General features: G+C 45.5%; 1 long non-coding RNA gene across 1 annotated transcript; it reads right to left on the bottom strand.

Annotated features, from left to right (window-relative positions):
- Window positions 1–22,691: 22,691 nt before the first annotated feature.
- On the bottom strand, window positions 22,692–36,775 carry LOC138658176 (uncharacterized). Its single transcript, XR_011317375.1, has 2 exons — window positions 36,722–36,775; window positions 22,692–22,799 (listed from the first exon to the last, which is right to left on the bottom strand). It is a non-coding gene; the product is annotated as an uncharacterized lncRNA (long non-coding RNA).
- Window positions 36,776–72,089: the final 35,314 nt, after the last annotated feature.

Genomic DNA, 72,089 nt, shown 5'->3' with positions numbered 1-72,089 from the left:
GTGGAGCCGCATATTCATGACTGTAATCGGTGGCCCCACGTGACCGCTCATACAGGAGAAGCTGCGGCGTGGACAGGAAGCTGCGAGGGAGCCGGGTGAGTATTTTATTAACAGCGGGCGGGCGCACAGGGGGATGGAGGGGGATGGGGACAGGAATCTTTATTTTAAACACGAAAAAACAAAAAAAAAAGGATTTTTCATATCTTCTTTCCAGCGAACGCTGCTGGAGAGAAGATATGAATGGCGGCTTCAGCACCACGTGGGGGGGACAGCACTTACTGTAGTGCTGTCTCCTGCACGGCACACGGACTGCACATGGACTGCGTCCGTGTGCGGTACGTGTTTTACACGGACCCATTGACTTTAATGGGTCCATGTAATCCGTGCGCTCCCACGAACACTGACATGTCTCCATGTTTTGCACACGGACACACGGTCCGTGAAAACACACTGACATGTGCAGAGACACATTGATTTCAATGTTTCTACGTGAGTCAGTGTCTCCGGTACGTGAGAAACCTGTCACCTAACGTACCGGAGCCACTGACGTGTGAAACCGGCCTTAGTTGTCATGTGAGAATCTGGTGGATCTCATACACAGTACATGGTCAGTTGATTCTGCCAAGGTTGCAAGGTTTGGCTGACAGGTTTTTAAGGGGATCCTGTCAGTCGATTCATACTACCAAAACCACGGGCAGCATCACTCAGACTGCAAACAGGGAAGTTTATCTCTGCAATGCTGGGACGTTTCAGAGAGAATAGTTTGAAGAGCTGGTTGGGTAATTTAGTGAGAGAACGGACTAATCTGTGGGCTTCTCACTCCATGTCTGTGGGCTTCTCACTCCATGTCTCTAGATCAGGGGTGGGCAATTTGTTTTCCCGAGGGGCCAGATGAAAGACCATGACTGTTGTGGAGGCCGAACCAATAGCATGAAAATAATTCTACTCAATATTAATTAATATTAATTGTATCACTTAATATTGAGCAGAATTAAGTATGCTGACACCCCCTATATATCTTTAAACCCCCCACAGCCCCTTATATACTGCATGAGCCCCACACAGCCTCCCCATATACAGCATGAGACCAGCCTCTCATCTCCTGTCCTCAGCAGCCTCCCCTCACCAGCCTCTCACATCCTCCCCTCACCAGCCTCCCCTCACCAGCCTCTCCATCTCCTCTCCTCAGCAGCCTCCCCTCACCAACCTCTCATCTCCTCAGCAGCCTCCCCTCACCAGCCTCTCATCTCCTCAGCAGCCTCCCCTCACCAGCCTCTCATCTCCTCTCCTCAGCAGCCTCCCCTCACCAGCCTCTCATCTCCTCTCCTCAGCAGCCTCCCCTGACCAGCCTCTCCTCTCCTCTCCTTTCCAGCCTCTCATCTCCTTTCCAGCCTCTCATCTCCTTTCCAGCCATTCCTCTCCTTACCAACCTCTCATCTCTCCTTACCAGCCTCTCATCTCCTCTCCTTTCCAACCTCTCATCTCCTTTCCAGCCTCTCATCTCCTTACCAGCCTCTCATCTCCTCTCCTTACCAGCCTCTCATCTCCTCTCCTTACCAGCCTCTCATCTCCTTTCCAGCCTCTGATCTCCTCTCCTTTCCAGCCTCTCATCTCCTCTCCTTTCCAGCCTCTCATCTCCTTTCCAGCCTCTCATCTCCTTTCCAGCCTCTCATCTCCTCTCCTTACCAGCCTCTCATCTCCTCTCCTTTCCAGCCTCTCATCTCCTCTCCAGCCTCTCATCTCCTTACCAGCCTCTCATCGCCTCTCCTTACCAGCCTCTCATCTCCTCTCCTTACCAGCCTCTCATCTCCTTTCAAGCCTCTCATCTCCTCTCCTTTCCAGTCTCTCATCTCCTCTCCTTACCAGCCTCTCATCTCCTCTCCTAACCAGCCTCTCATCTCCTCTCCTAACCAGCCTCTCATCTCCTCTCCTTACCAGCCTCTCATCTCCTCTCCATACCAGCCTCTCATCTCCTCTCCTTTCCAGCCTATCATCTCCTCTCCTTTCCAGCCTATCATCTCCTCTCCTTACAAGCCTCTCATCTCCTCTCCTTACCAGCCTCTCATCTCCTCTCCTTACCAGCCTATCATCTCCTCTCCTTACCAGCCTCTCATCTCCTCTCCTTACCAGCCTCTCATCTCCTCTCCTTTCCAGCCTCTCATCTCCTCTCCTTACCAGCCTCTCCTCTCCTTACCAGCCTCTCACCTCCTCTCCTTACCAGCCTCTCATCTCTCCTTTCCAGCCTCTCATCTCCTCTCCTTTCCAGCCTCTCATCTCCTCTCCTTTCCAGCCTCTCATCTCCTCTCCTTACCAGCCTCTCATCTCCTCTCCTTTCCAGCCTCTCATCTCCTCTCCTTTCCAGCCTCTCATCTCCTTTCCAGCCTCTCATCTCCTTTCCAGCCTTTCCTCTCCTTACCAGCCTCTCATTTCCTCCCCTTAGCAGCCTCCCCTCTCCTCACTCACTCACATTAGCAGACTCCCATCTCCTCTCTCACCTCACTCCTCTTTGCAGCTTCCTCTGAGTCCTCACACACTGCCCGCCTCCTCTTCCTGCTCACCGCCAACTTCAGTATCTTCTCCCACAAACATTACCTGCTTCTCTGCACTTTGCTCCAGTGCTCTTACATTAAGAAGAGCGCGCAGCGTGTCACATGACTGGCGTCAGGACCATGATGCACTTGGGCTGCTGCTGCTTAAAGGTACAGCACCCATTTCTGCCCCATACAGTAGTCACCAGGGCAGCAATACCCTGATGGCGGCCCTGCGCCCGAGACCCCCTCCCCCCGCAGCAGCCGGGACTGAGGTGGGTGGGTGGGCGGGGCGACCCCAGACTTTAAAAAAAAAAATTTTTTCAAACTTGCTCAGGTGCCGCCCCCTGCATTGTCCGCGCCCTAGGCACATGCCCTCAAGTGCCTAGTGGCAAATACGGCCCTGAACAGGACTGAAGTATATCTACTTTGTTAGAATTTAAATCTCACTTTTTTGGGGGGAGACTGAACCAAAACTCAGGCCCTGTGCATAAAACAACACAATGTAAGTGGCAGAAAGTGGCTGGCTGATATACGACAAACTAACAGGACTGAAGTATATCCACTTTGTGAGAATTTGAATCTCACTTTTTTTGGGGGAGACTGAACCAAACCTCAGGCCCTGTGCATAAAACAACACAATGTAAGTGGCAGAAAGTGGCTGGCTGATATACGACAAACTAACAGGACTGAAGTATATCCATTTTGTGAGAATTAGAATCTCCCTTTTTTTTTGGGAGACTGAACCAAAACTGAGGCCCAGTGTATATAACAACACAATCTAAGTGGTAGAAAGTGGCTGGCTGACATACGACAAACTAACAGGACTGAAGTATATCTACTTTGTTAGAATTTGAATCTCACTTTTTGGGGGGAGACTGAACCAAAACTTATGCCCAGTGTATAAAACAACACAATGTAAGTGGCTGGGAGATATCTGAAAAAATACAAGGACTGTAGTACAATTTCAATCTCCCTACAATGATGTCAGGACAAGTATGGCAGCAATAAAAAGGACTGCTGCACACAAGAATAAACAAGATAACTGTGCAGAAAGGAGCAACAGGATTTTTGCTTTTAAAAAAGCAGTTGGTTTGCACAGCAGCGTGCAAACAGCAATGCAGCTATCAGGGAGCCTTATAAGGCAGCCTAATAAGCTACAGAGATGATGCACAAAAATATAGCCTCCACTGTCCCTGCAAAAAAATGGTGGTGTTGGACAGTGGAAATCGCTACAGCACAAGCAGTTTGGGGGTTAATCTTCCCTCCCTAACTATATCCCTTCTTCTGATGAAGCTGCAGCAACCTCTCACTATGCTACGATCGGCAGAAGTAAGATGGTGGCCGGCGTGCACGCCCCTTTATAGCCCCTGTGACGCCGCAGAAAGCAAGCCAATCACTGTCATGCACTTCTCTAAGATGGTGGGGACCGAGACCTATGTCATCACGCTGCCCACACTCTGTGTCCTCCTTCATTGGCTGAAAAATGGCGCTGAAAACGTCATACGAAACGTGACTTTTGCACGCAAATCGCCGACCTCATGGCCGATCCCACACTAGGATCGGGTCGGGTTTCATGAAACCTGACTTTGCTGAAAGTCGGCGATTTTTTAATTTGTCCTATCCGTTTCGCTCAACCCTAGTGAGGACATCACACACGAGTCAGTGAGTTGGAAGTTGCAAACACTGCTGAAGCATGACAAGGGCGGCAGAAGCTGTAGCTGACATTTTGTAAAATGGGCACACAGGCGGCGTACTTTGACAAGCAGATTCAGCAGCTCTGGGAAGGTTTTGAAAAACCGCTCAACCACGAGGTTAAGCACATGGGCCAGGCATGGTATGTGAGTGAGCTCGCCTCGCCTCAGAGCCGCCACCAGGTTCCGGCCATTGTCATACATGACCATGCCTGGTTGTAGGTTCAGCAGTGTCTGCCACAGATCTGCCTGCTCTTTCAGAGCTGTCCACAACTCTTCAGCATTGTGCGGTTTGTCACCTAAGCATATTAGCTTCAGCACAGCCTGTTGCCGCTTGGTTGAGGCAGTGCTGCAATGCTTCCAGCATCTGACTGATGTCATTTCGGAGATGGGGCTGAAGAGGAGGAGGATAAGGTGCTGGAGCTGTAGACTGTAGGGGCAACTCTGATTGACTTAGGACCTGCAATCCTTGGTGTCAGGAGGACGTGTTCTATCACAAAGTCTGACTGGCTTCCACTATGTTAACTCAGTGTGCCGTCATCGAGATGTACCGTCCCTACCCACAAGCACTTGTCCTCGTGTCCGTGGTTAGGTGGATAACTGCATTGTTGAGGGCACAGGTAATGTTGTGAGACACGTGCTTGTGTAATGCGGGGATGGCACACCGGGAGAAATAATGGTGGCTGGGGACCGAGTACTGAGGGACAACCGCCGCCATCAGGTTGCGGAAAGCTTCTGTCTCCACAATCATAAAAGGCAACATTTTGAGCGCAAGCAGTCGCGAAATGTGGGAATTTAGTAGTGTGGCCTGTGGGGCGATGGCTGCTTATTTGTGCTTGCGCTCCAAGTACTGGGGTATGGACAACTGAACGCTGCCCTGGGACAAGGACATGGACGTGCTTGCTGATGGTGCTAGTTGAGTGTGTGCAACATCATGTGCAGGGCAGGGCGCATCTTTGCATGCGTCATGGCCAGGGGATTGGCTTGCACACTCAACGCAGAAGAAACAGTGGTGTCACCTGCAAACACTGTTCCTGGACCCTGGAGTTTGGCCCACAAAGTCAGGTGCTTTGCTGCCATGTGCCTGATCATGCTGGTGGTGGTCAGGCTGGTAGTTTTGCTTCCCCTGCTGATGCTGGCCTGGCAGGTGCTGCAAATGGCCTGTTTGGGGTTATCGGCAGAGTCTTTAAAAAACAACCAGACTCGGGAAGACCTAACAGTTGTACTGACAACTTTCGTCGTGTTGGTGTTACTGGGAACCGTTGCCCGCCTTTTGTCTGTGGCGTACCAAACTGCTTCTTCCTGCCTGTTAGGGTGCTACGCCTCCCTCTCCCTGTGTGCTGCTGACATCGATCTGCATGTCTTCCTGCCACTTTGGGTCAATTATTATATCATCCACCACCTCGTCTTCCATTTCTGCACCTTGGTCCTCCTCATGACTTTCTGGCAATTCTGTCTCATCATCGTCCACCTCTTGTGACACTTTCCCACTGTCGCCTTCGTGTGCCATGCACCTTGCCCATTTTAAATGGACTACAATATTTTCCACGTTCACTGCAAATGGCTGAATTTGGAGTGAACTTATATGATCCGCGTCACTGACAAACCACATTATTAAATAGCTGGCCTGTAGGTAGCCTTTTTTAACAGCGAACTGGTGTCAATAACTCTTCTAACATACTGCAACAAAATCTAAATTGAGGCCAGAAATGGCAGAATTTTGAGTGCAATTATATGTGATCCATGTGATGGACAAACCACAGTTTTAAATATATGGATTTTTAGCGCTATAATGTGGAAAGGATCTGGCTGACAGTGCCAACAAGCAAATGGAGCAGAAAAACGGTGTTCTCTGGATTGCTTTTTAAGCAAATAATCAGGATTAAGATCCCCAAAAATTATTCCTGGCCCCTGATACCTGTCTCGAAATATCTGGAAAAGCAGCAGCAGCAGCAGCAGCAGAACTGGACCCTCTTGCTATATGCACTGCAGTCTGCCACATACACTGCCTACCTGCCTAGCACTGATATCTATGCAGCTGGAATAGTCCTCAGAAGGACTGTTAGTTGAGATGGATATGTGTATAATATACTGTGGTATACCTACAGTAACTAAGAAACAAGCAAATCCTCCCTACACTGCCTGATTCCGAAGTAGACTGTGACGAGCATAGCGGTACCAGGTCTGATATAGACCAGATGATGCTGTGCTGCCAGCCAATCACTGTAATGCCACAACCAACATGGCTGCGGCATTACAGTGTGTGGCAGACAATCCCTGCAAGTTTATTACCTCTCTAAAGATCACCAAACATGCAGAGAGGGGACAAGCGCTCACGCTGAGCAACCCCGGAAATACTCGGGCAAGTATTGAGTAGTGGCGAGCATGCTCGCTCATCACTAATAAAGACATAAATGCATACACATTTCCATATAAAAACAGTGATCTAAAAAAGAGCAGAAATGAGGGGAGATAGGGACTAGTTTTACCCTTCACAATTCTCTTCCTGACAGTGGATGTTGGCACCCTAAGTATGGCACTCCCGCTCCTCGTTCACTGCCCCTATGTAGTCTCACCACTACTCTAACTGACCATAGATCCTCAATAGGTGATCAGATAATATGCAATAAACATATATAAATATATACAATATAGATACTTTGGGGCTGAGGGGTATATTTTTCAACAATCTGACCAGAAAAAAACCCTAACAAATTACAAGAAGGAACATATCTGATTTCCTTGTTAAACAAAGAATAATCCTTATATTATATATGACCAGTCAAGTGTTAGTGCAATTATAAGCACAAAACAACAACAACTCATAGTCACGTTTCTGTGGACATGGAATATCCTATATATACAGTGGGGTTAAAAAGTATTTAGTCAGCCAACAATTGTGCAAGTTCTCCCACTTAAAAAGATGAGAGAGGCCTGTAATTGACATCATAGGTAAACCACAACTTCGCAAAATGAGAAAACAAATCCAGAACATCACCTTGTCTGATTTGGCAAGAAATTATGATGGAAAATATGGTGGAAAATACGTATTTGGTCATTAAAAAAAGTTCATCTCAATATTTTGTCATCTATCCTTTTTTGTCAATGACAGAGGTCAAACGTTTTCTGTAAGTTTTAACAAGGTTGGCACACTCTGTTGGTGGTATGTTGGTCCTTTCCTCCATGAAGATCTACTCTAGAGCTGTGGTGTTTTGGACCTGTCGCTGGGCAACATGGACTTTGAACTCCCTCCAAAAGATTTTCTATGAGGTTGAGATCTGGAGACTTGCTAGGCCATTCCAGGACCTTCATATGCTCCTTACGAAGCCACTTCATTGCCCTGGCGGTGTGCTTGGGATCATTATCATGTTGAAAGACCTATTCATGTTTCATCTTTAATTCCCTTGCTGATGGAAGGAGGTTTGCACTCAAAATCTCACGATTAGGGTTGAGCGACCTTGACCTTTTTAGAGTCGAGTCGTGTTTCGCGAAACCCGACTATCTTAGAAGTCGAGTCGAGTGGAATCGGCCGATTATCGCGAAAAGTCGGGTATCGCCCGAAACACAAAACCCAATGCAAGTCAATGGGGGAGCATAGTCAGCAGTGAGTGGAGGCCAGGAAAACACCTACACTGCCCATTTTAATGGCAAAAACATCCATTCTTGTTACAGAAGCTTGTCAATCGTAATTTACCTTATAATAATTGGAAGGCATTTGAAATTGGGGGTCATTTGGCTAAAGTTGTGGGGGGTAGCGCTGGTTCAAGTAATTAGTGGGCCCAGTAAATCTGTGGAGCAGGGAGAGGTAAGTATTTCAACTTTGCAAGTGCTGTGATCCTGAGCAAGCAGGGGGGGCCCACTCGTTGGCATTGGCACTGGCACAGGGCCCCTCAAAGTACAGCGGTGTGTTTGCACCGGCAACAACACTTTTGCGTACTATGAGAGGCCCTGTGCCAGTGACGTCGCCAACTAGTATTCCTCCCCCCACCTGATGAAGGAACCTGCACTTTCATCTGCACCTTCCTCTTTGTCCCCGTGTAAGGTGGTATGGTATGCGGGAAGAGGAACCTGACTTTCAGCAGGGTCACAATCTTGCTGTGTAGCGTGCACGGGGAATTTTGCGTTATGGGTCAATGTACCAGCAGACTCATCTATCACTGGCTGGGCAATGGGCAGGATGAGGAGGAAACACAGATATAGGCCCAAAGAATAAAGTTGGCTAAATGCAGTTCAAAATTGGTAACACAGGACTAACCAGGGGGCATTGCAGTGGAGGACAACTGGAATGAGAGGCTGACACAAAGAGTAGGCCCAAATCAGTAAGTAGTCGAAATGCAGTTCAAAATTGGCAACCGTAGTAAACAGGCGGCACAGCTTTGTTCAGTGGAGGAGAACAGCAAGGAGTGGCAGACACCGATAGTAGGCCCCAACCCAACTAGTAGGCCAAATGCAGTCTAACATTAACAACTACTTAACGAGAGCCTGAAAATGGAATTTCAGGACAGGAAACCAGGAGAACAGCAAGGAGCGGCAGACACTGTTAGTAGGCCCCAAACCAACTAGTACGCCAAATGCAGTTGTTCCATTTAACCACTATTTAACAAGAGCCTGAAGATAGAAGCTCAGGAAAGGCAACCTGGAGAACACCTTGGAGTGGAACACACCGTCTCTACACCCCATACCCATTTTGTAGGCCTAATGCAGTGTAGTTTCCAACAACTACTAAACGAGAGCCTGAAGATAGAAGCTCAGGAAAGGCAACCTGGAGAACACCTTGGAGTGGAACACACCGTCTCTACACCCCATACCCAATTTGTAGGCCTAATGCAGTGTAGTTTCCAACAACTACTAAACGAGAGCCAGAAGATCGAAGCAATGGAGAGGAAACCTGGGGAACACCTTGGAGTGGAACACACCATCTCTCTACACCCCATACCCAATTTGTAGGCCTAATGCAGTGTAGTTTTCTACAACTACTAAACGAGAGTCGGAAGATCGAAGCAATGTGGACGAAACCTGGGGAACACCTTGGAGTGGAACACACCATCTCTCTACACACCATACCCAATTTGTAGGCCTAATGCAGCGTAGTTTCCAACAACTACTAAACGAGAGCCTGAAGATAGAAGCTCAGGAAAGGCAACCTGGAGAACACCTTGGAGTGGAACACACCATCTCTACACCCCATACCCAATTTGTAGGCCTAATGCAGTGTAGTTTCCAACAACTACTAAACGAGAGCATTAAGATCGAAGCAATGGCGAGGAAACCTGGGGAACACCTTGGAGTGGAACACACCATCTCTCTACACCCCATACCCAATTTGTAGGCCTAAAGCAGTGTAGTTTTCTACAACTACTAAACGAGAGCCTGAAGATAGAAGCTCAGGAAAGGCAACCTGGAGAACACCTTGGAGTGGAACACACCGTCTCTACACCCCATACACAATTTGTAGGCCTAATGCAGTGTAGTTTCCAACAACTACTAAACGAGAGCCTGAAGATAGAAGCTCAGGAAAGGCAACCTGGAGAACACCTTGGAGTGGAACACACCGTCTCTACACCCCATACACAATTTGTAGGCCTAATACAGTGTAGTTTTCTACAACTACTAAACGAGAGTCGGAAGACCGAAGCAATGTGGACGAAACCTGGGGAACACCTTGGAGTGGAACACACCATCTCTCTACACCCCATACCCAATTTGTAGGCCTAATGCAGCGTAGTTTCCAACAACTACTAAACGAGAGCATTAAGATCGAAGCAATGGCGAGGAAACCTGGGGAACACCTTGGAGTGGAACACACCATCTCTCTACACCCCATACCCATTTTGTAGGCCTAATGCAGTGTAGTTTTCTACAACTACTAAACGAGAGTCGGAAGACCGAAGCAATGTGGACGAAACCTGGGGCACACCTTGGGGCGGCAGACACCGTTAGTAGGCCCTACCAAAGTTGTACCCCCATTGGAGTTTTAAAATTCCTAGAGGCTGAAAACAAGACTATTGACGCTCAGCTTTTTTCAAAGGAAGACAGCTGTATTGAGTGGCGCAGACAGACACAGGTAGTAGGCCTTAAACCAAAAATGTGGCTCACTGCAGCTTAAAAAAGGTTACAGGGGTACACAGGCAGCATTGCTCTGGGCAGTGGAGGACAATTTCAATAGTGGACCGCAGACAGACTTTGTACGCCTACTATTAAAAAAAGGATGCTCTATGCAATAAAAAATAGGTTCCAGGGGTACACGGGCAGCAGTGGTCTGGTCAGTGTAGGAGTAGTAGAAAGAAGGGACCGCAGACAGGCTTCGAAGGCCTAACATAAAAAAAATTGGACTGTAGGCAATTTAAAATTGGTTCCAGGGGTACACGGGCAGCAGTAGAATGGTCAGTGGAGGCCTAGTGGAAGGAGGGACCGCAGACAGGCTTCGAAGGCCTAACATAAAAAAATTGGGCTGTAGGCAATTTAAAATTGGTTCCAGGGGTACACGGGCAGCAATGGTCTGGTCAATGTAGTAGTAGTAGAAAGAAAGGACCGCAGACAGGCTTCGAAGGCCTAACATAACAAAATAGGGCTGTTGGCAATTTAAAATTGGTTCCAGGGGTACACGGGCAGCAGTAGAATGGTCAGTGGAGGCCTAGTGGAAGGAGGGACCGCAGACAGGCTTCGAAGGCCTAACATAATAAAATGGGCTGGCTGTAGGCAATTTAAAATTGGTTCCAGGGGTACACGGGCAGCAGTAGACAGGTCAGTGGAGGCCTAGTGGAAGGAGGGACCGCAGACAGGCTTCGAAGGCCTAACATAATAAAATGGGCTGGCTGTAGGCAATTTAAAATTGGTTCCAGGGGTACACGGGCAGCAGTAGACAGGTCAGTGGAGGCCTAGTGGAAGGAGGGACCGCAGACAGGCTTCGAAGGCCTAACATAATAAAATTGGGCTGTAGGCAATTTAAAATTGGTTCCAGGGGTACACGGGCAGCAATGGTCTGGTCAGTGTAGTAGTAGTAGAAAGAAGGGACCGCAGACAGGCTTCGAAGGCCTAACATAACAAAATAGGGCTGTTGGCAATTTAAAATTGGTTCCAGGGGTACACGGGCAGCAGTAGAATGGTCAGTGGAGGCCTTGTGGAAGGAGGGACCGCAGACAGGCTTCGAAGGCCTAACATAAAAAAATTGGGCTGTAGGCAATTTAAAATTGGTTCCAGGGGTACACGTGCAGCAGTAGAATGGTCAGTGGAGGCCTAGTGGAAGGAGGGACCGCAGACAGGCTTCAAAGGCCTAACATAAAAAAATTGGGCTGTAGGCAATTTAAAATTGGTTCCAGGGGTACACAGGCAGCAGTAGACTGGTCAGTGTAGTAGTAGTAGAAAGAACGGGCCGCAGACAGGCTTCGAAGGCCTAACATAATAAAATTGGAAGGCTGTAGGCACTTTATAATTGGTTCCAGGGGTACACGGGCAGCATTGGTCTGGTCAGTGGAGGCCTAGTGGAAGGAGGGACCGCAGACAGGCTTCGAAGGCCTAACATAATAAAATGGGCTGGCTGTAGGTAATTTAAAATTGGTTCCAGGGGTACACGGGCAGCAGTGGTCTGTTCAGTGGAGGCCTAGTGGAAGGAGGGACCGCAGACAGGCTTCGAAGGCCTAACATAATAAAATTGGAAGGCTGTAGGCACTTTATAATTGGTTCCAGGAGTACACGGGCAGCAGTAGACAGGTCAGTGTAGTAGTAGTTGAAAGAACGGGCCGCAGACAGGCTTCGAAGGCCTAACATAATAAAATTGGACAGGCTGTAGGCAATTTAAAATTGGTTCCAGGGGTACACGGGCAGCAGTGGTCTGGTCAGCGGAGGCCGATTGTAATGAGTGTCTGCCAGTTAGTAGTCCAAAACAATAAATAAATGTGAATGTCTCGCATTAAAACAAAACGAAAACACTAAAGGGTGCAATCATTAGGTTCAGGGGTGGGATCCTAGTTTCAGACCTACTAATTTAGCGCAAAGTATTTACTGTGGTAAATAGAGGACACTGCCCCTGACTATGTTAAGTACCATCATACATGTCAACACAATGGTATTGTCAGTGGCAGGAATGGAAGGATGTCAGCGCATAGACTAAACATTGGTGGAAGTGTGAGAGATAACTGTGGAAGTGGTAGAGCAATGTTTGACCTGGGAATGGGTGAACTCTCTTGTGGCCGGCGGTACAGGCCCAGGGCCCCTCATGTTACAACAGTGTGTCTGACGTTGGGTGCGCACCACCACCGCCAGAGACACTTTATTGTACTATGAGGGACCCAGTGGCAGTGCCGTCGACCAAAAGCGGGCACACCCACCTCTTCAGACAAACAGCACTCTCACGGGTGCTTGCGCCAAGTCGCGATACCACGGCCCCGTGTGGGGAGTTTGGCCATTTACGGAGGTGTAAACATGTCGTATGCTGGACAATCAGCTGCAGCAAATTAGACATTAGATAAGTAATTCACAGTAGTCCACAGGCAAGAGCTTTTCATAGAAAAGCTAGGTGTCTGCCGGGCAAGGTGGGGCAAAAGAATTCGAAATCCAGTTGTGGTTCATTTTAATGAATGTTAGATCATCAACATTTTGGGTAGCCAGACGAGTCCTTTTTTCGGTTAATATTGAACCTGCAGCACTGAATACTCTTTCTGATAGGACACTAGCTGCCGGGCAAGCAAGCTCCTGCAATGCATATTCTGCCAATTCTGGCCAGGTGTCTAATTTTGATGCCCAGTAATCAAATGGGAATGACGGTTGAGGCCCATATGGTTATAGTTAGTAACCATACTGGACAAATGTTGTCTCCTGTCACTTTCAATTGATGCAGCAGTACCTGTCCTGTCTGCGGTCATAGCAAAATCACTCCACAACCTGGTCAGAAAACCCCTCTGTCCAACGCCACTTCTGACGTGTGCACCCCTAACACTCCTGGTCTGCTGCCCCCTGGAGCTCGTGTGAGAATGATCACGTGCGCTGTGTGCTGGGAATGCCTGAAGCAAACGGTCAACAAGAGTTGATTGTTTGGTTGCTAATATTAGTTCCAAGTTCTCATGTGGCATAATATTTTGCAATTTGCCTTTATAGCGTGGATCAAGGAGGCAGGCCAACCAGTAATCGTCATCGTTCATCATTTTAGTAATGCGTGTGTCCCTTTTGAGGATACGTAAGGCATAATCCGCCATGTGGGCCAAAGTTCCAGTTGTCAAATCTGCGGTTGTGATTGGTTGAGGGGCAGTTTCAGGCAAATCTACGTCACTTGTGTCCCTCAAAAAACCAGAACCCGGCCTTGCCACGCCACCAATTTCCAGTGCCCCCGGGAAAGCTTCCTCATTAAAAATATACTCATCCCCATCATCCTCCTCGTCCTCCACCTCCTCTTCGCCCGCTACCTCGTCCTGTACACTGCCCTGACCAGACAATGGCTGACTGTCATCAAGGCTTTCCTCTTCCTCTGGTGCAGACGCCTGATCCTTTATGTGCGTCAAACTTTGCATCAGCAGACACATTAGGGGGATACTCATGCTTATTATGGTGTTGTCTGCACTAACCAGCTGTGTGCATTCCTCAAAACACTGAAGGACTTGACACATGTCTTGTATCTTCGACCACTGCACACCTGACAACTCCATGTCTGCCATCCTACTGCCTGCCCGTGTATGTGTATCCTCCCACAAAAACATAACAGCCCGCCTCTGTTGGCACAGTCTCTGAAGCATGTGCAGTGTTGAGTTCTACCTTGTTGCAACGTCTATGATTAGGCGATGCTGGGGAAGGTTCAAAGACCGCTGATAGGTCTGCATACGGCTGGAGTGTACAGGCGAACGTCGGATATGTGAGCAAAGTCCACGCACTTTGAGGAGCAGGTCGGAGAACCCAGGATAAGTTTTCAATAAGCACTGCACCACCATGTTTAAGGTGTGAGCCAGGCAAGGAATGTGTTTCAGTTGGAAAAGGGAGATGGCAGCCATGAAATTCCTTCCATTATCACTCACTACCTTGCCTGCCTCAAGATCTACTGTGCCCAGCCACGACTGCGTTTCTTGTTGCAAGAACTCGGACAGAACTTCCGCGGTGTGTCTGTTGTCGCCCAAACACTTCATAGCCAATATAGCCAGCTGACGCTTGCCAGTAGCTGGCCCATAATGGGACAACTGGTGTGCAACAGTGTCAGCTGCCGATGGAGTGGTTGGCTGACTGCGGTCTGTGGAAGAGCTGTCGCTTCTGCAGGAGGACGAGGAGGAGGAGGAGGGGGTGCGAACGCCTACAGCCAACTGTTTCCTAGACCGTGGGCTAGGCACAACTGTCCCGAAATTATGTCTCCTGTGGACCCTGCATCCACCACATTCACCCAGTGTGCTGTGATGGACACGTAACGTCCCTGGCCATGCCTACTGGTCCATGCATCTGTAGTCAGGTGCACCTTTGTACTCACAGATTGCCTGAGTGCATGGACGATGCGCTGTTTAACATGCTGGTGCAGGGCTGGGATGGCTTTTCTGGAAAAAAACTGTCGACTGGGTAGCTCGTAGCGTGGTTCAGCGTACTCCATCAGGGCTTTGAAAGCTTCGCTTTCAACTAACCGGTAGGGCATCATCTCTAACGAGATTAGTCTAGCTATGTGGGCGTTAAAACCCTGTGTACGCGGATGCGAGGATAAGTACTTCCTTTTTCTAACCAGAGTCTCATGTAGGGTGAGCTGGACTGGAGAGCTGGAGATCGTGGAACTTGCGGGTGTGCCGGTGGACATGGCAGACTGAGAGACGGTTGGAGACGGTATTGTTTCCGCCGGTGCCCTAGATGCAATATTTCCTCCTACAAAACTGGTGATTCCCTGACCCTGACTGCTTTTGGCTGGCAAAGAAACCTGCACAGATACTGCCGGTGGTGCGGAAAATGGTGGCCTTACAGTGACGGAAGGGATGTTGCGTTGCTGACTAGCTTCATTGGCCGAGGGTGCTACAACCTTAAGGGACGTTTGGTAGTTAGTCCAGGCTTGAAAATGCATGGTGGTTAAATGTCTATGCATGCAACTTGTATTGAGACTTTTCAGATTCTGACCTCTGCTTAAGCTAGTTGAACATTTTTGACAGATGACTTTGCGCTGATCAATTGGATGTTGTTTAAAAAAATGCCAGACTGCACTCTTCCTAGCATCGGATCCCTTTTCAGGGATTGCAGACTGAGCTTTAACCGGATGGCCACGCTGTCCTCCAACAGGTTTTGGCTTTGACACGCGTTTTGGGCCAGATACGGGCCCCGGAAGATGGAACCTGTTGCGATGTTGATGCCTGCTGCGGCCCCTCCTCCACCTCCGCTTCTGAACTACTGCCGCCTGCACCCTGTTCCCCCAATGGCTGCCAATCTGGGTCAACAACTGGGTCATCTATTACCTCCTCTTCTAGCTCGTGTGCAACTTCGTCTGTGTCACCGTGTCGGTCGGTGGTATAGCGTTCGTGACGGGGCAACATAGTCTCATCAGGGTCTGATTGTGGATCAGTACCCTGAGAGGGCAATGTTGTGCTCTGAGTCAAAGGACCAGCATAGTAGTCTGGCTGTGGCTGTGCATCAGTGCACTCCATGTCAGAATCTACTTGTAATGGGCATGGCCTGTTAAGTGTTTCACTTTCTAAGCCAGGGACGGTATGTGTAAAGAGCTCCATGGAGTAACCCGTTGTGTCGCCTGCTGCCTCCTTCTCTCTTGTTGTTGTTTTTGCTGAAGAGGACAAGGAAGCGACTTGTCCCTGACCGTGAACATCCACAAGCGACGCGCTCCTTTTACATTTACCAGTTTCAGAAGAGGAGGCAAAAGAGCTAGAGGCTGAGTCTGCAAGGTAAGCCAAAACTTGCTGTTGCTGCTCCGGCTTTAAAAGCGGTTTTCCTACTCCCAGAAAAGAGAGCGTTCGAGGCCTTGTGTAGCCAGACGACGAACCTGGCTCCACAGCTCCAGACTTAGGTGGAATATTTTTTTCCCACGACCACCTGATGCTCCACTACCACTACCATCATTACCAGCTGACAATGAACGCCCATGGCCACGACCTCTTGCACCAGACTTCCTCATTGTTTTAAAAACTTAACCAAAGTAACTTTATTTGTTGCTGTCAAACAACTTACACGGTGACCTATAACTTCAGTATGATTTCAATATCCCTTTACAGGTTGGTGAGACCACAAGGAAAATCAGGCACAATGTTACACACTCTGTTTTCTATGGCACCAAATCACAGAGATGCCACACACGCAGGACTGTCACTCAAGCACAAATGTCAATATTAATCTCCCACTGTTTTATTTATTTTTTTCAGGGAGACTTTATAAACAAAATAAAATAAAATAATTTTAAAAGGAAGAATTTAGAAACCAAATAAAATAAAATGATTTTTTCAGGGACAATTTAGAAACCAAATAAAAAAACAAAAAAAGGCTTTCTATGGCCCACTGAGTGAGAGATGGCACACACAGGAGTCAGGAGTGGCACACAAGCCCAGAGGCCAATATTTTTCTCCCAATGATTGAAGTAGTGATTTTTTCAGGTAGATTTGGGAACCCAAATCAAGCAAAAAAACAAATAGGCTTTCTATGGCCCACAATTTGAGAGAGAGAGAGATGGCACACCCAGGAGTCAAGACTGGCACACAAGCAGAAAGGGCAATATTAATCTCCCACCTATTATTTTTTTTTTTTCAGGGAGACTTTAGAAACAAATTAAAATAAAATGATTTTTTCAGGAAGAATTTAGAAACCAAATAAAATAAAATGATTTTTTCAGGGACAATTTAGAAACCAAATAAAAAAACAAAAAAGGGCTTTCTATGGCCCACTGAGTGAGAGATGGCACACACAGGAGTCAGGAGTGGCACACAAGCCCAGAGGCCAATATTTTTCTCCCACTGATTGATGTAGTGATTTTTTCAGGTAGATTTGGGAACCCAAATCAAGCAAAAAAATAAATAGGCTTTCTATGGCCCACAATTTGAGAGAGAGAGAGAGAGAGAGATGGCACACCCTGGAGTCAAGACTGGCACACAAGCAGAAAGGGCAATATTAATCTCCCACTGTTTTAATTTTTTTTTTTCAGGGAGACTGTAGAAACAAAATAAAATAAAATGATTTTTTCAGCAAGAATTTAGAAACGAAATAAAATAAAATGATTTTTTCAGGGACAATTTAGAAACCAAATAAAAAAACAAAAAAAGGCTTTCTATGGCCCACTGAGTGAGAGATTGTTAGGTCTCGAGTTCCCGCTTCTGCACAGGGAGAATCTCGAGCCATCTCCGCTGCGGTCTCCCATTCTTTTCCAGCCGCAGTGGAGTCTGAACAGCAGGGACGTCGGTCCCAGTGTCTTGCTCAGTCTCACTCTGTACAGAGAGTTACTGCTGCTTCTTCAGCTTCTGCCATTAAAGCCAGTGCTGGTCAGCAGCGAGCGGACTTCTCTGGGACTAAGTCCTTGTCTGCACACACTGAGCATGCCCAGGGCAAGATCTCCCGTTGGAGATCGAGGGTCATGTGCTCAGGCTCTGCAGCACATTCCATTGGTCCTCTTGGCAGGTCTTGGAAGGGCAAAGTTTCTGTGGCCACTTCCTGTGCTGCAACTATATAAACTGCGCATGACCGCACGGCCATGCGCTAGTGTACATTTGCATACGTGTGTTTGTTGTGAGTGCAAGTCGTCCTTGGATACCCCTTCCCTATTGAATGTCTGTTCGCGGAAGGTGTATGGTTGCTATCTAGCGCCCGACTTATCCTACAGCACGAATCACACATTACAGCGTCCAGTTGCTGTGACCGCCAGTACGGCGCCGTGCACTTCCTCTGTGCTTTCCTTACCCAAGCCTGGGTGGTTAGTGGCGTTCGTCAGTGTGGCACCGCATGCACTCTTGTGCCCTAATATTGTTATTTAGCTTCCTTACACACCCAGTTGCGGTGTTGTGCCAGCAAGGGTCTAATCGGACTTCAATCCTAGTTGGGGTTGAGTTCGCTGACTACTTGCTCGCGCTCTGTGCGGTACCGCGATCCTGTGACGCAACAGGATCGCTTCCTTCACGCTGGGTGAAGTTTAACCCACGTGTGTATACTTATGAGTACCGCCATATAGTCCGTCATTACTTGGAAGCAGGTTCCATCTCTGCACGGTGGACCCCGGGCTGCGAACGCACCATACTCTATCTGTCTTATTATTTGGTGCGTTCCGCTAGCCCTAACAGAGATGGCACACACAGGAGTCAGGAGTGGCACACAAGCCCAGAGGCCAATATTTATCTCCCACTGATTGATTTATTGATTTTTACAGGTAGAATTTAGAAACCAAATCAACCAAAAAAATAAATAGGCTTTCTATGGCCCACTGAGTGAGAGATGGCACACACAGGAGTAAGGAGTGGCACACAAGCAAGGAGGCCAATATTTTTCTCCCACTGATTGATGTAGTGATTTTTTCAGGTAGATTTTAGAACCCAAATCAAGCAAAAAAATAAATAGGCTTTCTATGGCCCACTGAGTGAGAGATGGCACACACAGGAGTCAGGAGTGGCACACAAGCCCTGAGGCCAATATTTTTCTCCCACTGATTGATGTAGTGATTTTTTCAGGTAGATTTTAGAACTCAAATCAAGCAAAAAAATAAATAGGCTTTCTATGGCCCACTGAGTGAGAGATGGCACAGACAGGAGTCAGGAGTGGCACACAAGCCCTGAGGCCAATATTTATCTCCCACTGAATGATGTAGTGATTTTTTCAGGTAGATTTTAGAACCCAAATCAAGCAAAAAAATAAATAGCACACACAGGGATGGCACTCTAGCAGAAATGCCAATCTTAATCTCCCACACACAAAAAAAAAAAAAAACAGGGACTGTCCTACAATTACTATCTCCCTGCAGTAATCTCAGCCAGGTATGGCAGGCAGCAATAAGGAGTGGACTGATGCACAAATTAAATAAAAAGTGTGGACAAACAAACAAGATAGCTGTGCAGAACGGAAGGAACAACAGGATTTGTGCTTTGAAAAAAGCAGTTGGTTTGCACAGCGGCGTACACACAGCAATGCAGCTATCAGGGAGCCTTCTAGGGCAGCCCAATGAGCTACAGCGCTGAGAAAAAAAAAAATGTAGCTTCCACTGTCCCTGCACACCGAAGGTGGTGTTGGACAGTGGAAATCGCTACAGCACAAGCGGTTTGGTGGTTAATGGACCCTGCCTAACACTATCCCTGTTTCTGACGAAGCGGCAGCAACCTCTCCCTAAGCTCAGATCAGCAGCAGTAAGATGGCGGTCGGCGGGAACGCCCCTTTATAGCCCCTGTGACGCCGCAGACAGCAAGCCAATCACTGCAATGCCCTTCTCTAAGATGGTGGGGACCAGGACCTATGTCATCACGCTGCCCACACTCTGCGTTCACCTTCATTGGCTGAGAAATGGCGCTTTTCGCATCATTGAAACGCGACTTTGGCGCGAAAGTCGCGTACCGCATGGCCGACCCCGCACAGGGGTCGTTTCGACTTTGCCAAAAGTCGGCGACTTTTGAAAATGAACGACCCGTTTCGCTCAACCCTACTCACGATACATGGCCCCATTCATTCTTTCATGTACATGGATAAGTCGTCCTGGTCCCTTTGCAGAGAAACAGCCCCAATGCATGATGTTGCCACCCCCATGATTCACAGTAGGTATGGTGTTCTTTGGATGCAACTCAACATTCCGTCTCCTCCAAACACAATGGGTTTTATTTCTACCAAACAGTTCTACTTTGGTTTCATCAGACCATATGACATTCTCCCAATACTGTTTTGGATTATCCAAATGCTCTCTAGCAAACTTCAGACGGGCCCAGATATGTACTGGCTTAAGCAGCTGGACATGTCTGGCACTGCAGGATGTGAGTCCCTGGCGGCATAGTGTGTTACTGATGGTAGCCTTTGTTACGGTGGTGCCAGCTCTATGCAGGTCATTCACTAGATCCCCCAGTGTGGTTCTGTGATTTTTGCTCACCGTTCTTGTGATCATTTTGACTCTACTGCGTGAGATCTTGTGTGGCACCCCAGATCAAGGGAGATTATCAGTGGTCTAGTATGTCTTCTGTTTTCTTTCTTATTATTGCTCCCACAGTTGATTTCATCACACCAAGCTGCTTGCTTATTGCAGATTCAGTCTTCCCAGCCTGGTGCAGGGCTACAATTTTTTTTCTGGTGTCCATCGACAGCGCTTTAGTCTTCGCCATAGTGGAGTTTAGAGTGTGACTGTTTGAGGTTGTTTACAGGTGTCTTTTATACTGATAACAAGTTCAAACAGGTGCCATTACTACAAGTAATGAGTGGAGGACAGAGGATCCTCTCAAAGAAGAAGTTACAGGTCTGTGAGAGCCAGAAATCTTGCATGTGTTTAGGTGACCAAATACTCCTCCATAATTTGCCAAATAAGACAAGGTGATTTTCTGAATTTGTTTTCTCATTTTGACTCTCATAGCTGTGGTCTACCTATGATGTCAATTACAGGCCCCTCTCAATTTTTAAGTGGGAGAACTTGCACAATTGTTAATGTTAATATATATTTTTGCCTTTCAGATCACTTTTGGATTCACACACTAAAGAATTTTGAAATAAAATGACTCACCTACAAGCAGTTCTAGACCTACAAGTAGTTCTAGACCCACTTCCCCACTTTCTTATTCCCCTCACCCCTTTATTTTTTTCCTTTGCTCCAGGTATATCAGTGTATATATTGGAGACAGTCGACTATGGTCATTAAATGATATACAGTAGGTGTATATTCTCTATTTGTTTGTCCTTTTGGTTTTGGCCTCATGTTTTTTCTGTTACTACAAATTTTGGAGCTTTTGTTGGACTTGCAAGTCCTTTTGCATTTATTAACATTATTATTTAAAGATAATGGTCATGTGACCATTATTTTTTGTGGGTACTTCTAGTATATAATGAAATTCTTTTTTTCACCTTTTTCTTTTACTGTATCACCCCAAACACCATACAAACAGAAAAGTTTTTAGGTGGGAACGTCATCATGTGGGGCTGTTTTTTCAGCAAATGGCACTGTCAAGCTTCATATAATTGAAGGAAGGATGAAAGGACAAATGTACAAAGACATTCTTTGATAAAAATCTGCTGCCATCTATCAGGATGATGAAGATGAAACATGGTTGGGCTGGACATTTCAGCAAGACAATAATCCCAAACACACAGCCAAGGAAACTCTCAATTGGTTTCAGAGAAAGAAAATAAAGCTGCCAATCCCCTGACCTGAATCTAATAGAAAATGTATGGAAGGAACTAAAGCTCAGAGTTCATAGAATGAAGCCACAGAATGTTAAGGATTTAAATAGTGTTTGTGTGGAAGAATGGCCCAAAATAACACCCGAGCAATGTATGTGACTAGTTTCTCCATATAGGAGGTATCTTGAAGCTGTCATCACCAACAAAGGATTTTGTTCAAAGTATTAAGTACATTTCAGTAAGTGCGTTCAACTCTTTTTTCCTGTGTCATTTCATAATTATTGCATATAACTAAATTCTGGGACATCTATGGTTTGACTTCTATGCCTTCGTGGATTGGACAGGTTGCTACCGACATCTGGTGAGAATTTAATGTCAATAGCACCTTTAGAAATGTATTTACTTAGAAAATTGGCGATATATTCAAAATATATTTGATTAGGATTAAAACTGGAACATTGTTCTAATAATAAAATTAAATGTTGTTTGGCTATCACAGTGTTCAGTGCATGTTGTTTTTACTTGTGAGTGTATCTATTTTTTAAAAGTTATTAGTTTTCATATTTGATAAAGTTTTTTAAGCTCATAGTATCAATAGAGAATATTTTTGAAGTTCCTGTTCTTAAGGTATCCTTGATATGACATTTGCATATTTTAAAATGTGCTCTGGAGAAGAAAAATCTCTAGTTAGCCTCAGCCTTACAAATGCAATTTTGGGTGATTTTATGTATTAAAAAATAACCCAGACATTAGCACATAAGTGATGACCAATTGCTAAGCATATCCCATTTTTGCAAAAGTCGTCGTCTTGACAGCAGATTTTCTTTTCACATTAAACATGCAGAGAACGAAAGTTAAAGTGATGCTATCATATGACAGTTTGTCATGTTCCATGATATACACTCTGTACAAATGCAAGAACGTTATATCATTGTGTTATGTCATTATGTCTCCAAGCAAATTATAGGAAAATCAGTTAACAAATAAGTTTGGTCCAAACGCTATTTAATGATTCATGTGACACCGTGGCTGCAATACAACTTCTTTTCTTCTGAACTGCTCAGTCAATGTCAAGGCAATTTTATTTTGCTTCAAATTTTTGCAAAGTATTGAGAAGGTTTAAAGAGGCTTTGAAAATGAATAGAACATGATTTAAGAGGAAAATGAATCCCATTGCTAAATTAACAGAATATTTCTCGGTTATTATGGTGAGGCAATATGTAGACATTACTAGGATCACCTGATATACTGTTTCGGCTGTGACTGCCTTGATGTTGTGGCTTTGGCTTTCAAATGTTGAATAAACTAATGATAGCAGATGCTTCCAGCCATCTGTGCTGTGAAAAGCCTAAAATGTAATTCAAATGAATCCAATTAAAGATTTAGTCAGCTAATATGCTGCTTTTTATATTGGAATGGCAATTGTTTTAATAAAAGGAGCATTTTTAGTCTGATAAATACAATTTTTTATGCTTCTGAAGGGAAGTTAAAGTGAATCTTTCCCCAGGTTTTTGCAACCTAATCTAATGAGACTCTGTGAAGTCTCATAATGTAAAGATGGAGACTCTGATTTCAGCGATGGGTCACTTATAGGATCTCTTGCAAAACTAGGATACAGGGTTACTGAACCAGGCCATGCAGTTTGTTGACTTGCAAACATTGAAGGATAAACTATAAATAATCAATGCGGGTTAACTTCGTCACCTTTTCCCCTTGACCTGTGAATAATGGCTTGAAGAACAGCTGTGAATTATAAAAATGGGATATGCCTCTGCAACAAAGCATCCAAGACATCCAAAGATCAAGAGATCCAGAGAACCAGAGACTCTTTACAAAACCGCAGCTGTTCTTACTTTACAGAATAGCTGCCAGATTACGGCTCCATCACGAGGGACGCAGATTTGACATTCTACAGGGTGCCAGGTTAGGGGACCATGGCCCTGGATGAAAAATTACAGATCTGCTCCATTAACCATCACTGAATCCATGGATAGATTTGGGGAAGCCAGGATTTGGACCTACCAGTCACCTCAGCTCCATGGATATGTTAGGGAAAGCCAGGATTGGGACCCACTGGTCATCTGGATCCATGCATATGTTAGGAGAAGCCAGGTTGTCACCCACCAGTCACCTGGCATTGTACCTCTGTAATTTGCACCACATTGGGTATTTTGCTTGGTCTTTTCTATGGGTTATTTGCCTGCTTTGTGGTTCAACAAAGTACTGCCACACAGAATGACTCTTCAAACAAAGTATAGGCGCTCGCTGCATCATGGTGTGTCCAAATATTTATGTGCACCTTCCCACCTGTGCACCTTCCAATCAATCTCTGCCCATTCTCTCGCTCTATCAGTACACAGCTGTCAATCAGACAAGGGCGGCATAAAGCTAGAGAGAAAACAAGCAGGTGGGAAGGAATAGTTAAATGTTTGGCCATGCACCGAGAACCTCTACGTAGTTTAAACAGTCATCTTTTGCTGACAGAGACCTTTTAACCCTAGAATGCATACCTGGGGCCTCGCAGGCCTGCCAGGTTACTTGTTTTCTATTTTCTGTAAAAGTACTTTAGTTAGAATTTTAAAAATCTAGGTAATCCTCAGGTATTTAGTTGTTAGTAATTTCCAGTTATTCATATATTTTTATGTTACAGACATTTCGGTATAACAACCTTTTTTTGGGAGTACCCCATATTCACGCACCTGGGGCCTTTTAGGCCTGTACTAGGTTTACATGTGATAGTCAGTCTTTTTGTCTGTATTGTTGCTGGGGAAGAACTTTTATGACTCTGCTATTGCTATTATGGGATGAATGGACTGATTTACTGTGGCAAAGAAGCTGATGCTCCAGTCCAGAAAGACCTATGTTCCGACATAGTAAAAACACTTGCTCTACCAATTTTCAATTCAGGAAAAAATATTACAATGGATAATTACTTTACCAATTTTGAAATGGCCAACTTTTTGCTTCAAAAGCAACTTATACTTGTTGGTACTATGAGGCCAAACCGCCGCAAAATTCCTCCAATCATGAAGCACAATGCACAGCGAACAATCTACGAGAGTGTATTCGGTTTCTGCAATCAAGCAACAATGGTGTCTTATAAAGCCAAGAAAGAAAAATCCGTGATATTACTGAGTACAATGCATCATGATGGAAGTATTGACACCAACGACAGGAAAAAAAACCCTGAAATCATACTGCATTATAATAAGAGAAAAGGAGGTGTCGACAAGATGGACGAAATGATTAGAGAGTATTCGTGCAAAAGGCAGACTAAACGTTGGCCTGTTGCCCTTTTTTCCAATATCCTTGATGTGTCAGCCCTCAATAGCTACATTGTTTATTGTCAAACTAATCCAGAATTCCATGCCAACAGGAAAGACAAGAGACGTCTATTTTTGACAGAATTTTGTTATGAACTTTTGATGCCTACGATGATGGAGAGAAGCAGCATGATATGCTTATCAAGGCAAATTACAGAGGCAATGATCCGAAGTGGAATACGCTTTCTGGAACATCCAGAGCAAAGAGAAAAAAAAAAGAAAGCGCTGCTATATTTGTCCAGCAAAGAAGGAAAGCGAATCGGAGCGTTTCTGTTCTACTTGCGGACAAAATGTGTTATGGATGGCAATCAGGCAACACAGCGTGCAGTAATCAGCGCACATACAGAGATCTGGCAATAACCAAAAACAATAGGACGAGCTCTGAGACGTGGAATCTCTGTAGACTGCAGTACCTGATCTATCCTCACACAACTATAAGCAGCAGTGGATTGCGCCTATCACTACCTATGCAACTCGGCACTGCCTGAGGAGCTGACTAGCCTGAAGATAGAAATACAAGCCTGACTTACCTCAGAGAAATACCCCAAAGGAATAGGCAGCCCCCCACATATAATGACTGTTAGCAAGATGAAAAGACAAACGTAGGAATGAAATAGATTCAGCAAAGTGAGGCCCGATATTCTAGACAGAGCGAGGATAGCAAAGAGAACTATGCAGTCTACAAAAAACCCTAAAACGAAAACCACGCAAAGGGGCAAAAAGACCCACCGTGCCGAACTAACAGCACGGCGGTGCACCCCTTTGCTTCTCAGAGCTTCCAGCAAAAGTTAATAGCAAGCTGGACAGAAAAAACAGAAAACAAACTAGAAGCACTTATCTAGCAGAGCAGCAGGCCCAAGGAAAGATGCAGTAGCTCAGATCCAACACTGGAACATTGACAAGGAGCAAGGAAGACAGACTCAGGTGGAGCTAAATAGCAAGGCAGCCAACGAGCTCACCAAAACACCTGAGGGAGGAAGCCCAGAGACTGCAATACCACTTGTGACCACAGAAGTGAACTCAGCCACAGAATTCACAACAGTACCCCCCCCTTGAGGAGGGGTCACCGAACCCTCACCAGAACCCCCAGGCCGACCAGGATGAGCCACATGAAAGGCACGAACAAGATCTGGGGCATGGACATTAGAGGCAAAAACCCAGGAATTATCTTCCTGAGCATAACCCTTCCATTTGACCAGATACTGGAGTTTCCGTCTAGAGACACGAGAATCCAAAATCTTCTCCACAATATACTCCAATTCCCCCTCCACCAAAACAGGGGCAGGAGGCTCCACAGATGGAACCATAGGTGCCACGTATCTCCTCAACAACGACCTATGGAATACATTATGTATGGAAAAGGAGTCTGGGAGGATCAGACGAAAAGACACCGGATTGAGAATCTCAGAAATCCTATACGGACCAATAAAACGAGGTTTAAATTTAGGAGAGGAAACCTTCATAGGAATATGACGAGAAGATAACCAAACCAGATCCCCAACACGAAGTCGGGGTCCCACACGGCGTCTGCGATTAGCGAAAAGCTGAGCCTTCTCCTGGGACAAGGTCAAATTGTCCACTACCTGAGTCCAGATCTGCTGCAACCTGTCCACCACAGAATCCACACCAGGACAGTCCGAAGACTCAACCTGTCCTGAAGAGAAACGAGGATGGAACCCAGAATTGCAGAAAAATGGAGAGACCAAGGTAGCCGAGCTGGCCCGATTATTAAGGGCGAACTCAGCCAACGGCAAAAATGACACCCAATCATTCTGGTCAGCGGAAACAAAACATCTCAGATATGTTTCCAAGGTCTGATTGGTTCGTTCGGTCTGGCCATTAGTCTGAGGATGGAAGGCCGAGGAGAAAGATAGGTCAATGTCCATCCTACCACAAAAGGCTCGCCAGAACCTCGAGACAAACTGGGAACCTCTGTCAGAAACAATATTCTCAGGAATGCCATGTAAACGAACCACATGCTGGAAGAACAAAGGCACCAAATCAGAGGAGGAAGGCAATTTAACCAAGGGCACCAGATGGACCATTTTAGAAAAGCGATCACAGACCACCCAAATGACCGACATTTTTTGAGAAACGGGAAGGTCAGAAATGAAATCCATCGAAATATGTGTCCAAGGCCTCTTCGGGACCGGCAAGGGCAAAAGCAACCCACTGGCACGTGAACAGCAGGGCTTAGCCCTAGCACAAATTCCACAGGACTGCACAAAAGCATGCACATCCCGTGACAGAGATGGCCACCAGAAGGATCTAGCAACCAACTCCCTAGTACCAAAGATTCCTGGATGACCGGCCAGCACCGAACAATGAAGTTCAGAGATAACTTTACTAGTCCACCTATCAGGGACGAACAGTTTCTCGGCCGGACAACGATCAGGTTTATTAGCCTGAAATTTCTGCAACACTCTCCGCAAATCAGGGGAGATGGCAGACACAATGACTCCTTCCTTGAGGATACTCGCCGGCTCAGATAACCCCGGAGAGTCGGGCACAAAACTCCTAGACAGAGCATCCGCCTTCACATTTTTAGAGCCCGGAAGGTATGAAATCACAAAATCAAAACGAGCAAAAAATAACGACCAACGGGCCTGTCTAGGATTCAAGCGCTTGGCAGACTCAAGATAAGTAAGGTTCTTATGATCAGTCAATACCACCACGCGATGCTTAGCATCCTCAAGCCAATGACGCCACTCCTCGAATGCCCACTTCATGGCCAGCAACTCTCGGTTGCCCACATCATAATTACGCTCAGCAGCAGAAAATTTCCTGGAAAAGAAAGCACATGGTTTGAACACTGAGCAACCAGAACCTCTCTGTGACAAAACCGCCCCTGCACCAATCTCAGAAGCATCAACCTCGACCTGGAACGGAAGAGAAACATCAGGTTGACACAACACAGGGGCACAGCAAAAACGACGCTTCAACTCCTGAAAAGCTTCCACGGCAGCAGAAGACCAATTAACCAAATCAGCACCCTTCTTGGTCAAATCGGTCAATGGTCTGGCAATGCTAGAAAAATTACAGATGAAGCGACGATAAAAATTAGCAAAGCCCAGGAATTTCTGCAGACTTTTTAGAGATGTCGGCTGAGTCCAATCCTGGATGGCCTGAACCTTAACCGGATCCATCTCGATAGTAGAAGGGGAAAAGATGAACCCCAAAAATGAAACTTTCTGCACACCGAAGAGACACTTTGATCCCTTCACGAACAAGGAATTAGCACGCAGTACCTGGAAAACCATTCTGACTTGCTTCACATGAGACTCCCAATCATCTGAGAAGATCAAAATGTCATCCAAGTAAACAATCAAGAATTTATCCAGATACTCACGGAAAATGTCATGCATAAAAGACTGAAAAACAGATGGAGCATTGGCAAGTCCGAACGGCATCACCAGATACTCAAAATGACCCTCGGGCATATTAAATGCCGTTTTCCATTCATCTCCCTGTCTGATTCTCACCAGATTATACGCACCACGAAGATCAATCTTAGTAAACCAACTAGCCCCCTTAATCCGAGCAAACAAGTCAGAAATCAATGGCAAGGGATACTGAAACTTAACAGTGATCTTATTAAGAAGGCGGTAATCAATACACGGTCTTAGCGAACCATCATTCTTGGCTACAAAAAAGAACCCTGCTCCCAATGGTGACGACGATGGGCGAATATGTCCCTTCTCCAGGGACTCCTTCACATAACTGCGCATAGCGGTGTGTTCAGGTACGGACAAATTAAATAAACGACCCTTAGGGAATTTACTACCAGGAATCAAATCGATAGCACAATCACAATTCCTATGCGGAGGTAGGGCATCAGACTTGGACTCTTCAAATACATCCTGAAAGTCCGACAAGAACTCTGGGATGTCAGAAGGAATGGATGACGAAATAGACAAAAATGGAACATCACCATGTACTCCCTGACAACCCCAGCTGGTTACCGACATAGAGTTCCAATCCAATACTGGATTATGGGTTTGTAGCCATGGCAACCCCAACACGACCACATCATGCAAATTATGCAGTACCAGAAAGCGAATAACTTCCTGATGTGCAGGAGCCATGCACATGGTCAGCTGGGCCCAGTACTGAGGCTTATTCTTGGCCAAAGGTGTAGCATCAATTCCTCTCAACGGAATAGGACACCGCAAAGGCTCCAAGAAAAATCCACAACGTTTAACATAATCCAAATCCATCAGATTCAGGGCAGCGCCTGAATCCACAAACGCCATGACAGAATACGATGACAAAGAGCACATTAAGGTAATGGACAAAAGGAATTTGGACTGTACAGTACCAATAACGGCAGAGCTATTGAACCGCCTAGTGCGTTTAGGACAATTAGAAATAGCATGAGTAGAATCACCACAATAGAAACACAGTCTGTTCAGACGTCTGTGTTCTTGCCGTTCTACTTTAGTCATAGTCCTGTCGCACTGCATAGGCTCAGGTTTACTCTCAGACAATACCGCCAGATGGTGCACAGATTTACGCTCGCGCAAGCGACGACCGATCTGAATGGCCAAGGACATAGACTCATTCAAACCAGCAGGCATAGGAAATCCCACCATTACATCCTTAAGAGCTTCAGAGAGACCCTTTCTGAACAAAGCCGCTAGTGCAGATTCATTCCACAGAGTGAGTACTGACCACTTCCTAAATTTCTGACAATATACTTCTACATCATCCTGACCCTGGCATAAAGCCAGCAGATTTTTCTCAGCCTGATCCACTGAATTAGGCTCATCGTAAAGCAATCCCAGCGCCTGGAAAAATGCATCAACATTACTCAATGCAGAATCTCCTGGTGCAAGAGAAAACTCCCAGTCCTGTGGGTCGCCGCGCAAAAAAGAAATAATAATCAAAACCTGTTGAATAGGATTACCAGAAGAATGAGGTTTCAAGGCCAAAAATAGCTTACAATTATTTCTGAAGCTCAGGAACTTAGTTCTGTCACCAAAAAACAAATCAGGAATCGGAATTCTTGGTTCTAGCATCGATTTCTGATCAATAGTATCTTGAATCTTTTGTACATTTACAACGAGATTATCCATTGAGGAGCACAGAGCCTGAATATCCATGTCCACAGCTGTGTCCTGAAGCACTCTAATGTCTAGGGGAAAAAAAAGACTGAAGACAGAGCTAAGAAAAAAAAATGATGTCAGGATTTCTTTTTTCCCTCTATTGGGAATCATTGGTGTGGCTCCTTGTACTGTTATGGATGGCAATCAGGCAACACAGCGTGCAGTAATCAGCGCACATACAGAGATCTGGCAATAACCAAAAACAATAGGACGAGCTCTGAGACGTGGAATCTCTGTAGACTGCAGTACCTGATCTATCCTCACACAACTATAAGCAGCAGTGGATTGCGCCTATCACTACCTATGCAACTCGGCACTGCCTGAGGAGCTGACTAGCCTGAAGATAGAAATACAAGCCTGACTTACCTCAGAGAAATACCCCAAAGGAATAGGCAGCCCCCCACATATAATGACTGTTAGCAAGATGAAAAGACAAACGTAGGAATGAAATAGATTCAGCAAAGTGAGGCCCGATATTCTAGACAGAGCGAGGATAGCAAAGAGAACTATGCAGTCTACAAAAAACCCTAAAACGAAAACCACGCAAAGGGGCAAAAAGACCCACCGTGCCGAACTAACAGCACGGCGGTGCACCCCTTTGCTTCTCAGAGCTTCCAGCAAAAGTTAATAGCAAGCTGGACAGAAAAAACAGAAAACAAACTAGAAGCACTTATCTAGCAGAGCAGCAGGCCCAAGGAAAGATGCAGTAGCTCAGATCCAACACTGGAACATTGACAAGGAGCAAGGAAGACAGACTCAGGTGGAGCTAAATAGCAAGGCAGCCAACGAGCTCACCAAAACACCTGAGGGAGGAAGCCCAGAGACTGCAATACCACTTGTGACCACAGAAGTGAACTCAGCCACAGAATTCACAACAAAAATGTATGCAAGGAACATTCAGCCGAAAAAATAATATGCGAGAATTGTAGGGGGAATATGTAAAGTTACAAATAAATATTCCTGCACCAAGTTTGCTACAACCAAAAAATGTTTTCATAAAAAAATTGCATATAGAATGCCTATATTTGGCGTGCCCGTTTACTTACTTTTTTTTTGTTTTATGCACATAATTATGTTTTGAAATATGCACATCTTAGGCTGTGTTCCCAGTAGCGCTGGGGTTCACCAGAAGGGGATCCATAATGGATCCGACCTCCTGGTAACGCCAGCTAAGGCTGCCGGAATGGCGGGATTCCGCCAGCCTTAGCTGGGGTCACCAGGAGGTCAGATCCATTACGGATCCCCTCCTGGCGGACCCCAGAGCTAGTTGGAATGCATCCTTACCTTGCAATTGTAAAATAAATTTTGAAAAGTATTTTTATTTGAGTTATTCCGCGTTATTTGCACACAGGCCTAAAAGGCCCCAGGTGCGTGAATATGGGGTAGTCCCAAAAAAAGGTTGTTATACCGAAATGCCTATAACATAAAAATATATGAACAACTGGAAATTACTAACAACTATATACCTGAGGAATACCTAGAGTTTCAAAATTCTAACTAAAGTAATTTTACAGAAAATAGAAAACAAGTAACCTGGCAGGCCTGCGAGGCCCCAGGTATGCGCCCGCCAGCCTTAGCTGGGGTCACCAGGAGGTCAGATCCATTACGGAATCCCATCCTGGCGGACCCCTGTGCTAGTGGGAATGCATCCTTACTTTGCAATAAACTTTGAAAAGTATTTTTATTTGAGTTATTCCATGATAATTGTAAACAGGCCTAAAAGGCCCCAGGTGCGTGAATGTGTAGATTTCTATGGGTATGCGTTCTAGGATTAAAGGAAAACATTCATTCCCGAAATGCACATTCAACTAGTTAAACAGTTATATAGGGGACTAAGCCCCTAAAAATCAGATAAGCATTATATATTTTAAGCAAATGAGGGAAGTTAAGTGCACCCTTGGGATGACCAAGAGTTTGCTGCATCTTTATACTGCCCAATTTAAACACAGAGCAATTCCCCTAAATCTGATTGATATTGCTTGCTTGCCCAGAAGAAGCACTGCCTGAACCCTAACTGCTGCATGTGCACACTGACTATGGAGGCGTCATCAGTGTGCACACAGTGGGGGGGGGGGGGGGAAGGCAGACCCCCTTTCATCTTTGCCAGTGGATGCCACTTTCTACATTCAGAAAAGTCCCCTCGTAACCGTTTAAATAGCTTATTATGATTTTCGAAGTGACAGACTCCTTTTAGCTCCTAAGATCCGAGCCAACACTCTCCAATCCATTCACTTCTATATAGCAGTTAGCTGCTCATCTCCCTCTGTATTTGTCTCAGTTCCTGACAAAGCTGCTCTTATCAGTCCTGCATAATCACTATCTAATGGACATCATCAGTTTCCATAGTAGTTCTCCTAATCATAGATCTCACCTTCCTGTGCTTGTTCAAATGCACTGTTATGCAAATACAGTGGGGAAAATAAGTATTTGAAACACTGCTAATCTTGCAAGTTTTCCTACCTATGAAGAATGGAGAAGTCTGTAATTTTTATTGTATTGTAAGAGACAGAGTTTAAAAAAAATACAGAAAATCACATTGTATGATTTTTACATAATTTATTTGCATTTTATTGCATCCAAAAAGTTATTCATATAATAGAAAAACAGAACTTAATATTTAGTACAGAAATCTTTGTTTTCAATTACAGAGGTCATACATTTCCTGTAGTTCGTGACCAAGTTTGCCCACATTGCAGCAGGGATTTTGGCCTACTCCTCCATAGAGATCTTATCCAGATTTTTCAAGTTTTGGGGCTGTCACTGGGAAACACTGAGTTTCAGCTCCCTCCAAAAATGTTCTACTGGGTTCAGGTCAGGTGACTGGCTAGTCCACTCCAGGACCTTGAAATCCTTCTTATGAAGCCACCCTTAGTTGCCCTGGCTGTGTGTTTCGGGTCATTGTCATGCTGGAAAACCCAGCCACGGCACATCTTCAATGCTTTACTGAGGGAAGGAGATTGTTGGCCAAAATCTTGTGATATATGACCACATCAATCCTCCATTTAATATGGTGCAGTCGGCCTGTCCCCTTTGCAAAAAAGCACCCCCAAAGTATGATGTTTCACCCACCATGCTTCACGGTAGGTACGGTGTTCTTGGAATTCTACTAATCCTTCTTCTTCCCCCAAACACAGTGAGTGCAGTTGATGCCAAAAAGTTCTATTTAGATCTCATCTGACCTCATAACCTTCTCTCATGCCTCCTCTGGATCATCCAGATGGTCATTAGTGAACTTCAAATCGGCCTGGATGTGTGCTGGCATGAGCAAGGGGACCTTGCGTGCCCTTCAGGATTTTAATCCATGATGGCGTAGTGTGTTATTAATGATAATGTTTGAGACTGTGGTCCCAGCTCTCTTCAAGTCATTGATCTGGTACTCCCGTGTAGTTCTGGGCTGATTCCTGACCTATCTGAGAATTATTCTTACCCCAAAAGGAGAGATCTTGCATGGAGCCCCAAAGAGAGGAAGATTAACTGTCCTTTTGTGTTTCTTCCATTTTCTAATAATTGTTCCAACAGTTGTTGCTTGCCTATTGTCCCGTAGCCTAACCCAGGCTTGTGCAGGCCTACAATTTTGTCCCTGGTGTCCTTTGACAGCTCTTTGGTCTTGGCCATGGTGGAGAGGTTGCAGTGTGATTGATTATGTGGACAGGTGTATTTTATACAGGTAACGAATTCAAGCAGGTGCAATTAATACAGTTAATGAGTGCACAGTAGGAGGGCTTCTTAAAGGAAAACTAGGTCCCTGAGAGCCAGAATTCCTGCTGGTTGTTAGATGATCAAATACTTATTTCATGTAATAAAGTGCAATTTAATTATTTGAAGATTATACAGTGTGATTTTCTGTGTTTATTTTTAGAATCTGTCTCTCACAGTTGAAGCGTACCTAAAATGATAGACCTCTCCATGCTTTGTGGGTGGGAAAACTTGCAAAATCATCAGTGTATCAAATACTTATTTTCCCCACTGTATAGTGATAACAGGGAAGAATTCAGAGCAATGCTAATGGCAGAAGTAAACTGACCAGAACTGTCACTCAAGGAAGAGGTACCCCCCACCTCACTGTTATGCATCTCAGTTCGAACTCTTTAGTCTGTACTTTCTGGTCGGCTTCTTGGTCTGCCGAGCCCCTGGGTATTTTGTTTCTGTTATCCTTACCTCAGTCTTTTTACGATAACGGGTGTTTTCATTCACTCATTTGTCTGCCTTGTCACCTCTTGTGTGTGGCTTTATATACTTTCCAACTGTTGGTATTTTCTGCTGATAGAAGTCTCATTTGGATGTCCAGCCATACTGCTGTAGTTTAAGCCAGTCAGTGAAAGATCAGCTAGGGTTTACCTCTCTGCTGTTTATGTTCTTTTAGTTATACCTATATTCTGTTTCTTTCTAGAAAGTAGGCAGCATATTCTCTAGCAGTACAAATGTAATCTTTTATTTTGTATTTCGTGGTTTGTTTTACTCACTCTGAAATCTCTTTTCATTTTGGCACATTTTCCCTTCCGTAGGAAATTGTCACTCTGCTCTTCCCTCCAGTTCTTTAGGACGAATGTGACTTGATCGATGGGTTCTCAGATAGCATAGGTCCGAGTTCCCATCTTCAAGTCGGAGGTTAGGGCTTTCTCAGCAAATGCGGGAACCACTAAGGACTGTGAAGTCAGGATCTCTAGTCTTTACAGGAATCGGAAGGGTCAGTGTCAGTTTTTAGTGTGTTACCTATTTTGCCAAGTGAGTTGCTACACTATCATAACACTCACAAACGAGAAAGCTGGGAGACTGCAGAGCATTGAGCTTCTCAAGACATAACTTGAGAATTCCTCTTCAAGTTATAATTTTTGAAGCAATTATGCAAATTGTCTCTTCAGAGAGGAAGAGAGCTAGAACTCTAGTGCCACCTATTGGAAGGTAGCAATCCTACAAGTCAATGTTGACCCTTTAATGAGCCTTGTCACATAACTTAGGATAATAGCCAAACCAGAATCTCAATTTTCAGACACTGTGTTTCAGGGTACTGCCCCTCATCAGTGCAAAGCGGAGATCTGGTTTGGCTGTGTGAGAGGCGTCAGACCGTTATCCAAGAAGTATCGTCCCTCCTTGCGGAGATCGACATGCTAAGCATGCCGAGATGAGGAGACTTAAAGCCGCAATGCTCCTCTGGGTAATGTGCTAATTATGCAAATTGTCTCTTCAGAGAGGAAGAGAGCTAGAACTCTAGTAACACCTACTGGAGGTAGCAATCCTACAAGTCAATGTTGACCCTTTAATGAGCCTTGTCACATGACTTAAGATAATAGCCAAACCAGAATCTCAATTTGTAGACATTGTGTTTCGGGGTACTGCCCCTTGTCAGCGCAAAGCGAAGATCTGGTTTGGCTGTGTGAGAGGCGTCAGACCGTTATACAAGAAGCATTATTTCTCCTTGCGGAGATCGACATGCTAAGTCAACATTGACTTGTAGGATTGCTACCTTCCAATGCATGGCACTAGAGTTCTAGCTCTCTTCCTCTCTGAAGAGAACATTTGCATAATTAGCATATTACCCAGATGAGCATTGCGGCTTTAAGTCTCCTCATCTCGGCATGCTTAGCATGTCGATCTCCGCAAGGAGAAACAATACTTCTTGGATAACGGTCAGACGCCTCTCACACAGCCAAACCATATCTCCGCTTTGCACTGAAGAGGGGCAGTACCCCGAAACACAATGTCTGCAAATTGAGATTCTGGTTTGGCTATTATCCTAAGTCATGTGACAAGGCTCGTTAAAGGGTCAACATTGACTTGTAGGATTGCTACCTTCAAATGGGTGGCACTAGAGTTCTAGCTCTCTTCCTCTCTGAAGAGACAATTTGCATAATTAGCATATTACCCAGAGGAGCATTGCGGCTTTAAGTCTCCTCATCTTGGCATGCTTAGCATGTCGATCTTCGCAAGGAGAAACGATACTTCTTGGATAATTTTTAAAGCAAACATTTATATTCGGAAAAATAGTGAAAAACCAGCTCACCTATTAGGCATTTGTTGTGGGGAAGCCCGGATACCGTGCAGTCATCACGTGGAACGATAAGGCAAACAGGAAAAAAAAAAAGTAACAGCATCTTGCATGCGTCTAGTAGCCATCCTGGACATACTATTAAGTCTATACCAGTAGGTGAATTAACCAGGATAACTAGAAACTGCAATGATGCTGGTATTCTCAGGCAAGAAATTGATTCGTGCTGCAAGAGACTAGAAAAAAGAGGCTACACTAATTGGTCGCTTGATAGAGCTAAAAATATAGTGAAAAGGAAAAAACGGAGCGATATGCTCTTGCCAAAAGATAAGGAGAGGAATTCTAATCAAAATCAAAAGATATTTTGCTCTATTAAATACAGTCCTCAATATAATAGTATTAAATCTCTTATTCTAAAAAACATTCCTATTCTATATGAGGACGAAATTCTTTCCAAGATTTTGTCTTCAGGGTGTCAAGTGGTTGCAAAGAAGGCCACCACTTTATCTGACATTCTTTCTCCCAGTTTTTTCAATTCTGGTAATGTCTCTCGCACCTGGTTATATCATACAGGTTTTTACCGCTGCGGTGCCCCTAGATGCCGAACATGTGCTCACTCTGTTGTTGCACATTCTTTTCATGATAGCGACAACAGACAGGAATATAGAATTCAGCAACTTATTAATTGTAACAGCAGAAATGTGGTATATATGATAACATGCACAAAATGCAAACTGAGTTATATAGGTTGCACTACTCGTACGCTTAAGATCCGTATTTCTGAGCATATTACTGACATTGTTGTCTCTACTGATAGTAATCGCTCCATGTCTTATACCTCTAAGCATTTTATTACCTGTCACCAGAGGAGCACAGCATTTTTCCGGGTTGTCGGCATTGAGAAGCTTGCGATGTCAGCCAGAGGAGGAGACTTCAAAAGACGCTTAATGACGCGTGAAGCTTACTGGATGTTCTGCCTTAACACTTACTATCCTGCGGGCTTGAATGCTCGCAAAGAAATCATGTTCCACTATTAAGATATCAACATTGTTTAGCTTGCATGTAATGTTTGATGCACTTGTAAGTTAATTTTCCTCTTTTTCTGTTATTTTGATGTTTTTATTGTGTATATTCACCTATGTGTCAGGTGATAGGTTTACTCACTGTGATTTGTCACAGCTGCTATTTAACCATACTGTCATGCATAGTGAGCAGCTTTGAAAAAGAACTCATTGTTCGAAACGCGTAGCCTGCTGCTACTCATTCTCCTGTGAACCATGTCATTGGACTTTGGATTTTATCCTCAATAAATCTTGATATTTTTGGAAGCTGGATTTTTTTTTTCCTGTTTGCCTTAACATTTATATTAGTCTGGAAACTTTTAAACGCACACCACCATTCTTACAAGAAATAAGAAAATAAAGACTTGAAAAATTGTGACTGTTCAGAAGAAATATTTGGCTTGCCATACCTGCTCCAAAGTGCAGTAACAACTCCAGACATAAAACACCCAGAAGAACATCCAAAGATATGCAGATCTTCTCACTTCTTTAAGACTCAACTTGGCCTATTAAATTAAAGTAGCTTCACTACTGGGGGAAAAAAAAATCTCCTAAAGCTCCTAAATGTTCTCAAAACAATTTGGGATAAAAAGTTCTATGGACACATACCATCTAGAGTCAATGAAGGGACATTCAGAAATGTCTTCAAAGTCAGAACAGTGAGAATCTGGCAGAAGACTCTCATTCACTACCAGACCCTAGAACAAGCTGTTCTGCTTCTGCGTGAATAGGTGCCCCTGAGTGAATTGTCACTTCCATTTTCTTACAAGTTCCTTGTAGAGCTTATTCATAAGAGAACGACATTGCCTCACTTTGTTAATTGTGTAGGATGAAGATAATTGTGTACTTCCTCTGTTTTGTGCTGCACTAATCAAGTATTTTTCAAACATTTTGTATGTAAGAAATGATGGTTCTATTTGTTGCTTATTCACGGTAGACGATGCAGGAATTGTACGGAGTGAGACAAGCTCCATATGCAGCTGTTATTAGTTGTGTATAACAGCTGACACTCTATTGCAACAGTTGGTATCAGGATGTAACTTTGATCCTGCCTGTTTGTCACCTTACATGCTGCTATGACTAGTGACCCTAAGGAGGTCGATTAAAAGGAAGTAGTTCTCTACATCACCCAATTTAAGCCCCACTTTTCCATTGTATAATTCCAATAAATTATCATGGCAGGCAACAGGGGCATTGCTAAGGTCCTAATAGATAGGGGCCCAAGCCCCAAAGTACATGTCCATACATATGAGTCGCCCGCCAGGGCCATGGGGTACCCGGTACCGGGTCTGGTGTTCACTAGTGTTGAGCCACCTCCCTAGTGTCCGGGTTTGGTTCGGTTCTTTGAACAGGGACGTGTTCGACGAAATGTCCGTCGAACCCCATTGAAACCAATGGCAGGCAAACACAAACACATACAAACACATGGAAAACACATAGAAAACATCTTAAAAGGTGTCCAAAAGCTGACAAACTGCTCAGAAGACACAACAAACACATGGAAAAGTCACAACTACATATAGTCATGCGAAAAGAAAAGAGGTGGAGTAGTAAAAGGAGGAGGAGACACAGATATAGGTATGTCATGCCCTTCTAAAATCAAGAAAGGCTGGAGTAAAAATCTAAACTCACTCTACCAACACCCAGACGTCTTGACCAAAAAAATAAAAAAAGAAATAACTTTAGGTAGAATGGCGGCGGGTCCATTCAGAACACTTTCCTTAGAAGACGTAGTGGTACCCCCGTTGGGAGTTGTGCCAAAAAATGAACCCAATACATTCAGATTAATCCACCATTTGTCATATCCAAGGGGCAGGTCAGTAAACGACAACATCGACGCGGAACCAAGTACAGTACTATGTACTGTACTTCCTTTGACGAGGCAATCAGGCGGGTCAAGAAGTTGGTAAGGGGCACCCTAATGGCCAAAACAGACATTGAGGGGGCGTTCCGGTTACTACGTGTGCCTCCGAACAGTGTCTGCCTATTGGGCTGCTTCTGTGAAGGAGCATACTACAAGATCGCTGTTTTCCCATGGGGTGCTCCATGTCCTGCTCACTATTTGAGGCGTTTAGTTGCTTCCTCGAATGTGTTGTCATGGACATTTTTAAGGCGGCACATATTATCCATTACCTCGACGACTTCTTATGCCTGGGCCCAAAAGATTCGCTAGAATGTGAAAACACGCGGTAGTCTACCTGTGAGGAGAGAGCTGGAGGGAGAGTGGACACCCCAGAGCCGAGGGGTTAGATTGAGAAAGAAAGAAGGCGGTGTAGCTTGCTTCATGGGTGGGGTACTCTGAAGAGTAGCAGAAATTGCTACTAGGCCCAAAAGGATTTCCTGGGCCAAATGCCATTAAAAAATAGTACTTAGGTAAACAGGCCTTGTAGCTTGCTTCATGGGTGGGCTAAGCTGCTGAGTAGCACTAAATTCTACTAGGCCCAAATTGATTTCCTTGGCTAGATGCCTTTAAAAAATAGTACTTAGGTAAACAGGCGGTGTAGCTTTCTTCATGGGTGGGGTACGCTGCTGAGTAGCACCAAATTCTACTAGGCTCAAAAGGATTTTCTGGGCCAGATGCCGTTAAAAAATAGTACTTAGGTAAACAGGCGGTGTAGCTTGCGTCATGGGTGGGGTACGCTGCTGAGTAGCACCAAATTCTACTAGGCCCAAAACGATTTCCTAGGCCAGATGCCATTAAAAAATAGTACTTAGGTAAACAGGCGGTGTAGCTTGCTTCATGGGTGGGGTACTGTGCTGAGTAGCACAAAATGCTATTAGGTACAATACGATTTCCTGGGCCAGATGCAGTTAAAAATTAGTAATTAGATCAACAGGCGGTGTAGCTTGCTTCATGGGTGGGGTATGCTGCTGAGTAGCACTAAATTCTACTAGGCCCAAAAGGATTTCCTGAGCTAGATGCCATTAAAAAATAGTAGTTAGGTAAACAGGCGGTATAGCTTGCTTCATGGGTGGGGTACGCTGCTGAGTAGCACCAAATTCTACTAGGCCCAAAAGGATTTCCTGGGCCAGATGCCGTTAAAAAATAGTACTTAGGTAAACAGGCGGTATAGCTTGCTTCATGGGTGGGGTACGCTGCTGAGTAGCATCAAATTCTACTAGGCCCAAAAGGATTTCCTGGGCCAGATACCGTTAAAAAATAGTACTTAGGTAAACAGGCGGTGTAGCTTGCTTCATGGGTGGGGTACGCTGCTGAGTAGCACCAAATTCTATTAGGCCAAAAAGGATTTCCTGGGCTAGATGCCGCTACAAAATAGTACTTAGGTAAACAGGCGGTGTAGCTTGCTTCATGGGTGGGGTAAGCTGCTGAGTAGCACTAAATTCTACTAGGCCCAAATTGATTTCCTTGGCTAGATGCCTTTAAAAAATAGTACTTAGGTAAACAGGCGGTGTAGCTTTCTTCATGGGTGGGGTACGCTGCTGAGTAGCACCAAATTCTACTAGGCTCAAAAGGATTTCCTGGGCCAGATGCCGTTAAAAAATAGTACTTAGGTAAACAGGCGGTGTAGCTTGCGTCATGGGTGGGGTACGCTGCTGAGTAGCACCAAATTCTACTAGGCCCAAAACGATTTCCTAGGCCAGATGCCATTAAAAAATAGTACTTAGGTAAACAGGCGGTGTAGCTTGCTTCATGGGTGGGGTACTGTGCTGAGTAGCACAAAATGCTATTAGGTACAATACGATTTCCTGGGCCAGATGCAGTTAAAAATTAGTAATTAGATCAACAGGCGGTGTAGCTTGCTTCATGGGTGGGGTATGCTGCTGAGTAGCACTAAATTCTACTAGGCCCAAAAGGATTTCCTGGGCTAGATGCCGTTAAAAAATAGTAGTTAAACAGGCGGTATAGCTTGCTTCATGGGTGGGGTACGCTGCTGAGTAGCACCAAATTCTACTAGGCCCAAAAGGATTTCCTGGGCCAGATGCCGTTAAAAAATAGTACTTAGGTAAACAGGCGGTGTAGCTTGCTTCATGGGTGGGGTACGCTGCTGAGTAGCATCAAATTCTACTAGGCCCAAAAGGATTTCCTGGGCCAGATGCCGTTAAAAATAGTACTTAGGTAAACAGGCGGTGTAGCTTGCTTCATGGGTGGGGTACGCTGCTGAGTAGCACCAAATTCTATTAGGCCAAAAAGGATTTCCTGGGCTAGATGCCGCTACAAAATAGTACTTAGGTAAACAGGCGGTGTAGCTTGCTTCATGAGTGGGGTACGCTGCTGAGTAGCATCAAATTCTACTAGGCCCAAAAGGATTTCCCAGGCCAGATCCCGTTAAAAATAGTACTTAGGTAAACAGGCGGTGGGTGGCTGGGCTACTCTGCTGACGTGCAGACACTGCTCCTAGGCCTTAAACTATTAACTGGATTAGATGCAGTGAAAATAGAGATACACAGGCGGTATAGTTAGTTTCACAGGCGGGCTTCTCTGCTGACGTGCAGACACTGCTCCTAGGCCCAAAACTAATAACTGGATTAGATGCAGTGAAAATAGAGATACACAGGCGGTGTAGTTAGTTTCACAGGCTGGCTACTCTGCTGACGTGCAGACACTGCTCCTAGGCCATAAACTATTAACTGGATTAGATGCAGTGAAAATTGAGATACACAGGCGGTGTAGCTAACTTCACAGGCGGGTTACTCAGATGACTATCAGACAATGCTACTAGCCCAAAATGATTGGCTGAGCTAGATTACACCAAATGACAAACACTTGCACAGCACTGGCACAGACCTGCCTGGCAAACAGTGCTATGAACTGCTGTAACCTACCCTGAAAAGGGCTGATATTACAACTAGTCCCAACTCCTCCCGACTCCCTAAACCTATCTCTCTGACAATTTGCTCAAAAAAAACACTCTTAGTCTGTATAGCGCCCACAGCAGCAGCGGTGCCATCTAACACTAAACTGCAGCAGTGAGGAAATGGTGGGACGGGGCAAATGGCTGGTTCTTATAGGGCAAGGACATGTGACATACACAGCCAATGACACATGCCCTTGCTTGTGTGCATCACATGCACATTGCTGTGTGTGTGTGTGCACTGCTGATAGGCTGAGAGACTGCACCACCCCACTGTAAATGCAGGAAAGAAAAAAAAATGGAGATCGGCGTTATTTCAGCACAGACCTATCCCCCCCCCCCGCTCACTATACACTGAAACAGTCTATTAACAATGATAAACAGTTTTAATGTGCAAATCAAGCTAGGCTTTTGGTGAACGAACAGTTATCGAACAGAAACTCGAACAGCCCAATTTTGAGCAAATTGTTCGGGTTCGTCGATCGACTCGAACACTGCCCAAAACAGCTCGAATTTGAAATTGGCGAACAGTTCGACTTGAACACCGCTCATCTCTAGTGTTCACAAGGGGATGTCACGATAGCGACCCGGTCCGTGGCCCTGGGCGCTCATGTAAAAGCGAAATTGAATAAAGTTTATGTTCGTGACGCCACCTGTGGTATTCGGTCAGTGGGGACCGATGCTGCTTTAAGGGGTCCTGTGGGGTGATGCTATGGCAGCTAGATGGTACAACTTCCCACAGCTGAAGTATATCCCCAGGGCTCCAGGTGTGTAGATGGAAGATGGTGAATAGCACTGTAAAGAACGAGGACACAGGATTGCAGTCTCTTTACCTGGTTTACTGAAGACTTCAGGCAGCCACAGTCCAGGGTACCAGATCACAGGATAGGCAGAGTCCGGCCAGCTGGGAGGCAAGTTGGGAGTCCCCTTTTCCAGGTGGAGTTAAAAGCCTTCCTCTAGCATGGTGGTGTTGCTGTCCCTTACTGCCTATGGCTTCTGATAAGCTCCTCACAGTTCTCTCTTTCCTCCATAAAGGTGGGACATAAACCCATATGGCAGGTGACTCGAGCCTTTTTACCGGATCTCTATCATGACCCAGGCTCTATGTGTCACTGTGCCTCCTGGGTATTAGGGCGGACAGGTGATGTGTAATCCAGCTGTCCTGCCGGTTTCTGCTGTCAGTCTTAGAGTCCCTCACAACCTCGGTGTTCCGGCTACTGGTAATCTGCGCAAGCCAGGGAGGTAGCTAATTCACTGCTCTGCTCCACTGGTGTTCCTACTCCTGTGCTTTGCTCTCCCATATGCTCACTGCAATCTGTTCGGCTTTCGGTATTATCGCTGTCCAGGAGCTGCAGCACTTTCTTGTGGCTGCACGGCTCCTCATACGTTCTTCCTGCCTCAGACTGCTCCATTCTGCTCTCCGGCACTATCTGACTAACTTTCCCTCCAAACCACAATATATCTTTATATGCAGGGGAGTCACCTAGAAATAGGATCAAAAGCTCCCCCTTGTGGCCTGGAGTGTGAACATGTTGCATGTTTGTGTTACCTGGTGAGAGTTATCCTTCATTGCTTCCAAGCGTGACATCACTCTCCCCATGAGGAAAGCAATGCCACTGTTATGACCAGGACCCTGGGGCATCACACATAACCGTATACCAGTGTTAATAACACTAAAATACTTGTCACATGGATACCGCGACAGAGGGGGCCAGAACATCATGGCGTCTGGTTACATCCTTAAAACAGTACAGGTTTTCCTTGCTCTGTCATTGCAAGGTTTAATCAATTCAGTTGATTTCTTGGATCTCTCCATCCTGAATTGTCTCAGCTGTTCTGTTTTCACCACTGCCCTCTGGTATTTATGCTCTCCATTGGCATTTGGGAGTTGCCAGTGATGGTTACAACTTCCTGGTTTGGTGCTGAAGGAGAGTTCTGAATTAGTAGCAGTCAGTTGGTGTAGTTTACAGGAGATATCTGCGTGGATTTGGTATTGTATTTGTATCATAATCCTCTCCCGTTTGGTTTACCCCTTCGACTGTTGCTTGACTTCCACTGTGTTGGTTTGTGAGTGTATTTGTATGATTGTAGTTTTCTTTTATCCCTGTCTGTTTTTCCCATCTGTCTAGTTAGTGTTTTCCAATAAGATAGCAGCATAGCATGGTACAAGACCTCAGCATCTCCACCATGGAGATTGAGGGGTAATCTGGGGGACAGAAATAGTCTAGGGTGATCGGATACATGCCCGCAGTCCCTTGTGACTATGTGACAACACTATAAACAAAGACCAATATTACCAAAATTACAACTATACAAGGCATAAATAATACAGGTACACAATGTCCTCTACCATTACCACTACACAGTGATTACATAATGTTATAATATGGTCAGTACCTCTACTTAATAAGTACCGTACAAAGACCAATATTATCACCTTACATGTAATACTGCATGACTGAAATGCATTAAGCTGGTACTAAATTTAAAAAAAGAAAAGTAAAGGTTACTAACCCCTTAATGTCCAGTGATGGGCAGTGTCTGTCATTGGACACCTCCCCTTGTTTGGTGCGGATTCCGGCGATAAACCTACGCCTTTCCTGGCACATGACAGCTGATCTGATCAGCTGACCTGATCAGCTGACCTGTGCCCCTAACAGCCACGGGTGGATTGCGATCTACCCGTGGCTTTTAACATGTTAAATGCCGCTGTTAAACTCTGACATTTAACATGCACACGCAGGAAGTGTGTTATTACCTCCTCCCATGACCACAGGTCGCCAATGGGTTGGCATGACAACCCGGGGTCAACAGGAGACCCCTGTGGTTGTCATAGCTGGATAGCTATGAGCGCCGTCCAGCATTCGGCGATCATAGCAAGTGAGCATTTCTGCAGCCCTGCTCTATGTAGCACAAACGATCAGATATTCGCAGATTCTAGTCTCCGATGGGGACTATTGAAGCTAGTAAAAAGTTTAAAAAAATGGTTTTTGAAAATATAAAAAAAATATATAAAAGTTGGAATCACCCCCCCCTTTCGCCCCATTCAAAATAACACAGTAAAAAAATCAAATATACACATATTTGGTATCGCCGCATTCAGAATTGCACAATCTATCAATATATAAAAATAATTAATCCAATCGGTAAATGGCGTAGCGAGAAAAAAAATTGAAACGTCAGAATTATGTTTTTTGGTCACTGCAACATTGCAATAAAATGCAATAATGGGCAATCAAAAGATTATATATACACCAAAATGGTATCAATAAAAATGTCAGATCAGCGTGCAAAAAAAAAAGCCCTCAACCGGCACTAGAGCCTGAAAAATGGGTCTCGGAAAATGGCAACATTTTGTTTTTTAACAAATTTTGGAATTTTTTTCACCACGTAAATAAAAAAGAACCTAGACATGTTTGGTGTCTGTGAACTCGTAATGACCTACAGAATCATAATGGCAGGTCTGTTTTAGCATTTAAAAAAAAATCCAAAAAACAATTGTGGAATTACACTTTTTTTGCAATTTCACTGCATTTGGATTTTTTTTCCCGCTTTCCAGTACGTGATATGGTAAAATCAATGGTGCCATTCAAAAATACAACTCATCTCACAAAAAACAAGCCCCCACATGGCCATATTGACAGAAAAATAAAAAAGTTATTGCCGTGGGAAGAAGGGGAGCAAAAAATGGAACCGCAAAAATGGAAATACCCCTGGTCCTTAAGGGATTAAAAAGACTGATATTACCACCATACAATGACCATATAATCGTAGATACTTGTCCTGCCAAGTATATTACACAGATAACAGTACATTTATACAGTGGTGTGAAAAAGTGTTTCCACCCTTCCTGATTTCCTATTCTTTTGCATGTTTGTCACTTAAATGTTTCAGATCACCAAACAAATTTAAATATTAGGCAAAGATAACACAAGTAAACACAAAATACAGTTTTTAAATGAAGGTCTTTATTATTAAGGGAAAAAGAAATCCAAACCGACAGGGCCCCGTGTGAAAAAATGATTGCCCCTAATAACCTAATAACTGGTTGGGCCACCCTTATCGCAAACGTTTGATTGCAGTTGTTGCTGCTAACTGGCAATGAATCTTTTACAATGCTTTGGAGGCATTTTGGCCCACTCATCTTTCCAGAACTGTTATAATTCAGCCACACTGGAGGGTTTCCGAGCATGAACCACTTTTTATGGTCATGCCACAGCATCTCAATTGGATTAAGGTCGGGACCTTGACTAGGCCACTTCAAAGTCTTAATTTTAACATAATGGTTAGTCATTTATTGATATATCTTTTTGGACTTTGGACTAAATTGCTGTTAAGCTGAAATGTGTTAAGTGTACATACTTATTGATATTTGTCTTTATCCAATAGCCATCCATTATTACTGTGTTTTATTTATTAGTTGAATACCCATATACTATTGGGTTTCCACTTATAGAATATCTCCCCTTTTGCTTGGCTTACTTTTTGTATAGTACATCTTTGCACACTTTAGTCTATTATTAGGATGGCCCTGAGAAATATATAGTGTTTACCATCTCACAGAAGCACATTATTAGGATTTGATTTCTTTATCAGATGTACGGGCTTTCCACCTTTCCCCCTTTTAGCCTTACTTCTCCCTTTAGCCCTTATTACTTGTATTGTTGCATATTATTTTTTGCAATTGTTGTTCAATAAACTCATATTTCTAGTTTACCCCTTTTTCTGTTTCTGGGACTCTCTACTTACGCTGGATTGACTGTCTAGTCTATGTAATTATATTTTACTAATGGTAATTGATAAGGATTCACTCTTTTTGGGTTATATATATATTGCTTTAATTCTTAGTGGTATATTCCATTACTTCGCAGTGGTATTTCTTCTTATAGGTAAATATCGCCTTACAAGTACCACTGCATGACCAAAATGCATTAAGCTGTTACAAAATTTTAAAAAAAGAAAAAAAATTCTGTTAACCCTTTCACCCCGATAACACCATAGGCATGAAATTTACCTGTGAAATCAATCCAGAGGTGCTGTCATTTTTGGATGTTAATGTCCAGATTAACACTGACGGTTCATTGAAAACACAGATCTTTCGGAAGCCTACGAGTAGCAACAGTCTACTTAGATGGGAGAGCCACCATCCGCAAGCTCTCAAACGAGGTATTCCGAAAGGTCAGTTTTTAAGATTGAGAAGGAACTGCTCGGACACCAATACTTTTATTGGCCAATCGGGGGATATGAAAAATCGCTTTAGGGAAAAGGGGTACCCTAGAGGGGTTGTGGAGGCAGCCTTCAATCATGCCCTCGTACAGGATAGAAATGCTCTGTTACAAACTCAGACCAAAAGACAGACTACTGACTTGGAGACCATCAGAATTATTGGTACCTATGACTGTCAACACACAAGAGTGGCCAAAATCCTTGAAAGACACTGGGATGTTCTATCCGCTGACCCAGACTTGATCCACATGATTGGACCTAAGCCCCAAATAACATATAGAAAGGGCCTATCCCTAAAAGACAATTTAGTGCATAGTCATTTCAAAAGACCTGTGACTGAGGGCACATGGCTTGACAGAAAAACCTGTGGGTACTTTAAATGTGGCAATTGTGTTAATTGTAGATACATGAACCCATGCAAGTTTATTACTAGTTCATCTACTGGGAAGAAATATTATCTTCGTGATTTTTCAAACTGTAAAACCAAGGGCGTGGTCTATATTGCTACCTGTCAGTGCCCTAAGGACTATGTTGGTAAAACTAAGAGGGAATTTAGGAGGAGAGTTGGTGAGCACGTAGGCGATATTAAACATGGACGTGATACACCTATCGCCAAACATATGAATGAGACACATCAGGGTAACCTGCAGGATATTACATTCAGTATCATAGAAGTCTATACACCAAATCCAAGAGGTGGTGATTTTGATAGGTTGTTGCTACAGAAAGAATGTGCATGGATTCATCGTATTAACTGTATAGCACCATTGGGACTGAATGAAAACCAGTCCTTTATATGTTTTCTATGATTAATCAGCCTACATTTCCCCTGTATGTTATGAACCCCTTCTGACTTTTCATCTATAATATTGGCTGCTTGGCCTTATTTCTTACTAGTGTGGCAAATATTATATAATATTTCAAGATCTTAATAATGAACTTAAGTACCTCTAATGTGCGACTGTGCTTTCATGGTAGGCTACCTGAACTATTGCATCTGTATACTTGCCTTGCCACCTGTTTTTTACTCTGGCTAATACAGGGTACACGGTATTTACCGTGAATATCAGTATTTATTCTATTATATGTTAGCATCTACTCTCTCTCACGACTATGTATATAGGAATAAATGGGATCGCCAGAAATAATTTGAGTCCTTATCGATGTGCTATAGTGCCATTGGTGACTAATAATTAAATATGGACATATTTCGGGGACATCTGGGGTGGCGCCTTGTTATCAATATGGCTGGCTTCCCATATTAAGTCATGCGGCTAATAAGAAATTGCTGCCGTAAAGGTTAGAGCATAGCAAATATGCTGTTTAATATAAATATTGTGTGCATTGGACTGGTTGCCCCACCATTATTATGGCCGCCATGGTTTGATGTTTTGCCCGTTACTTAGTAACTATCAGCGTTATACATATGTGGTTCTATGTCCGGTCATGCGTGGAGCTGTAGTTGTTGCTAAGTGTGCTCCAGTTGCTACGCACGCCAGGGGGCTGGTCTGACTGTGGCGGTACATCTCCTGAAGCAATAACACATACGGTGTGGGCACGCGCAGCTAAGTTTCTGATTAGCGCTGACCACTTCCGGTCATGCGCATTGCTGTAGGCGCGGTAATATGCGCTCCAGGTGGTACGCACGCCAGGGACAATGCGGCCAGAGCGGCGCACTAGAGGTAAAAGCATATATGCCGAGCGCACACGCCGTACAGACCGGATGGGCCACAAGAACATGGCGTTTAGCACACTTTTACTCCAGACCCTGCTAACTATTCTGGTGTCATAACGGTCAGATTTAGCAGACAATCCAGAGACAGGGGGAGTTATGTCTCTAGTGGCGATAAGTATCTAGTATCCATCAACTTCAGAACCTATATAAGTGAGAGCTAGTGGGTTATTCCATGATACATCCATACATCAAAGCCTCCTGATGATCCGTGAAGGTGAAACGCGTAGAGGCGTACTATGACATCTTCAGAACGATGAGTATTGCTCCTAGCTCATTGCTTCATTGCATTGTTACCCATGTACACTGACAGACTAGTTTACGCAATAACTATAAATGAGGCAGTTATCTACATATAAGTGTTATATCTCTGGTTATTGATTAAGGTGGCCTCTTTAAAATAATGTGCATATCATTGTTATCTGGATTAGATAGGCACTATCTTTTGATCTGTTTATGTATCCTATGTATACATGGGTAGTTTGCTTATGCTACTGATTATTTAGTCAGTGCATTTATTTATTTTTTTGCTTTGCCTGCATTCAGTTATTATCTGGGCACATATACATATTTTCTGTGTGCCTTTTTTTCCCCAGCTACCCATAGGGAATCCAAGGGATAGCCGTCACGGAGTGGGGGCGCCATTTCCACTGTACAGTAGGGTGCCAACCTCCACAGTTAGGCAGGTATTGAGCTTAGGGTGCAGTGCAGTTAGGATTTTTTTGTTCACTTCTAGCACTTTATTCTGCACTGTTTTGCACTTTGTATGTCTGTGTCTCTCACCCTATCAAAATATATACAATAATGTCTTTGCCTTATTTACCAATGGGCAATTTTGGCTATTAATATTTATCTACACAATTTCTTCCTGTTGTATATCTGTGAGCCCGGTTGTGACACATATGCAGGGCGGCAATAGGAGTTTTAGGGTGAGTCGTCGTTGAGTGGGGGCGCCAATCTCGTTTATGTGTAGGGTGCCAACCTCCACTGTTAGGCAGTAGGGATTTAGGGTTCCCTTGATAGGGTACATCTAGAGAGCACGGTTGTTTGTCATGCTATGCTTGTGGTTGTGTCTATGGTTTTAACTAATAAAAGTATTGTTTTATATAGTTTATTGAGGATTATAGGTTATTTGGTTGTACTTTGATTCTCTTTGACCTATAGGTTATATTGAATTTTGGCTTTAACCCTTTCACCCCGAAGCCTGTTTTCACCTTCCTGGCTAGGCCAATTTTTACAATTCTGACCACTGTCACTTTATGAGGTCACAACTCTGGAACGTTTCAATGGATCCCACTGATTCTGAGCTTGTTTTCTCGTGACATATTGTACTTTATGATAGTGGTAACATTTATTTGCTATGACTTGCGTTCATTTGTGGAAAAAATGGAAATTTGGCGAAAATTTCGCAATTTTCAAACTTTCAATTTCTATGCCCTTAAATCAGTGAGTCATATCGCACAAATTAGTTAATAAATATAATTTCCCACATGACTACTTTATATCAGCACAATTTTGGAAACATTTTTTTGTTAGGAAGTTATAAGGGTTAAAATTGACCAGCGATTTCTCATTTTTTCAACAAAATTTGCAAATCCATTTTTTTAGGGACCATCTCACACTTGATGACTTTAAGTGGCCTATATGACATAAAATATTCAAAAGTGACACCATTTTAAAAACTGCACCCTCAAGGTACACAAAACCACATTCAAGAAGTTTATTAACCCTTCAGGTGCTTCATAGGAATTTTTGGAATGTGGAAGGAAAAACTAAACAATTACTTTTATTTCACAAAAATTTTTCTTTATACCTAATTTTTTTTAACCTTTGCAAGGGTAACAGGAAAAATGGACCATACATTTTGTTGTGCAATTTCTCCTGAGCATGCCAGTACCTCAAATGTGGGGGAAATCTACTGTTTGGGCATAAGGCAGGGATCTGAAGGGAAGGAGCGCCATTTCACTTTTTGAATGGAAAGTTTGCTGGCATAATTGTTTGGAGAGCCCCTGATGTCCCTAAACAGTGGAAACTCCCAACAAGTGACACCATTTTGGAGACCCCTTAGGGAACTTATCTAGATGTGCATTGAGCACCTTGAACCCCCAGGGTGCTTCACAAAATATTATAACATTAAGCCGTTAAAATAAAAAAAAATCACATTTTTCCCAGATAAATCTTTTTTAGCTCCTAATTTTGCATTTTCATAAGGGTAACAGGACAAATTGCTCAATACAATTTGTTGTGCAATCTTTCCTGAAAGCGCACATACCCAATATGTGGAGGAAAACAACTGTTTCGGTGCACGGCAGGGCAAGGAAAGGAAGGAAAGCATTTGACTTTTTGAATGCATTGAATTGATGGAATAATTAGTGGACGCCATGTCGAGTTTGGTGTGCCTAAACAGTGGAAACCCCAACAAATGACACCATTTTGAAAACTAGACCCCTTTGGGACCTTACCTTGATGTGTGCTGAGCACCTTGAACCCGCAAGTGGTTCACAGAAGTTTATAACGTTAAGACGTGAAAATAAAAAAAAATTAAATTTTTTCCCACAAAAATCTTTAGCTGCTAATTTTGTATTTTGGCAAGGGCCAAAAAGAGAATATGGACCCTTACCGTTTTTGTTCAATTTCTCCTGAGTTCACTGATACCGCAAACTAATTTTGAGGCATCACAAAGCTCAGAAGGGAAGCAGAGCCATATTATGGTGCAGATTTTGCTGCACTTTTTTGAGGGTGCCATGTTTCATTGGCAGAGCCCCTGAGGAGACAGAAGAGCACAACCTACCATAAGTGACCCCATTTTACAAATTAAACCTCTTAATTAAATCATCTAGAGGTTCAGTGATTATATTGACACCAAAGGTGTGTCTCAGACTTTTATACCATTGGTCAGTGAATAAAAAATAATTTACATTTTTACCACCAAGATTGTGTGTTAGCCCCGTTTTACATTTTCACACTGGGAAATGGGTAAAAATGGCACCAAAATTTGTTCCACAATTTCTGCTTAATGCATAAATGCCCCTTATGTGGATGTACAGTACTACTTTGCTATACGGAGCGGCTCAATTGAGACAGAGCGCTATTTGACTCCTGGAGAGCAGATTTTCCTAGATTAGTTTTCAGATTCCATATAAAGAACCCATAAGTGCTAGAAAAGCAGAATCCTCCCTCAAGTGACCACGTTCTGGAAATTATAACCTTTTGGGAATTTATCTAGAGATGTAGCGATGATTTTGACTCCTTGGGTGTTTTCCAGAAACAGGCATCAGTGGATGTTGCTGAGTGAAAATTGCAAACTGCCATTGTAGTGACCAGTACACTGTAGTGACCAGTACGTTGCAGTCTCCAGTACATTATGCCCAGCTCATGCTTCTGGAGACACGCACCTGTAAATTAGGCAGGCTCTCAGCACTACAGAAATGCCAAACATGTGGGTGCTAAATTTGGTTTAGGCACACTGGGGCTCAGAGGGGAGGGGGGCATTCGGATTTGGGTGCGGAGAATTTGCTGAATTTCTTTTGGGGAGCGAGGAGCCATTTACCTTTTCCAGAGCCTTTGTGCTACCAGTAACGTGGAAGTCCCCTATATTTCCATTAATAGACGACAGATCTGAGTGGGGGATTTCTTTTTTTGTGGTGTGAGTGGAAGATTTTATTGGAAACATTTTATATGACATTTATCCGGCGCTGTAATCTGACTGCTGGGGTTTCCATATAAATATCTGAGTTACCGTATATACTCGAGTATAAGCCGAGATTTTCAGCCCAAATTTTTGGGCTGAAAGTGCCCCCCTCGGCTTATACTCGAGTCACGGTAGCGGTGGGGTCGGCGGGTGAGGGGGAGAGGGCGCTGAGGCATACTTACCTAGTCCCAGCGATCCTCGCGCTGTCCCTGCCGTCCCACGGGCTTCGGCGCTGCAGCTTCTTCCTCTCTTCAGCGGTCACGTGGGACCGCTCATTACAGAAATGAATAAGCGGCTCCACCTCCCATAGGGGCGGAGCCGCTTATTCATTTCTCTAATCAGCGGTGCCGGTGACCGCTGATAGAGAAAGAAGCTGCGGCACCGAAGACAGGAGGGGACAGCGCGAGGATCGCCAGGACTAGGTGAGTATGTTATATTCACCTGTCCACGTTCCAGCCGCCGGGCGCCGATCCATCTTCCCGGCCGGCGCCTCCATCTTCCCGGCGTCTGCGCTCTGACTGTTCAGGCAGAGGGCGCGATGACGCATACAGTGTGCGCGGCGCCCTCTGCCTGATCAGTCAGAGCAGAGACGCCGGGAAGATGGAGGCGCCGGAACGAGACGCCGGGAGCTGCAATCAAGGGAGGTGAGTATGTGTTTTTTTTTCTTTATTGCGGCAGCGGCGGCACAAATTTATGTGGAACATCTATGGGGCACAGTGAACGGTGCAGGGCACCGTATATGGAGCACATCTATGGGGCACAGTGAACGGTGCAGAGCACCGTATATGGCACAGCACAGCTATGGGGCACAGTGAACGGTGCAGAGCACCGTATATGGCACAGCTAGGGGGGGCACAGTGAACGGTGCAGAGCACCGTATATGGCACAGCTAGGGGGGGCACAGTGAACGGTGCAGAGCACCGTATATGGCACAGCTAGGGGGGGCACAGTGAACGGTGCAGAGCACCGTATATGGCACAGCTAGGGGGGGCACAGTGAACGGTGCAGAGCACCGTATGGGGCACAGTGAACGGTGCAGAGCACCGTATATGGCACAGCACAGCTATGGGGCACAGTGAACGGTGCAGAGCACCGTATATGGCACAGCACAGCTATGGGGCACAGTGAACGGTGCAGAGCACCGTATATGGCACAGCACAGCTATGGGGCACAGTGAACGGTGCAGAGCACCGTATATTGCACAGCACAGCTATGGGGCACAGTGAACGGTGCAGAGCACCGTATATGGCACAGCACAGCTATAGGGCACAGTGAACGGTGCAGAGCACCGTATATGGCACAGCACAGCTATGTATGGGGCACAGTGAACGGTGCAGAGCACCGTATATGGCACAGCACAGCTATGGGGCACAGTGAACGGTGCAGAGCACCGTATATGGCACAGCTATGGGGCACAGTGAACGGTGCAGAGCACCGTATATGGCACATCTATGGGGCACAATGAACGGTGCAGAGCACCGTATATGGCACAGCTAGGGGGCATAATGAACGGTGCAGAGCACTATATGGTTCACACCTATGGGGAAATATGAACGGTGCAGAGCACTATATGGCACAGCTATGGGGAAATAATGATCTATTTTTATTTTTGAAATTCACCGGTAAATGCTGCATTTCCACCCTAGGCTTATACTCGAGTCAATAAGTTTTCCCAGTTTTTTGTGGCAAAATTAGGGGGGTCGGCTTATACTCGGGTCGGCTTATACTCGAGTATATACGGTACGTAATTCAGAAGAAATCCCAGAGGGATCCATTCACTATAATGAGGCAGCAAATTTACTCTGGACTTCGTCTGGCCTCTGTTCAGCGGTGTCCTTTTCAGAAGCGCAAAAACTGTGGCCGAAAGAACTTTTATGCAATCCTAAAAAGACGGACACCGCCAGATCACAGGTCCTATGGCATGCACAGTGCCACCATCTGCCTCATTATAGGGAATCTTCCGCCAGGGGTTCTGTCTGAATCACGTATTTTAGAGATTTACACAGAAATGCTCAGCGCAGTGCACAGGATAAATGTGCGCCGAGCCCTACTGCGATCTTTGGGAGGCAAAATTAAAAAATCAACAGAATGTGAAGAATTTCTTTTATTTATTTTTTTCGCTGTTCCCCATGCAGTATAAGTGATTAGGCGACTTTATTCTTCGGGTCGGTGTGATTACAGCGATACCAGAAATACAGTTGGTACAAAAAGTATTCATACCCCTTTACTTTTTTCACTCTTTGTTTCATTGCAGCCATTTCGTAAATTCAAAAAAGTTCATTTTTTCACATTAATGTACACTCTGCACCCCATCTTGACTGAATAAAACAGAAATGTAGAAATGTTTGCATATTTAATAAAAAAAAAAGAAAAGCTGAAATATCACATGGTGGATCATAATTATTCATACCCTTTGCTCAGGCACTCATATTTAAGTCACATGCTGCCCATTTCCTAGTGATCCTTCTTGAGATGGTTTTACTCCTTCAATGGAGTCCAGCTGTGTTTAATTAAACTGATAGGACTTGATTTGGAAAAGCACACATCTGTCTATATAAGACCTCACAGTTCACAGTGCATGTCAAACCAAATGCGAATCATGAGGTCAAAGGAACTGGCCAAGGAGCTCAGAGACAGAATTGTGGCAAGGCACAGATCTCGTTACAACAGAATTTCTGCAATATTCAAGGTTCAGTGGCCTCCATAGTCCTTAAATGGAAGAAGTTTGGGACCACCAGAAGTGTTCCTAGACCTGGCCGTCCAGCCAAACTGAACAATTGTGGGAGAAGAGCCTTGGTGAGGAAGGCAAAGAAGAACCCCAAGATAACTGTGGCTGTGCTCCAGAGATGCAGTAGGGAGATGGGAGAAAGTTCCACAAAGTCAACTGTCACTGCAGCCCTCCACCAGTCGGGCCATTATGGCACAGTGGCCCAACGGAAGCCTCTCCTCAGTGCAAGACATATGAAAGAGTTTGCTAAAAAACACATGAAGGACTCCCAGACTATGAGAAAAAAGATTCTCTGGTCTGATGAATAGAAGAAAAACCCTTTTGGAGATAATTCTAAGCGGTATGTGTGGAGAAAACCAGGCAATGCTCATCACCTGCCCAATACAATCCCAACAGTGAAACATGCTGGTGGCATCATGCTATAGGGGTGTTTTTCAGCTGCAGGGACAGGACGACTGGTTGTCATTGAAGGAAACATGAATGTGGCCAAGTACAGAGATATTCTGGATGAAAACCTCTTCCAGAGTGCTCTGGACCTCCGACATGGCCGAAGGTTCACCTTCCAACAAGACAATGACCTTAAGCATACAGCTAAAACAACAAAGGGGTGGCTTCAGAACAACTCTGTGACCATTCTTGACTGGCCCAGCCAGAGCCCTGGCCTAAACCCAATTGAGCATCTCTGGAGAGACTTGAAAATGGCTGCCCACCAATGTTCACCATCCAACCTGATGGAACTGGAGAGGGTCTGCAAGGAAGAATGGCAGAGGATCTCCAAATCCAGGTGTGAAAAACTTGTTTCATCATTCCCAAGAAGACTCATGGCTGTAATAACTCAAAAGTGTGCTTCTACTCAATACTGAGCAAAAGGTATGAAAACTTATGACCATGTTATATTTCAGTTTTTCTTTTTTAATAAATTTGTAAAAATTACATTTCTGTTTTTTTCAGTCAAGATGGGGTGCAGAGTGTACATTAATGAGAAAAAAAATAACTTTTTTGAATTTACCAAATGGCTGCAATGAAACAAAGAGTGAAAAATTTAAAGGAGTATGAATACTTTCCATACCCACTGTATATCACACATGGTTAGAGAATTTATTTCCTGCAAAAGATGTGATGTGCTCTGTATAATTTTTTGCCCCATGGGCATTTTTACATAAGCAAGACAATCAGGTTAATGTTTGTTTGTTTGTTTCAGAGAACACTACAGATCTATCTGCATGGGCAAAGATTCCTGTTGGCTGATAGATCTTATCATATTTGAGCTTTACTGGCCTTGAAACAATTACGTTTCCCACTCTTGGAATTAATCAGAATAAAAATGTATTGAGAAGGAAAGCCAGATGCATAATCTGTTCACGGGCACAAACTGGACATTTCAGTGTTTGCATAAAAAATATTTTTGTATTGATGTTTTATATTCTTTGTGTTATCTTTAGTGTTGAGTGATACCTTCCGATATCCAGAAGTATCGGTATCGGATTGGATCGGCCGATATCCAAAAAATATCGGATATCGCCGATACCGATACCCGATACCAATGCAAGTCAATGGGACACAAATATCGGAATGTAAGGCCGGCGTTACACTAGCGAGTTTTACGGACGTATGAGAGGCACAGAAAATGCGGATTGCACACGGTACAATGATTCTCTATGGCCCAACTCCTATCTGCCGTATTTTACGTATACCTATTATACGGTCTTGTACGGCCGTAGAAAATCGCAGCATGCTGTGTTTGTCAGCGTATTGCACAAAAAATCTGCCAATGAAAGTCAATGGGGTCGAGAACAATACGGACTACACACGAACCAACAGTGTGACTTGCGAGAAATACGCAGCGGTGTTATATAGAAAAGCCGGCAATTCAGTGCGGTGTACAGTAAAATCACACTGACAGGTTAGACTAGAATAGCTAAAATAAATGTGTACACATAGTATAGGGGTATATATATATATATATAAATATGTCAGTGAGACACATATATATATGTATTTATATTTCATACAGCGCTAGATAGCAGAAATGCCGGTAATTCAATTGCCGACTTTTGCTATCTCCTTCCCAAACCCGACATGATATAAGACAAGGTTTACATACAGTAAGCCTTTTCATATCCCTTTTTTTTGCATATTCCTCACTACTAATGTTAGTAGTGTGTATGTGCAAAATTTGGGCGCTCTAGCTGATAAAATAAAGGGTTAAATCGCAGAAAAAACTGGCGTGGGCTCCCGTGCAATTTTCTCCGCCAGAGTGGTAAAGCCAGTGACTGAGGGCAGATATTAATAGCCTAGAGAGGGACCATGGTTATTGGCCCCCCCGGCTAAAAATATCTGCCCCCAGCCACCCCAGAAAAGGCACATCTGTAAGATGCGCCTATTCTGGCACTTGGCCACTCTCTTCCCACTTCCGTGTAGCAGTGGGATATGGGGTAATAAAGGGTTAATGTCACCTTGCTATTGACATTAAGCCAGGTTAATAATGGAATTGGTGTCAATAAGACACCTATCCATTATTAATCCTATAGTAATAAAGGGTTAATAATACACAAAAACATTATGAAAAAAGTATTTTAATGAAATAAAGACACAGGGTGTTGTAATAGTTTATTATACTCTCAATCCAATTGAAGACCCTTGTCACCTGAAACAAAGTTAAAATAAAAAAACAACAATATCCCATACCTTCCGTCGTTCAGTCTTGTCCCACGCTGTAAATCCATCTGAAGGGGTTAAATAATTTTACAAGCAGAAGCCTGCTAATGCAGGGAATGAATCAAAAGCACGGGACCGTAGCTACCTAGACTTGCGGTGCTGCGCCCCCTGCTGGTATAAACTCAGATGAACTCTAGCGTGGGAATTTTTCTGAATATTTTCTCACGCTCGAGTTCATCTGAGGTTATGCCAGCAGGGGGCGCAGCTCCGTAAGTCTAGGTAGCTACGTTCCCCTGCTTTCCATTCATTCCCCGGGTTTTTACAGACAGGGGCGGCTGCATTAGCAGGCTTCTGCTTGTAAAATTACTGAAAAGACTGAACGGCGGAAGGTATGGGATATTGTTGTTTTTTTATTTTAACTTTGTTTCAGGTGACAAGGGGCTTCAATTGGATTGAGAGTATAATAAACTATTACAACACCCTGTGTCTTTATTTCATTAAAATACTTTTTTCATAATGTTTGTGTGTATTATTAATCCTTTATTACTATAGGATTAATAATGGATAGGTGTCTTATTGACACCTCTCCATTATTAACCTGGCTTAATGTCCCCTTACAATAGCAAGGTGACATTAACCCTTTATTACCCCATATCCCACCTCTACACGGGAGTGGGAAGAGAGTGGCCAAGTGCCAGAATAGGCGCATCTTACAGATGTGCCTTTTCTGGGGTGGCTGGGGGCAGATGTTTTTAGCCGGGGGGGGGCAATAACTATGGTCCCTCTCTAGGCTATTAATATCTGCCCTCAGTAACTGGCTTTACCACTTTGGCGGAGAAAATTGCGCGGGAGCCCACACCAGTTTTTTCTGCGATTTAACCCTTTATTTTACCAGCTAGAGCGCCCAAATTTTGCACATACACACTCCTAACATTAGTAGTGAGGAATATATATATATATAAAAGAAAGGGATATGAAAATGTTTACTGTATGTAAACCATGTCTCATATCATGTCGGGTTTGGGAAGGAGATAGCAAAAGCCGGCAATTGAATTACCTGCTTTTCTGCTATCTAGCGCTGTATGAAATATATTGTGATGCAGTGACCCCTGTAACAGGTAGGGGGCGCTGCATGGTCTCCCCAGTATGCGCACGGAGGCGTATTGAGGCCGTGCGTGGCAATTGTGTGCATGGATGTGATGGTGAGACAGTGTCTGGAATTGTGGTTAATGGGAGGTATGTGTCACAGGGATGGATGCTCCCTGCGATGCAACCCGGAGTATCTTGTCTTTAGAGCGCGTGAGCACTAAAGATGTCATTTAGTGCACCTGGGTCCGGGTTGCGGGTAGCTATGAGAGATGGGAGGGTCTGGCTACCCACATACCGCACTCTGAGTGGGGGTGCTCACTGTATCTTTTTCCCTGCAGGTGTTTGAGGACCTGCAGTGATGTCATGATCATGTGACCAGTGCATGTGATGTTACCTCACCTGGGGGTGTGGTTACAGGCTGCCTAAAGGAGGTGTGTTAGCACATGGTGGGGAGTGTTTGGGAGTCTGCAAGTCTGGGCAGACTTCCATGTGTCCTGGCTGGACTGACTGAGATATGCCGCAAAGGCAAGTTGGTGATCCCCGTTTGGCAGCTTCTCCAGAGGAGTGGAACTTGGGGAAGCTACAGTCCTCGGTGGGTCTGGACTGACTGAGATATGCCGCAAAGGCAAGTTGGTGATCCCCGTTTGGCAGCTTCTCCAGAAGAGTGGAACTTGGGGAAGCTACAGTCCTCGGTGGGTCTGGACTGACTGAGATATGCCGCAAAGGCAAGTTGGTGATCCCCGTTTGGCAGCTTCTCCAGAGGAGTGGAACTTGGGGAAGCTACAGTCCTCGGTGGGTCTGGACTGACTGAGATATGCCGCAAAGGCAAGTTGGTGATCCCCGTTTGGCAGCTTCTCCAGAAGAGAGGACTGACAAGGAGTCAGCTGGTGGAGCAGGAGCTCCCGTAAGGTACCTTCATAGACTGTTGGTCCTTATTGTGTTATGAACTGTGTGGTAACCCACGGCAACTGGTCAGGAGGACCATCGTGTTTAGTTGCTGCAACCTGTGTGATATGAACTGTGTGGTAACCCACGGCAACTGGTCAGGAGGACCAGCGTGTTTAGTTGCCACAGACTAAGGTTCTGAGATAATGTGTTAACGAATGGACTACATGTAAGACAGTGATATGCAACTTGGCTTACGATGCGGTTTATGCTGTACAAAATAAACCGTATGGACTGTTTTGTTTAAAAAAAAATCGTGCCCGAGTACGTCAATCCCGTGCCAAGCGAGTAATCCCCTACCCATTAGTAAGAGCAATCTTACATATGGCGTTCGAATGCGGGCATCGTTCCAGGTGGCACGTACAGAGTTAATTGCTGTGGCTCGGCGTGGCCACGAAGATGGCGTCTAGCCTGTAACTCGGCGGGGTTACGAAGGTGACAAGCATCTGGCTGTGGATCGGCGGGTCCACGAAGGTGACAAGCGGCTTGCTGTGGATCGGCGGGTCCACGAAGTTTGCAGTGGAGCCGTGCAGAGCCTTGTGGAGCATAGCTGAAATTGCAGCAAGAGGTTCCGCAGCAGCCGGAGCTGCAGTGGCTGTGGTGTGTCGTCAGCAGCCGGAGGTGCTGGTTATATGTGTCTGCAGCGGGAGCTGTGGCAATACCAGCAGGAGCTGGTGAAGTGACATATAAAAAAAGAAAAAAAAAAAATTTTTTTTTTTCCCCTTTCCCAGATCGTGCAGACTCTTAAAGGGCCAGTACAAGCCCAGAGACATAGTGGTGTACTGTGCGAACTGGGGCCTGAGTGCCGTGGGGAAGTCCACGGGGTGTACCCCAGGGAAGGGGGTGTCCCTAAAAGTGGGCGGGGACCCAAACGGAGATGGTTGCCCAAAAAGGGGCGGTAACCCGAACAGGGGTAGTAGCCCAAAAAGGGGTGGAATCCCAAAAGGGGCCTGTAACCCAAACAGGGGTGGTGTCAAAAAGCGGAGCACTTGCCCAAATGGGGCAGGGCCAAAAAAAGGGGCGGTAACCCGAAGTGGGGTAGAAGCCCAAAAAGAGGTGGAATCTGGGGAAATGGTGGTTTCCAAAAAGAGGGAGGAGCCTCCCAAAGAGGTACCGCAGACAAATGGGTACCCAGGGCGTATAAGTTATGTGTGTCCGGTATGCGGTGTGAACTATCCCCCTGGTGAAACTTTACGGGGGTGTGCCGTGCGGATGCATGAGATAGAGATGTACGGACTGGTCGATTCTGGGGGCCCTTTGACTCTAGTGAGGGTTGCACCTGACGGATTTGAAGTGCCTGATAGGAGAGTCAGTGTAACCTGCATCCATGGGTACACCAAGGGCTGTCCAGTGGCCAGGGTGGTCCTCGAGACGGCCAAGGACAGTGCAATCCATGATGTGGCCATAGTCTCAACCTTACCCTGCCCAGTGATAATTGGCGGGGACTCTAGGTTGTTCACAGAATTGTGGGAGAAGGGAGCTTCTTTACAACAAGAGAATGGAAGGCTCTCAGCTGGTGGGGTTGCATACCTTAAAGCATTTATTTCTCCCAAAGTAGTTGGGGCCGACGACGGGTTGACCAGTGGGGAAGGTGAGTCTGCCCAACTTACGGACATGTCACCTGAAGTGTACCCCAGGAAGACTGATGGGTCAGGTATAAGGGTGACCAGAGGAAAAGGTGCGTCTGCCGAACTTACTGACCTGACGTTACCTGACATGTGCAACAATGTGACTGGTAATGATCTGGTAGATAAGCATGTGGTGGTAAAACAGAGTGGAGCTGACACCCGGTTAGAAAGTAACTGGAAGGTTCACCATGTTGGGGGGTGTGACACAGACTCCAAGGGTGACTGTGACATGACATGGCCAGTAACAAGCGCTACAACTGAGTATGATGTACTGGTATCAGAAATACTGACACAGGGGAACGACAGGGCTCCACAGGGTGAAGACAGGATGGCAGTGACAGCCATGCCAGAAATTGTGACCTGTTTAAGTGGGGACTGTCTGTTCCAGGAAGACCAATTGGGTGGTGGTGACTTCCATTCAGATGATGACACCAGTGGAAAAGAGTGCAGTAAGGCTGACTCAGGTACCGCTGGCAAGTCTTCCTCCCGTCGCCGGAGACGTAGGAAAGGCAAAGGGGCTGAACCAGTTGCACCTTGTGAAGATGTGACGGAAGAGGGTGAAGGCTCCAGAAAATCTGGTGCTGAGGACTTGAAGTGTCTGGAGTACTTTAAAGTCCCAGGGGAACGGGACGAACCTAAGGATGTCACCGCTGAGACCCAAAAGAGGGCTGACGCTGACAGTGCAACTTCTGAAGGTGCAGATGTGGAGGAGGCCACCAAAGAAGTGGTGCCTGAAGTAGATACCTCCTTAAGTGACGCCTGCTCCACCAATCCGGAGGATGGGAGAAGCGAGATAGAGCTGCTCAAAGAGTCTCTCGAACAAGAAAGAGTTCTGAGACAAGCGGTTGTGCACAGAGTGGACGAGCTGGAGAGGGAGGTCTTTGAGCTCAGACGTCACATGTCGGCATGTCAAACCATGAATAGGACCATATTGGAAAATATGGAGGTGCTCAAAATGGCCCAAGAAAAGCATCAGCAGGAACTGCTCCAGAGAGAGAAGGAGCGTCGCTGCCTGGCAGAGGAGTTGCCAGTGCCCATCTTGGCGAAGGCTCAAGCAGAAGAAAAGACGGAGGAAGAGTTCGTGCTAAAAACGGAACAAGACAGTCACCCGGTTGTGGCAGATGTCCGTGAAGATGAGACCCCGCTTTTCAAGAGTATTATAGAAGTACCCGGAGACATGCGAGAAGCGTGCGCCAGGAAGGGTGTGCATGAGGCCTTTAGAAAGGCAGTAGAGGCGTGTAGTGTGCACTGGGCGCCTGAGACGCAGCAATTGGTCATACTATCGACTAAGGAAGTCACAGTGAAGCGGGTGGCTGTCCTGAGGGATATGCACCTACACTGCCTCCGTACAAAACAGAGAATCATTTTGAAGAATGATGAAGCCGTTCGACGTTTGGAGCGTGAGAGGAATGCTCTTAGTCGGCTGGGCTTAGTGGAAGACACAGTCCAAGTACCCAAAGTTCTGGTGGCGAAAGTCATTGGGAAACATGGGAGAGTGATGCAGGAGATGGTGGATAAGTCCGGTCTGAAGAGACTGAGGATACCGGCTGATGACGAGGTCTAGGTCATGGGTGAAGATGGGATGGTTCCTTTCCTGGTTGTCGGTTCCAGAGAGAGTCTTAGGAACATCCGCATGCTCCTGGAATATCGCATGGCATACCTAAGGGAGGTAGAGCAGCTGAGACTTGAGAGACTGCAAGTCAATAAGCAGCTGCCAGAAAGGCGAAGAAGATGGCGGCCACTTTCGACCCGAAATGTGGACAAACAAAGGGGTGGGAGTACCCAGTTGTGTGAAAGATGCAGTGTCTCCTCAGATAGCACAGGGCTGAGTGACTTGGGGGGAAGACCTGGTAGCGGACGTGTTGACAAAGAGTCAGTCCAGACAGGTCATATGGGTGCAAGGCGATTGCGACGTCAGATTGACCATGATGCCCAAACCCGACTGAGAGGGCTCTCTCGACTAGTAGGCCAAGGTGACTTGGGTACCCGGTCTCGAGGCCCCTGGGCTAAGACAAATGTTCAACCCCACAAGTTTGAACAGAGGGGGGGGGGGGGGGTATGTGATGCAGTGACCCCTGTAACAGGTAAGGGGCGCTGCATGGTCTCCCCAGTATGCGCACGGAGGCGTATTGAGGCCGTGCGTGGCAATTGTGTGCATGGATGTGATGGTGAGACAGTGTCTGGAATTGTGGTTAATGGGAGGTATGTGTCACAGGGATGGATGCTCCCTGCGATGCAACCCGGAGTATCTTGTCTTTAGAGCGCGTGAGCACTGAAGATGTCATTTAGTGCACCTGGGTCCGGGTTGCGGGTAGCTATGAGAGATGGGAGGGTCTGGCTACCCACATACCTCACTCTGAGTGGGGGTGCTCACTGTATCTTTTTCCCTGCAGGTGTTTGAGGACCTGCAGTGATGTCATGATCATGTGACCAGTGCATGTGATGTTACCTCACCTGGGGGTATGGTTACAGGCTACCTAAAGGAGGTGTGTTAGCACATGGTGGGGAGTGTTTGGGAGTCTGCAAGTCTGGGCAGACTTCCATGTGTCCTGGCTGGACTGACTGAGATATGCCGCAAAGGCAAGTTGGTGATCCCCGTTTGGCAGCTTCTCCAGAGGAGTGGAACTTGGGGAAGCTACAGTCCTCGGTGGGTCTGGACTGACTGAGATATGCCGCAAAGGCAAGTTGGTGATCCCCGTTTGGCAGCTTCTCCAGAAGAGAGGACTGACAAGGAGTCAGCTGGTGACTTGTACAGACAATAGACATTACAGCATAAAAGAAATACAGTTCAAAACAGATACCAGGAGGAATGAGGGCCCTGCTCGCAAGCTTACAAACTATGAGGAAAAGGGGAGACACGAGAGGTGGATGGTAACATTCTCGCAGAAAATCTCGCAGTACGGATGCCATACAGATTTCATATGGAGGATGACATGCGCAAAATACGCTGCCACACCCTGCCTACGAATGACATATGGATCACTATTTTGGGAACATTTCTGCGTATTACGGCCGTAAAAAATGGACCGTATTTTCGTACGCCTAGTGTGACGCCGGCCTAAATAAGCTCTTTGTCCTTCTACATCCTGTTCTGGAGGGGGGAAGAGTGTGGGCGGTGCGTGGGCGGACACTGTGCGGGCGGGGTCTGTGCGGGCCTGCCGGGGCTCTGTGCGGGCTACCGGGGGTCTGTACGGGCCTGCCAGGGATCTGTGTGGGCTGCCGGGGCTCTGTGCAGGCCTGCTGGGGCTCTGTGCGGGCTGCCAGGGCTGTGCGGGCTGCTGTGGCTCTGTGTGGGCTGCCGGGGCTCTGTGCGGGCTGCCGTGTGTCTGTATAAGCTTGCCGGGGCTCTGTGCAGGTTGCCAGGGCTCTGTGCGGGCTGCCAGTGTTCTGTGCGGGCTGCCAAGGCTCTGTGTGGGCTGCTGGGGGCCTGTATGGGCCTGCTGGGGGTCTGTGCGGGCTTCTGGGGCTCTGTGCGGGCTGCTGGGGGTCTGTGCGTGTGTGCAGGCATCGTCCGATGGGACTACAAGTCCCATCGGAAGATGCCTGCTACAGTGACAGTGATTGACACATTAGTCAATGATGGGACAGTAGTAGTCCCATCATCCGGCTAATGTGTTGAATGAAAAAAAAAACCATACATAAAACACTGATGCTACATACAGTACATTCATGCATTACATACAATACATACATACAGACATACAGTACATTAAACATAGAGTACATACTCACAATTGCTTGTCATTTTGATCCATGCAGCCAGTGTCACCTGTAAAAAATATTAAAATAACAAACAACCAATATACTCCCTGTCCGCAGAAATCCACGAGTGTCCCATGACGATCTCCCGTGGAGAACAGCAGCATCAGCTGATGCTCCTGCAGTGCATCACAGAGGTTACCTTAGGACAAAGTCTCACTTTATGGCAATTGCTGCGTGGGAAAATTTCTCACACAGCAATGCCAAAAGTAAGACTAGGGACTATTTTTTTTTTTTTACAGCGGCGGAGGAATACAGTGCAGAAGGATAGCTTCCTCCCGTCATTGTGTTCCTGGAGCCCCTGGAGAGCGGTCGCATCATCTGATGCTGCCGTTCTCCACGGGAGATCGTCGTGGGACTCTCGTGGATTTCTGCGGATCAGGGAGTATATTGGTTGTTTGTTATTTTAACATTTTTTACAGATGACACTGGCTTCGGGTAACAAAGTGACAAGTGATGGTGAGTATGTACTCTATGTTTAATGTACTGTATGTATGTATTGTATGTAATGTATGAATGTATTGTATATAGTATGTATGTATGTAGTATGTATGCTTGTATGTAGTATGTATGCCTGTATGTAGTATGTAGTATGTTGTATGTATGTATGTATGTATGTATGTAGTACAGTGGGGCAAAAAAGTATTTAGTCAGTCAGCAATAGTGCAAGTTCCACCACTTAAAAAGATGAGAGGCGTCTGTAATTTACATCATAGGTAGACCTCAACTATGGGAGACAAACTGAGAATAAAAATCCAGAAAATCACATTGTCTGTTTTTTTTTAAATTTTATCTGCATATTATGGTGGAAAATAAGTATTTGGTCAGAAACAAACAATCAAGATTTCTGGCTCTCACAGACCTGTAACTTCTTCTTTAAGAGTCTCCTCTTTCCTCCACTCATTACCTGTAGTAATGGCACCTGTTTAAACTTGTTATCAGTATAAAAAGACACCTGTGCACACCCTCAAACAGTCTGACTCCAAACTCCACTATGGTGAAGACCAAAGAGCTGTCAAAGGACACCAGAAACAAAATTGTAGCCCTGCACCAGGCTGGGAAGACTGAATCTGCAATAGCCAACCAGCTTGGAGTGAAGAAATCAACAGTGGGAGCAATAATTAGAAAATGGAAGACATACAAGACCACTGATAATCTCCCTCGATCTGGGGCTCCACGCAAAATCCCACCCCGTGGGGTCAGAATGATCACAAGAACGGTGAGCAAAAATCCCAGAACCACGCGGGGGAACCTAGTGAATGAACTGCAGAGAGCTGGGACCAATGTAACAAGGCCTACCATAAGTAACACACTACGCCACCATGGACTCAGATCCTGCAGTGCCAGACGTGTCCCACTGCTTAAGCCAGTACATGTCCGGGCCCGTCTGAAGTTTGCTAGAGAGCATTTGGATGATCCAGAGGAGTTTTGGGAGAATGTCCTATGGTCTGATGAAACCAAACTGGAACTGTTTGGTAGAAACACAACTTGTCGTGTTTGGAGGAAAAAGAATACTGAGTTGCATCCATCAAACACCATACCTACTGTAAAGCATGGTGGTGGAAACATCATGCTTTGGGGCTGTTTCTCTGCAAAGGGGCCAGGACGACTGATCCGGGTACATGAAAGAATGAATGGGGCCATGTATCGTGAGATTTTGAGTGCAAACCTCCTTCCATCAGCAAGGGCATTGAAGATGAAACGTGTCTGGGTCTTTCAACATGACAATGATCCAAAGCACACCGCCAGGGCAACGAAGGAGTGGCTTCGTAAGAAGCATTTCAAGGTCCTGGAGTGGCCTAGCCAGTCTCCAGATCTCAACCCTATAGAAAACCTTTGGATGGGAGTTGAAAGTCCGTGTTGCCAAGCGAAAAGCCAAAAACATCACTGCTCTAGAGGAGATCTGCATGGAGGAATGGGCCAACATACCAACAACAGTGTGTGGCAACCTTGTGAAGACTTACAGAAAACGTTTGACCTCTGTCATTGCCAACAAAGGATATATTACAAAGTATTGAGATGAAATTTTGTTTTGACCAAATACTTATTTTCCACCATAATATGCAAATAAAATGTTAAAAAAACAGACAATGTGATTTTCTGGATTTTTTTTTCTCAGTTTGTTTCCCATAGTTGAGGTCTACCTATGATGTAAATTACAGACGCCTCTCATCTTTTTAAGTGGTGGAACTTGCACTATTGCTGACTGACTAAATACTTTTTTGCCCCACTGTATGTATGTAGTGTTTTTTTTTTTTACATTCAACACATTAGCCGGATGAAAGGACTACTACTGTCCCATCATTGGCTAATGTGTCAATCACTGTCACTGTAGCAGGCATCATCCGATGGGACTTGTAGTCCCATTAGACGATGCCTGCACACACGCACAGAGCCCCAGCAGCCCGCACAGAGCCCTGGCAGCCCACACAGAGCCCTGGAAGCCCACATAGAGCCCCCGCCAGGCACGCACAGATGCCCGGCAGCCCGCACAGAGTCCCGGCAGCCCGCACAGAGCCCCTGGCACGCACAGACCCCCCCCGGCAGCCAACACAGAGCCCCGGCAGCCCGCACAGACCCCCGGCAGCTCGCACAGAGCCCCGGCAGGCCCACACAGTCCCCCGGCAGTCCGCACAGAGCTCCGGCAGCTCACACAGAGCCCCGGCAGGCACGCACAGACCCCTGGCAGCCCACACAGAGCCCCCAGTAGTCACACACAGACCCTCGGCAGCCTGCACAGACCCCCGGCAGTTGGCACAGACCCCCGGCAGCTTGCACAGAGCCCCGGCAGGCACGCACAGACCCCCGGCAGCACGCACAGAGCCCCGGCAGGCCTCCACAGACTCCCGGCAGGCACGCACAGATCGCCCACGGTCACGCACAGACCCTGCCCGCACACACACGCAGTCTCCGCCCACGCACCGCCCACACTCCAATATAGTGCATCATTGCACTATGGGAACTTCCGATTCTGGTATCCGATATTGCAAAAGTATCGGAACTCGGTATCGGAATTCCGGTACAGCGAATATCGGCCGATACCCAATATTTGCAGTATCAGAATGCTCAACACTAGTTATCTTGTATAAATGTTTTTTTTTAGTTCACATGTTCATAATATACATTGATTTCGACATCGTGAGAGGCGTGTGTATTTATAAAAGTGACATCTACTTACCTGTATGTAAGGACCCATTGAAGAGATGTTTGGTGAGAAAAGGCCGTCATCTTCAATGCATTTGGAGCGCCCCCGAGGGCAGCGGGGCACTCGGTACTGGGTCCTTCGGTTCACAGGGGGATGTCACGGTGGCTGACCCGGTCCGTGGCCCTTGGTACGTCCATGTTAAAGGGAAAGGTCTTTAAAGGGATATGTTTGACGCCACCTGTGGTATTCAGTCAGGGTGACCGACGCTGCTTTAAGGGGGTCCGCTGGGGTGATGTTATGGCAGCTAGATGGTATACCTTCCCACAGGTGAAGTATGTCCCCAGGGCTTTCCAGTGTGTAGATGGTGAGAGGCGCAGTGAAGAACGAGGACACAAGGTTGCAGTCTCTTTACCTATTACTGAAGGTTTCAGCATCCACAGTCCAGAGCACAGACCACAGGCCAGGCAGAGTCCGGCCGGTTTGGAGGCAATTACAGAGTCCCCTTATCCAGGTAGGAGTCAGTCGCCTTCCTCTAGTGCCGTGTGTTGTAGTACTTTACTGCTAAGCTTCTCATAAAGTCGTCACAACTGTTGAAGATGTTACAGATGTTATGTCTCTCTCTGTCCCCCAGATGGATAGGACAAACTCATATGACCGGTGGCTTGAGGCATTTTAAAGGGACTCTATCATGCCACAGCCTCTAATCGGTGCCACCTTGCCTCCTGGGTATAGGGTGGGCAGGTAACGTGAAATTAGCTGTCCTGCCGGTCTCTGGAGCAAGGCATAAAGGACTGTTGCTCTCTCAGTGTTCCGGCTACCAGGATCCTGCGCCTCAGAAGGAGGCAGCCTGTGTAGGGCAGAACTCCTCTGATATCCACTCCTTTGCTCCGACTTCTTCACCCTCTCTACAATACAGTCCTCCTTCAGTGTCTCTTTGTAGAAGCTGCCACATTCAGGGCAGGCACAGCTCCGTGTCCTTCTGTTTTGGCCTCTGACAGGATCCCACCCCTGTCAGGGACCAACTACCTGAGCGAAGCTCAGCCATCAACTAACTAACTTCTTCCCCAGGCAACCAGTTTTACCTAAGTGTGAGGAATGCCCAAATAAATAGGAACAATGCTCCCCCTGGTGGCCAGGAGTGTGAAATGTGTTGCAAGTTTGTGATACCTGGATTCAGTTGTCCTTCTTTGCCTCCAAATGTAATATCACTCCCCCTAGAGGAAAATGACATTACTGCAACGACTAGGACCCTGGGGCGCTGCACATTCCATTTACCCCTGTAACATGATGTTTTAGCTTTTCATATAAAATGAAGTTTTTAAGGAACAGTGAGTACAACTTTTTTCCTTCTACTTTAAGAGACTTATGAATTCCCCCAACACAAGCACTGTGCACTGCGAGGATTCTCCCATTTCAGAGCCGGGACCGAAGGGTACGTATGAGTTATACATTCTCCCAGTCAGAGCCCGACTAGTAGATGCAGCCTCACTACATGCACTTGTATGGATCAAAGCCACACCCCAGAGGGCATGGCTGTTTATAGGGTGTGGTGTTGCTCCATACAAGTGTATGGAGCGAGGCCCTGCCCACTGGACAGACTTTGGCCGGAAGTATGTATAACGAATACATACCCTTCCCGGCACACAAACAAGTGAATTCTTGCAGTGCACAGTGAGTGCTCTTGGAGGATTCATAAGTCTGCAGTCATATAGAACGACTGCACACTTTCGATTTTGACTGGACAACCCCTTTAATAATAGAATAGAGATACCTAGTGGTCAGTGCTATGGAGTGAATGTTTGACTGAAAATAGCATTTGGGATAAAAGTATTTGCAATTATATTGATTACATTGGTCAATGGGTGATCCTAAATTATTTGGAAGTTACTATTTAGTAGGATATTGCTGACAAGCACAATATACTGTGAGGCCACTTACACAGTCTAGGACTGACGGAATGCACCAAATAATAATTAGAGAGGATATGAGATGAGTTCACAGTCCAGGGTCCACCGTGCAGAAAGCACACCTGCTGCTTGGTAATGGCGGACTAGATGGCAGTATAGTGAGAATACACACACGAGTTAGCTTCACCCGGTAGGAAGAAAGCAAAACCTGTTGCTTCACAGGGCTGCGATACCACACAGAGAGCGCAAGTAAAGAGTCACAGAACTCTGTCCCAAGACATGGGGAAAAAGTTCCTCTAGACCTCTTACGCTCGACACCGCTACTGTGGTGTCAGAGATAGCACTGAAGTAATCATTTACCGCACAAGAGTGCATACAGCGCCGCTCTGGCAGATACCACTAACCACCCTAACAAGGGCCAGGAAAGTGCACGGCGCCACACTGGCGGTCGCTGCTGAGAGACGCTGAATTGTGTGCACTGTCTGGTGCTAGGTAGCTTCCACCATTCGTGAGCAGGCAACAACACTAGGGATGGGAATGATTCGGAGCTTTCATCCATCGACAGGCATGCATCCACACTTGTTAGCAAGGTTACACTAGCGCATGGCCGAGCGGCCAGGCGAACCTTTTATAGCAGTAGCGCTCTGGGACCTTCCTGATGGTCCAATAGGAGCCGCAACAGGACCTGAGCCTGTGACCCCTGACCTCCAATGGGAGGTCGTCCCGTGGGCATGCTCAGTATGGGAAAAGCAGGACTTAGTCCCAGAAAGGCCTGTTCGCTGCTGATCAGTGCTGGCTACAAAGGCAGAGCCTGGAAAGGCAGCAGTAACCATTCGCACAGAATCAGTTTGAGCCAGATGCTGGAACCGACGTCTCCGCTGAGCAGGTTCCACTGCGGCTGGAGGAGAATGGGAGACTGCAGCGGACATGGTTTGACATTCCCCCTGTGCAGTGTCAGGAACTCGACACCTAACATACACACATTCAGTATTTGGTCAATATTTTGCTTTAGTATTTGTAAGTAGTGATGAGCGAGTATGCTCCTTACTTGAGTTTCTGTGAGCATGCTCGGGTGGTCTCCAAGTATTTTGGCGTGCTCGGAGATTTAGTTTGTGTCGACACAGTTGCATGATTTGTGGTTGCTAGACAGCTTGAATACATGTGGGAATTCCCTAACAAACAGGCAGTCCCCACATGTATTCAAGCTCTCTAGCAGCCGCAAATCATGCAGCTGCATCAACATAAACTAAATCTCCGAGCACGCCGAAATACTCGGAGAGAACCTGTGCATGCTTGGAGAAACTCGAGTAATGAGCACACTCGCTTATCGCTATTTGTTAGCCAAAACCAGAAGTGGAAACAATATAGAAGTGGTGACGTGTTTGTATTATACTTTTACTCTGATTTTCTCACTCCTGATTACAAATACTGATGTAAAATGCTGAAAGTGTGAACATGGCTTAACTCCATCATGACCTTGGGATTGTCAATATTGTATTTACATTCTTTGCTCCTCTTCTTCCCAGAGCCATAGCTTTTTTATTTTTCCGTCAATATGGCCGTGTGAAGGTTTGTTTTTTGCGGGACTTTTGAACAAAACCATTGATTTTACCATATAGTGTACTGGAAAATGGGAAAAAAAATTAAAGTGTGGTGAAATTGAAAAAAAGTGCAATTCCACAGTTGTTGTTTTTTTTTTTTACCATCTTCTCTAAATGCTAAAACTGACCTGCCATTATGATTCTGCGTGTCAGTTTACAGATACCCAACATCTAAAGATTCTTTTTTTACTTAAGTGGTGAAAAAAAAAATCCCGAATTTGTAAAAAACACACACCATTT

This window comes from Ranitomeya imitator, chromosome 1 (genome assembly GCF_032444005.1).
Source record: "Ranitomeya imitator isolate aRanImi1 chromosome 1, aRanImi1.pri, whole genome shotgun sequence".
NCBI classification, from domain to species: Eukaryota; Metazoa; Chordata; class Amphibia; order Anura; family Dendrobatidae; genus Ranitomeya; species Ranitomeya imitator.
This window is presented reverse-complemented; position numbering and strand designations above follow the sequence as displayed.